This window comes from Aphidius gifuensis, linkage group LG1 (genome assembly GCF_014905175.1).
Source record: "Aphidius gifuensis isolate YNYX2018 linkage group LG1, ASM1490517v1, whole genome shotgun sequence".
Classification (NCBI taxonomy): Eukaryota; Metazoa; Arthropoda; class Insecta; order Hymenoptera; family Braconidae; genus Aphidius; species Aphidius gifuensis.
In genome coordinates this window covers 26036950-26105928 of record NC_057788.1, presented here as the reverse complement: position 1 = coordinate 26105928, position 68979 = coordinate 26036950, and the positions used below count along the sequence as shown (strand labels likewise).

At 26.9% G+C, this 68979-nt stretch overlaps 12 protein-coding genes across 18 annotated transcripts; 7 read left to right on the top strand and 5 right to left on the bottom strand.

The window, feature by feature from the left end:
• The first annotated feature begins 15322 nt into the window (after window positions 1-15322).
• Window positions 15323-31605, top strand: LOC122857982. Of its 4 annotated transcripts, XR_006374273.1 has the most exons (13): window positions 15323-15550; window positions 16253-16551; window positions 17287-17419; window positions 17494-17559; window positions 18183-18805; window positions 18906-19147; window positions 20135-20286; window positions 20377-20570; window positions 24216-24654; window positions 24818-24966; window positions 27109-27269; window positions 29736-29820; window positions 29891-29915. XR_006374273.1 is itself a non-coding variant. In XM_044160576.1 (8 exons), exons 1-8 carry the CDS (start codon window positions 29564-29566, stop codon window positions 31084-31086), a joined length of 819 nt encoding a protein of 272 aa, XP_044016511.1. In that variant the 5' UTR covers window positions 29539-29563; the 3' UTR covers window positions 31087-31332. The 4 variants fall into 4 exon arrangements, 1 of the variants encoding a protein (XP_044016511.1); XR_006374271.1 differs by lacking the exons at window positions 29736-29820; window positions 29891-29915 and adding an exon at window positions 28972-29151; XR_006374270.1 differs by lacking the exons at window positions 15323-15550; window positions 16253-16551; window positions 17287-17419; ... (6 more) ...; window positions 24818-24966; window positions 27109-27269 and adding exons at window positions 29539-29653; window positions 30096-30242; window positions 30333-30464; ... (2 more) ...; window positions 31033-31250; window positions 31520-31605 and having other exon boundaries at window positions 29891-30003.
• On the bottom strand, window positions 31482-33230 carry LOC122857976 (protein PFC0760c-like). The gene is made up of 4 exons (XM_044160559.1): window positions 33025-33230; window positions 32629-32894; window positions 32416-32543; window positions 31482-32326 (listed from the first exon to the last, which is right to left on the bottom strand). The coding sequence occupies exons 1-4, from the start codon at window positions 33148-33150 to the stop codon at window positions 31527-31529; spliced, it is 1320 nt and encodes a 439-aa protein (XP_044016494.1). The 5' UTR covers window positions 33151-33230; the 3' UTR covers window positions 31482-31526.
• Window positions 33231-33321: 91 nt separating this feature from the next.
• LOC122857931 (neprilysin-2-like) lies at window positions 33322-36817 on the top strand. 2 transcript variants are annotated; one of them, XM_044160500.1, is made up of 13 exons: window positions 33322-33544; window positions 33775-33811; window positions 33883-34140; window positions 34252-34472; window positions 34668-34808; window positions 34869-35071; window positions 35136-35267; window positions 35333-35473; window positions 35573-35657; window positions 35749-35941; window positions 36017-36252; window positions 36394-36502; window positions 36569-36817. In XM_044160500.1, exons 3-13 carry the CDS (start codon window positions 34005-34007, stop codon window positions 36748-36750), a joined length of 1779 nt encoding a protein of 592 aa, XP_044016435.1. In that variant the 5' UTR covers window positions 33322-33544; window positions 33775-33811; window positions 33883-34004; the 3' UTR covers window positions 36751-36817. The 2 variants fall into 2 exon arrangements, with proteins under 2 accessions (XP_044016435.1, XP_044016426.1); XM_044160491.1 differs by having other exon boundaries at window positions 33322-33811.
• Window positions 36277-43265, bottom strand: LOC122857921 (bromodomain-containing protein 4-like). Of its 2 annotated transcripts, XM_044160468.1 has the most exons (12): window positions 43158-43265; window positions 42819-43024; window positions 42441-42555; window positions 42213-42345; window positions 41096-42100; window positions 40295-40971; window positions 39991-40212; window positions 39867-39919; window positions 38499-38596; window positions 37652-37696; window positions 37450-37584; window positions 36277-37277 (listed from the first exon to the last, which is right to left on the bottom strand). In XM_044160468.1, exons 3-12 carry the CDS (start codon window positions 42510-42512, stop codon window positions 36949-36951), a joined length of 2769 nt encoding a protein of 922 aa, XP_044016403.1. In that variant the 5' UTR covers window positions 42513-42555; window positions 42819-43024; window positions 43158-43265; the 3' UTR covers window positions 36277-36948. The 2 variants fall into 2 exon arrangements, with proteins under 2 accessions (XP_044016403.1, XP_044016411.1); XM_044160476.1 differs by having other exon boundaries at window positions 38499-38593; window positions 42819-43250.
• A 203-nt stretch (window positions 43266-43468) lies between these two features.
• Window positions 43469-45478, top strand: LOC122857957 (histone acetyltransferase type B catalytic subunit). Its single transcript, XM_044160536.1, has 4 exons — window positions 43469-43601; window positions 43819-43974; window positions 44064-44326; window positions 44410-45478. The coding sequence occupies exons 2-4, from the start codon at window positions 43826-43828 to the stop codon at window positions 45201-45203; spliced, it is 1206 nt and encodes a 401-aa protein (XP_044016471.1). The 5' UTR covers window positions 43469-43601; window positions 43819-43825; the 3' UTR covers window positions 45204-45478.
• Window positions 45479-45511: 33 nt separating this feature from the next.
• On the top strand, window positions 45512-46483 carry LOC122857966 (uroporphyrinogen-III synthase-like). The gene is made up of 2 exons (XM_044160548.1): window positions 45512-45781; window positions 45856-46483. The coding sequence occupies exons 1-2, from the start codon at window positions 45601-45603 to the stop codon at window positions 46431-46433; spliced, it is 759 nt and encodes a 252-aa protein (XP_044016483.1). The 5' UTR covers window positions 45512-45600; the 3' UTR covers window positions 46434-46483.
• Window positions 46484-46576: 93 nt separating this feature from the next.
• Window positions 46577-47956, top strand: LOC122857950 (all trans-polyprenyl-diphosphate synthase PDSS1-like). The gene has a single exon (XM_044160523.1). It carries the CDS (start codon window positions 46706-46708, stop codon window positions 47921-47923), a length of 1218 nt encoding a protein of 405 aa, XP_044016458.1. The 5' UTR covers window positions 46577-46705; the 3' UTR covers window positions 47924-47956.
• A 171-nt stretch (window positions 47957-48127) lies between these two features.
• LOC122857942 (tyrosine-protein phosphatase non-receptor type 14-like) lies at window positions 48128-49987 on the bottom strand. The gene is made up of 4 exons (XM_044160512.1): window positions 49342-49987; window positions 49104-49272; window positions 48573-49022; window positions 48128-48490 (listed from the first exon to the last, which is right to left on the bottom strand). The coding sequence occupies exons 1-4, from the start codon at window positions 49689-49691 to the stop codon at window positions 48167-48169; spliced, it is 1293 nt and encodes a 430-aa protein (XP_044016447.1). The 5' UTR covers window positions 49692-49987; the 3' UTR covers window positions 48128-48166.
• Window positions 49988-50099: 112 nt separating this feature from the next.
• Window positions 50100-51176, top strand: LOC122857916 (28S ribosomal protein S15, mitochondrial). The gene is made up of 3 exons (XM_044160453.1): window positions 50100-50420; window positions 50492-50625; window positions 50692-51176. The coding sequence occupies exons 1-3, from the start codon at window positions 50191-50193 to the stop codon at window positions 51132-51134; spliced, it is 807 nt and encodes a 268-aa protein (XP_044016388.1). The 5' UTR covers window positions 50100-50190; the 3' UTR covers window positions 51135-51176.
• LOC122857911 (protein AATF-like) lies at window positions 51165-53014 on the bottom strand. Its single transcript, XM_044160440.1, has 2 exons — window positions 52722-53014; window positions 51165-52643 (listed from the first exon to the last, which is right to left on the bottom strand). The coding sequence occupies exons 1-2, from the start codon at window positions 52928-52930 to the stop codon at window positions 51221-51223; spliced, it is 1632 nt and encodes a 543-aa protein (XP_044016375.1). The 5' UTR covers window positions 52931-53014; the 3' UTR covers window positions 51165-51220.
• Window positions 53015-53396: 382 nt separating this feature from the next.
• Window positions 53397-57579, top strand: LOC122857910 (phosphoglucomutase-2). 2 transcript variants are annotated; one of them, XM_044160413.1, is made up of 8 exons: window positions 53397-53553; window positions 53864-53976; window positions 54047-54766; window positions 54834-55021; window positions 55111-55288; window positions 55369-55698; window positions 56777-57003; window positions 57205-57579. In XM_044160413.1, the coding sequence occupies exons 2-8, from the start codon at window positions 53899-53901 to the stop codon at window positions 57305-57307; spliced, it is 1824 nt and encodes a 607-aa protein (XP_044016348.1). In that variant the 5' UTR covers window positions 53397-53553; window positions 53864-53898; the 3' UTR covers window positions 57308-57579. The 2 variants fall into 2 exon arrangements, with proteins under 2 accessions (XP_044016348.1, XP_044016359.1); XM_044160424.1 differs by lacking the exon at window positions 53397-53553 and adding an exon at window positions 53581-53658.
• A 4054-nt stretch (window positions 57580-61633) lies between these two features.
• Window positions 61634-67074, bottom strand: LOC122857909. The gene is made up of 3 exons (XM_044160397.1): window positions 66783-67074; window positions 66407-66688; window positions 61634-66250 (listed from the first exon to the last, which is right to left on the bottom strand). Exons 2-3 carry the CDS (start codon window positions 66466-66468, stop codon window positions 61936-61938), a joined length of 4377 nt encoding a protein of 1458 aa, XP_044016332.1. The 5' UTR covers window positions 66469-66688; window positions 66783-67074; the 3' UTR covers window positions 61634-61935.
• Window positions 67075-68979: the final 1905 nt, after the last annotated feature.

Genomic DNA, 68979 nt, shown 5'->3' with positions numbered 1-68979 from the left:
AAAGATATTGTACGCTCGTCTGGTTTTATAAAAGTATCGGTTAGATGAGAGAGGGTGAAATGCATTGTTGAAATATATGAGATAAAAATGAAAAAAATTGAAAAGATAAAAATAAAGATGGGCAGACACGTTGGCCCTGACAACATGAACAACATCAAAAGGTTTTAACGTGCGTGTTGTTCTCTTTTATATGACCATCTAAATTGACGCATCATCTTTCTCGTTGGTACTCGACATAAGCTTTAGTTTGGGTGATCATAATTAATTCGGTGATTATTTGACAAGTTTTTTCTATATACTTTACTGATGCATTCAAGAAATATCGATTATTAAATTATTTTATACAAAGCGATTAATTGTATTGTTTAAAATTAATTTTAAAAAAATGAATTTTGAAAAATGATCACGGAGAAGTACGGAGAGATTTACGGGTTTTACACACAATGCAATGAGACCTCCACACAATTTTGGCTATGTTTACCGTAAGTTGCCTAGTCCCCGTCAATTCCCCCGTATACGGTGCCAATAGCGTTACCGTCAAAAAAATAGTAATAGATATACATCTATATATATTTAGGCATAATATATAATTAAGTGTATATAAAACCAAAAGATAATTTTAATTAAAATGAATAATGAAGTAAAGCTGATCTTAAGGGGATTACATAAACGATACAGCCAACATTAATGCTTAATCCTCAACTATATCGTTTTAGAAATTTTAATATTTCTCATATGTTCTTTTTCAAATCTAGTTATCCAACTGGAAAAACGTATACGTACGCTCAGGTACACTTTCAAACTAATCTTCTTGTGGTTGCTTATATACGAAACCTTAATTAAACAAACTCAAGTGTATATATATATGTATCTATGTGATAATATTCTCCTTCGGTTATTCGAACAACTTATGATTCAACTGGAGCGTACGTTACTCTGATTAATTTTAAAAAAAAGTAAAATCACAAATCGACCATTCGTCATACCGTTCACATCATCATTCACACATTTTTTACTGAATACTTAAATCATTAAGCATAATAAAATATCATTGCACTCGTTCGTTAGCAAATCAATCAACGTGTATAATTATACCAAATTATTTTCTGCCAAAGACCAAAAAAAAAAAAAAAAACATAACTCAATTTCATATAATATTTTTTAAAAACCGTTTTATCAATTGCAAAAGTCATACAAGTAAAAAAAAATTAATTTACTCCCTCAAAGGGGAAAAAAAGTTTTCTAGTTTTTATAAATTTTTTTTTTTTAACTAACCATCGGGAAAGGTTGTTGGCATATATATATAACCGTGTTTTGTAGAGCACACCAAAAGAAAAAAAAATGTAACGAAAAATAAAAAAATAATAAAAGATGAGTTCACCAAACGAACGTGTGCAGTGGAACCACTTGATGAAGGTGTGAATAAGTGCGTCTCAAGTGTCTCAAGTGGCTACGATATTCGTCTACGGCTTGATACACCTCTGTGCGCTACATGAAAATTAATATACCACTAATGTATATGTGTGTAAATATACCGAGAACAAGTATGCCCACTACTCATGCATTTCAACCCCATTTTTTTTTTTTTTTTTTCACTGATATTCGCATCAAATAAAAAACAATAATAATAAAAATATAAAGTTTTAACAAATTTGAAAATATTAAACATTATATAATTGAAAAAAAAAAAAAAATTAATTCCTCGAAAAGTAATATATAAAAGGCTTTATTAAAAAAAAAAAAAAAAAAAAGTGATAATTAAAGTTCATAGAGAAAATATAAATATTTGAAAAATAAAAACGTTTAATAAAAAAAAGTTAATTAAAAACAGAAAAATGGCAACATGTTTAATCTTTATTTATTTATATTTTTTTTTTTATCAAAGTTTGATGAATTGAGTAGTTGTGAAATATCTGCAGTGATTGCAACTCAAAGAGACGGGGTGTGAAGCTCACGCACGTTAGTCAAACACTACTTAAAAAAGAAAAAAAAAAAAAGGTGTAAACACGAAAGGCAAAAACAAGGCGTCCATGTACCAGTTTGTTTATTTAGGACGGCAACAAACTACTCAAAATCTAGGTTAGATGAACGTGTTGCAAGATCAATATTTTTTGTAAAGTGCAAAATTTTTTTACAACGTTTCGTAATTTTTCTACTACCAATACTATTTTAAAAAAATAAATAAATAAAGAAAATTACAAATTGAAATATCAATAAATTCAAATTTAAAAATAAAAAAAATATATATATATTGTATAATAAAATTGAAAAGATAAAAGTAAATTTAATATAAAGATTTTCAATTTGGATTTGGCAGTTACATTTTACTATCTTGATGTAAAGACAAATTGGCAGAAATGTTTATTGTTTATTTATTTTTTTTTTTTTTGTTTTCTTTACTTTTTACCCTACAAAACCATTTCATACACATAAACCTACGATATATTAGGTCTTTTCTTTTTACGTTTTTATAGCTCTACGATTGACGTGAAACATCTGCACGTTTTGAGAAAAAACAAAAGTACTCTCTTGAAGACATAAAACCAGAGAAAAGAATAAACAGCTAAATATTCAAGATTGCTTTGTGCAAAACAAAACAGTCTCATTAAATTTGATTGGTAAAAGTAATGCCAAACATTTAGTTGATATATATTTTAAATCTTTAAATTCACGAAAAAAAAAAAATGAATAAAAACCAAAAATCACATACTAAATCGACAACAAGAGCTTGAAAAATTTCTTCAAGTAGAATATAAAAAAAATCTTGAAAAATTCTACAATTTGTATATTATAGTTGTATTGTAGAATATTGTTGATGTAGAATATATAATATAATATAACACGAAAGGAGTTGGTGAAGCAAATAAATTGATGTGGTACATAATGCATGGTTGAAGATTTTCGAGTGAGACGTCAAAAGTGGCCAACTCATGTACACGGACCGCACATATATTGACTTTAACTACTTTTATATATGTATTTCAACATGTATACACTTATTTTATATATATAAATAAATAAATAATACAACTATAAATACTTTATACATTATATAGCAACATGAAAAACCTAAAAATAAAACGAACACAATTTGCCAAAAAAGTTACATACAGTTAGTTCAATTTGTGGTGCAATACTGAGTATAAAAAGCAACTTCGAAAAAATATATATACGAGCCGTGAAACGGAATAGGGTCTCTCAGTTAGAAAATCGGAAATATAAAAAGAGAAAATAAAATAAATATAACTGGAAAATCGACATGAGGCAAGCAAACAAATAAAAAAAAAAAAAAAAAAAAATTGTAGACGGTGAAAGATCTGTACAAGACACATACGGTAAATTCCCACACAAATTACTAGTAGTATTACCCGCAAGTGAGTTTATATGTATATATAAAAGGCTAGAAAAAAATAAAATAAAAAAAGAAGAAATGTTTTAGTAAAGTATATCACTTATGGTTTTTCTCAATCTAACGACACAACTTGGCTCTTTTCAAATTATACACCTAAAGATAAATTTCGTAAGCATTGAACTTAATTTATCTCGTTTGTATTTTAACCATCCCATTGACCATTTTGTCTACCACCTGTGAAACATTTATCTGATTGCCACAAGTCCCACAAATTTTTTACAATAGTTATATATACATTTTATAAGTTCTAGACTTACATGGTCCATTGATTCACAACTTGAGCACCGATTTGTCAATCGTAACAATTATTTTGACCTTCGATTTCAAAAAATACTTGACCCTCGTCAATGATCTTTTTTATTTTATTGTTTTTTCTTTTATCTACTTTTGTTAGAATGATTATATTTTTTCTATTCTCAGCGGCTTTTTTTTTTCTTTTTTTTTACGTATTTTATTTTTATTAATGAAAAAGTTACTTGGATAAGTGAATCGCATGGGAGGATTTAAGCTTTTTTTTTATTTTCTTGTGTGTATATACGGTAGTGAATAAAGAGGGGGCGCAACTGATCAATTCATTTGGGGGCACACGCGGAAACTCAACGGGGTGGACGTTTGGAAAGATTGCTCGTAACCTCGTTATTCGTAACAGGGATCAAAACTATTGGTAAAGTGACTTAGAAGTCGACCAGTTTGTCCCTTTTTTCATCATCCCTCAATTTATTTTTCTATTTTTTTTTTTTTTCTCTTTACTTTTTCACTTGCAAGCCGAGCACAAGCTAGCTGGACTTGATTACATTAGACGAAACTTTTTTACGACGATGGGATACGACAAGGAAACGTAAAAATAAAATCAAGGAGAATCAGACTTTTCCCGTTCTCTTCTGTTCTTATACTTATATATATTTCGTTATCCTTTATTTTCTTCGAGAATCTTCACACCACAAAAAAACGTGGTGCAGATATTTTATTTTGTTTTCATGATTTTTTTAAAACGTAAAAAAAAATTTAAATAAATAAGAAACAAAAAAAAAAAAGATGAACAAACGTTCAACAAGACTTGAATCGATTCAATCATTATATAATTCAATTGAAAATCAGGGAAGAAAACTGTCAATAAAAATATCGAAAATATTTCAAATAAATTTTTACGTTTACTCTGTGTTTCTCGCAAATTTTACCTTGGACATGCTATTTTTTTATTCCATCACCGATATGTAATATACAAAGAAAAAAACGAGATAAACGGTGAAATTTTATAAAAACCATTCAACCATGTAAAACATCGTACAAGTGAGTAAAAGTATTTTTTAAAAAAAAATTGATAAATAAAATGAAATAAAATCAAAGGAAAAATTTTGTAAAAAATCTGTAAAGCAAAAAAGTTTTACTCGGTGCAATCGAAAAATTTGTACTCTGTTTGTTCGTTCAACTGCAGCTATAGCCTTCGGGCTGTGTGAAAAAGCAAAAAATAAAATAAAATAAAATAATAAAAATACTTATTAGAAAAAATAGTGAAAAATGAGAAGACCGAGATAAATAGAAAATAATTAACGGCAAAACGCTTCAGGAAATTTTATAAAATACGAATGAAAATCTTTGAATATATTTATTGAGAATGATGATAAAAGAAAAATGGAAGATAAAAATAAAAATCATAGCTAAAAAAAGGTAAAAAAAAAATAAATAAAATTATAAAATTTTATACAGTTGAATATAATTGTGAATACAGTACTCGGTGAATGCACCATGTCGATTGACACATGCAACCTTTTCAAATAATTTTCTCTCATTCCAATTATTCCATGTATTTTTTTATACATTTAATGTGCAAATGAACGACCACGTTTATAATTGAATTGAGAAATTTAAATATCAAGCAATTTATTCTTTAATATTAACGTGTACTTGAACATTTTAATGTCAGTTGATTTTTCTTTTCCTGAGAGTTTTTTATTTTTTCATTTTTCAATTTCAAGTGTATATACAGAGTTTTACCTGGTTAAAGTGAGCAACTCAAGAGTGACGAGTAATTTGGGCCAAGATAAAAAAATACAAAAAAAAAAATTAAAACTTGAAAGTTTAAAAAAGTGGTTAGGTAATCGCTGCAGGACAAAAGAATAGAGAATATTTGAAAGAAAAAAAAAAATGCAATACTTTGTGAAAAATAAAAAACTCTGATATATTTAAGAAAGTAGCGTGTAATTTTAAGTAATATTAAGTATAGATATGCAAAACTATAGTTACGACTCTCTTTCATTTGCATATTTAATTGTGTAGGTTTTATCCTGACCCCGTTGATCCTACAAAAAGTTTTTTTATTTTTGTTTCTTTCTCGAGTCTTACTAATGATTCTTCATTATATACACAGAAAAGAACAAAATTTTCAAACAAAAAAATATATATTTTCAGTTAACCAAAACTCTTGAGAATTTTTTCTGTAAATTTATGGCTTACTAACTTACTCAGTTTTATTATTGTTCTCTTGTTTTTTCTTTTTTAAATATTTTATTTAATTTTTTTGAGATTGCAGTGAAACCAATGAAAATGAGTCAAGGTATAAGAGAGTATTAAAAAAGTTTATAATATCCAAGAGTAACACGGAAAGAGAAGCAGCAAGAAAATATATATATATTTTTTTTTATTCAAATTTAAATTTAAAAAAAATAAATAAATAAATTCAGCAAAAAAGAAATACTATCATACATAAAAGTGGAAAGAAGAAACGAGTTGAGAAAATTGTAAAAAGTATAAACGAAGTCATGAAAAAAATTAGTGTATAACTCGACGAAAATTTATACGATACTCCACTCGACAAGCATTGTTCTGTTGCCTCTATACATATATATGTATATACGTAAATACGATTTTCTTTCTTTGTACCTTCTTTATTATTTTTCATTTTGTTTTTCGCTTCATTCGCGCTTCGGTCTTATCATATTACCACTTCCACGCGAAAACTTCGGTTTTTCCCCTTTTTTTTTATTTTATTTTATTTTTTTTCACAAATGCACCAATACACCTACACACTGCTTATCTAATTCCCATCGCAACGCTGCCAGCCAACAAAAAAACAAAAAACTTGAAAGTGGAGAAAATAATAATAAAAAAATAAAAATAAAAATCAACAACTCCCCATAGATTAGCTATATATAAAACTAGCACAAGCTGAGTGGCACCAAACTCATCTAAAATTATGTGCAAATTATGCTCAACTTTTTTTGCGCTGCACGCCATTTTTGTGCATTCACATATTTTCTTTTAATTTTCTATGCACAAAGTGCTGAACCATTTGAATAAATCATTGAAAATTATATTTGATTAACGAAATAAAAATTTTAATTTAAAACAAATTTTAATTAAAAAAAAAAAAATATACTAGAGTTTAAAAATTACACCTCAATAATATCATGTTTCGATTTTTTTTAAATAGAAAAAAAAAACTATGTAAAATCAAGAAAGTATATTAAAATTTTTTTATGATTTTAATAATGTTAAATTTATTTCATTTTTTATATAAAAAATTGTCGTTAATTAAAGCGATGATTATAATTTAATATTTAAATTTTGTTAAGAAAGTTTATTTGACGTTATATCCACGTAATAAATTTGAATGGCATGCATTTTGAATTTCTGTGGTCAAAAATTCAAATAACAGTGTGAGATATCTTTTCTGAGTTGAGACAAGCTATTGATGGTGCCCAGGAAAGGGTCACCCAAATAGTTAACTTTTACAAAACGGAAATTCGAGATCTCAGTAGTGTGGTTCGTGAATCGACATATAAATTTAACTTTGCTACCAACGTTGGGCGCGATGACCCTATTTTCCCCATAATCCCTTGTTGTATAATCCGAGCAATAGCTTTTCCTCAACTATTCTGACCTCTCATCCCATTTTACCCCTATCTGTAATATGTACTTTCATGGATACTATAGGTATTTACTGCAGGAGCCCTAACAAAATACAAAGTTTACCTCTTCTTTTACCTCCACAGTCTAAAAGCCATCTCTTACCCACATTTGCCAATTTTCTTCCTTTCTCTTACACAAGAGATTTTACACAAAAAAAAAAAAAACTACGGTTATGCACGACCCACCGACGCGACCAACGTAAAGTAATACGTTGTCCGGTCAACCATTATATTTTCCTCGAATTTTATTTATTATTTGCTGAGCTTGGAACAGGTGAAATATATGTATATAGAAAGAAAATAAAAAAAGCCCCAAAGTATACGTAAATAATACTAAAAAATAAAACTCTTTTTTAAATTGTTACATATTAACATATAAAAACAATTTTTGAAAATTTCAGACAGTTAAAAAACAATAAAATAAAAAATATATATAAATTGTGAGAACAACGCCTTTGGCAATGCAATTTCAAAACTAGAAAAAAAAATATATAAGTCATTTTTTTGCTCATGTCATCACCACAAATTATTATTTAAAAAATTTTAAGTTATTTCAAATATAGCTGAATCATTTTCATTTATTTTTTTTCTTTTTTGTATTTAATCTCGTGCGTTGCAACGTTGTAGGTCTCTTTTGAATGACATAGGTGAAATTTTTCTTTTATTTATTTATTTTTTTTTTTTTGTTATTTTGTTCAATAATATATTATTATATTTTTTTTTTCTAGTTTATGCATTGATCACGTGCAATTTTAATAGCAGCACGTGTTGGTGATTACGCTCGAGGGACCACAGTCAGATCGGGTCTAGGTAATTGCTCAAGCATCCCCCATCAGTTGTCCAACCGAAGCAAGGATCCCGTACTCCCTGATATGACCCAACTACCCGTCTACATTCCACATATAGGCATGTAGACAAACGTCGTTTACAGTAAATTGCAACCAACTCTATGCCACTTTCTTCCCCACATCAACCCCCTTAACTAGGTTCCCCCATATACATATATACACATGAATACTGAACAGAGTATATATATATATACTCTCTTCATCTGCCTATATACACATACCAAGTCTACATCCGATTGATTGGCTAACATGCCAGGCTGGACTATGCCATAGTCTTGATTATCTATCTATCTATCAACTCTGTCTACAGCTCAAACCTTGGCTAAAATTGTACGATTTGCCTACCATTTATTGACCCCTTTAACTCATCTCTCCTAGATCTTCATCAGCACAATTGAATCACATTGAATATATCAATTAATTAGTCAGTGAATTTACAGTCTGAATATATCACATTTAAAAGGATAATTAATATTATTTTACATGAATATTAATTATGATAAAAATATGATAAAAAAGTGAAATAAAATTTTTTTAAAAATATTCAAACATTGAAACAACGTCAAGGTTTAATTTCTTGAAATATTTTTGAATTGACTTTTTATACTTTGAATAGTAAAATGGCTCAAGGTTATTTCCCATGAGATGTCCAAACCACTTTTCCCTTCTGGACCCGTTAAAGGCATTTCCACAAACCGAAAATTTTTGGCTACATATAGCTTTAAGGTAAATTGTATATACATGTGTACAACACACATACTATAATGTATGAAGTATATATATATACTCGACAGGTCTCGAAATATATATACGCGTGCCCCCAAGCGTAAAGTTTGATGGGATTTTCACCGCAGAGCTAGAGCACTATATTAAATCCTACCCAAGGTACTTCTGGACTATTATAAACTTTATATATATACACATAGATTCATCTGTCTAGTCTAGCATTCATATGAGACACGTTCAAATATTCAACGTCATGAAAAATCGCTTATGTCACAGTTGGCAAAAAAAATATATATCTATTACAATTCACATACGTAATATATATTTGAAAAACAAGATTATTATTTTTTTTTTTTCATAAATAAATTTGTGCAATTTTTTCAACATGAAAAAACAATTTAATAAAAAATAAATTTATTGTTATTTATTTATTCAAAAATATTCAAGCTATTTATTTTATTTTTTTTAAATTAAATAGCTAGAAAATTTGTTTTTTTTTTTTAAGTCATCTTATTACTAAGGCTGAGATAGAGTTATTTTTTTTTTATTTTTTTATTTTCTTGGATATAAAAATTATTATATTCAGGGTATAAAAAAAATTAAGGGGTTCAAGTTTTTTAGTGTTTTTCAAAAATATATTATATTAATTTAATAAGCAATTTTTGGTAATGAGCGTTCATCAGATGAGGGTAATGCAATGTATACATGTATATTGTGTAAGTTAAGACTTGATGATTGGAAGCAAAGCACTAACTCCTTCTTGGCTAATTCCTATCCCAACATTGTGTATCGCATATTTCACAACATACCCTCACCCAACCCTCTCAGTATAAACACAAGGACTTTAAAATTCTTACTCGATAATTTAAGGCATATATTATATATCAATTATTAACAAACACCAAACTACTACTAACTTTCTTAATTCCCTAGACTATAAACAATTTCAGAAAAATTTTAAATCTTTCTTCACTTAATTAATTTTATAAAAATAATTTTTCATACGAAGAATTAAATAAATTAAATAAAGAATATACTTTTCTAGTTTTTATACGTGTTCATTCAAATAATAATCATTCTCAACTATTTTCATCAAATAACGAAAAAGATAAAACGAAGAATAAGGTTTTAAAAAAAAAAAAAAAAAAAAAACAGTAAAGCTGATTGTATTTTTTCCTGTTCGAGGTCAGTATTAAATTCTAAAAAAATCAAGAAAAAATAAAATAGAAAAAAAGATATTGGCCACAAATTTTCAGTGAAAAAATAAGAGTCCACATTAATCGATATCCAATACCCCCATCGACATCTCGAAAATCGAAATGCCGAGTAAAGCAGAATTTACTGTAAAGTGTACCCAACACTCGTTGCCTTGAACATGTATAACATATATTTTAACCATTGAAAAATACACTTGTTACAAGTACACGAGTATGTATATTTACACACACAAATTTTCAAAACCTCGTGTATATACAGTAAAAAGTTATTAAGCAAACACAACCGAAATAAAATTGTTTATTTTTTCTCAATGTTTTGTCATCAAATAAATAATAATAATAATAATAAATATCAAAAACTTGTATTTATTTTTATGATGATGTTTAAAAACAAATACAAAGAAAATGATGTTTATTCAAGAAAAAAAATGGTTTTTTAATAAATAAATAATCTAAAAAAAAAATTTAGAATAAAAAAAAATAAAATTAAAAACTCAAAAGATGGTACTTTTGATAAAACAAAAATCAAAATCAAGTTTTTATCTATTTTTTAAGTTTTGATAAATTGAAATAATATATTTTTACTGTTGCTATTTATCTAATTTATTAATAATAAAGTTTTTTTTAATTTTAACTGGTGCAGTAAAATTTTAAAAATATGTTAAAACAACAAAAAAAAATAAGTTGAGACTTGAGGTTGTATTATTACATTCCACGAGTAATAATAAATGTGCCAAAAACTAAACAAAAGTTTTTCTATTTCTTTTTATGTCTATGTCTATACATAGCTACACATCTTTTCTCTCTTGAAAAACTTTGGTATCGCATTATGTATTAAATTTTACTTTATGTAACATGAAGGCATTAAATAAAACAAAAGTCAAACAAAACTTTATAATATTCATGTTTACATGACTTTTTTTTGCTGCATTTAATTTTAGCGCGTTTACTTTTATGGCAATTTATATACGGAATTATATACTCAAAGTGAAAAGAAAAATACTTGTAATTATTTTGATATTATCGTGTTATTTTATATATATTTTTTTTTTTTGAGTCTTATTTGGTTTCTTTGTTAATCGGCATCGTGTCGACACACGCAGACTTTTTTTTTTTAACATGTTATAGAATACAGGTGTCTATGACACGACGCAAAGTGCTTTGGCAAAGTGAGATAACTTGCAACACAGTCGCAGAGAACAAGGAAAAAATAAAAAATAAATAAAAAAGGGGGAAAAAACAAGAAGGGTTGTGTTTCATATATGACTAGAATTTCATATATGAAGGGGTCTGGTGTCTGAAGAGCCACCACTCTTGGACGACGTCTTTTATTTTTTTTTTTTATATATAACATTTTGAAAAAAAGTTTTTGTATCATTTTATATGTACAAAAAAAATTTTTTTGTACATATTCTCAAGAAAAATATTTTCCATTTTGTTAAATATAAAAACCGAGTATCTTTGACATTTGTTAAATCAACGTAAATCGATAATTCCAACCAACACGCAAATTTCATCACAAATCAATCGATGTTGCATATCCAATTTTATGAATATTCAATTGTCAACCAGCACGCGATAAAAATGTTGAACAAAAAAAAATTCAATAGATATGTATATTTGTATGAAAAAAATTTTTTTTTTGTTTGTTGTTACACTCAATTTTGGTGCCGAACAACAATCACCGACAAAACATCGTTAAATTCAATTCACCATTTTATGGTGCATGAAATGCAATTTTAAAAATATTTTGCATTTCCATTTGTATACGTATTTTTTTGAAAATAAAAATTAAAAGTCTTGTCTCCATTTCGCACGTCAACATATATTATATTAATTGTATTTGTTTGTTAGTATTTTTATATGCTGATGATGATGATACCTCTCAACACGTGTATAATGAAGTTTGAAAAATCAAACGAAACCGTTCATTGTTTTTAACAAACAAAAATAATACATAAAAAAAAAAAAAAACTCATAGTAAAGCTTGTATGGGTTGTATGAGCTTATACACGCACACATACAAGAACGCCAATCACACCGACACGAAAACTTGATTTATTTTTCAATCAAATAATTGATTAAAAAATTATTCACGATCCATAATAACCGATATAGATGAAATTAGAATTAGAATTAGAATGAGTATAAAGAAGAGAAAATACATACATCAGGAGAAAAGATAGTCAAACAGGATCAAGTAGACAAAGCAGCATCAGCTCATTATTTTTTTGGTTTTGGTTTTCGAAAATCAGCAGCAACAACTATAAAAAAAAAACAAAGAAACAATAATTAATTATTAAATTTTGTCATGTTAAAATCAACACATAAAAATAATAAAATAAAACACACAAACGATGAAGTTGAGAAGATGTATGCATGTGTGAGGGACGCCAACTCCGAAATATACGCACACACACATACATACGAGAGCTCAACATCATTAAAATAAAATAAAAAAAAAAAATATTTATCACTCCGAAAATTACGATAATTAATTGTTTATAAATTTAAGATTAAAATAATAATAGAAATTCATAATAAACAATAATACATACGTGATGTAAATATGAAGCAGAAGCCGCCAAGGTTAACAGCCCAAGCCATGACGTCGTTTTCTTTGTAGTAGAAATTAATCGAGTAATCCATCAAATTAATATATATTTATGCTCCAACAGGTCCTTTATATATCAAAATATCAGATTATTATAATTTTATAATTGATAATTAATTATAAATTATATATAAAATACGATGAAAATATGAAGACGGCGGAGCGTCCTTTCCCCAAGCTAGCCGAGCTGTAATAGTGGAGCTAGAGGGGGCAATCCAGGGGAGGTATTGCAAATGGCGGAATCCCTAGAACACCCTAGAATCTTAATTTTTTTTTTTATTTGACCAGCCTAGGGGAAAGCGCGCGAAAAAGTAACCAACCATAAGAAGCAAACATTCAAAATTAATTATGGCGCATAAAACAAAAAAAAAAAAAAAACTCATACTAAAATTTGTATGTGTGTGTATCACCTTATACACGCACACATACGAAAACACCGACACAAAAACTCACTTTTTTTTTTTTTAATTAATAAATTAATTGAAAGGTTATTCAAGATCCATAATATTCGATATAGATAAAATAGAATAAGAATAAATATAAAAATGAGAAAAATACATACATTAGGTCAAAAGATAGTCAGACAGGATTCAAAAGACGAAGCAGGATCGGCTCATTTTTTTTTTGGGTTTTGGCGTTCGAAAAACAGCAACAATCTATTAAAAAAAAAACAATAAAACAAAAATTAGTTAACTAATAGTATTATTAAATGTTAATGTGAAATAATTAGAATAAACATAAAAATAATAATTTAAAACACACAGATATCTGTCGACGATGATGGGAAGATGTATGAATGTGTGAGGGACGCCAACTCACACACACACACATATGCATAGAAAAGCTCAACACCATTAAAATAAAATAAAAAATAATTATTTATCACTCCGAACATTACTATAATTAATTGTTTATAAATTTAGATTAAAATAATAAAAAAAAATTTATAATAATTTATGACACATACTCGACGTGAATATAAAACAAGAGCGACCAAAATCAACAGCCCAAGCCATGACGTCATTTTTTTTTTTTTTTTTTTTTTTGGAGTAAAAATTTATCAAGTAATTACCTGGATTAATAAATATTTGTGCTTCAACAGGTTTTTTGGATAACAAGCTTTAAGATAATTATATATTTTTAATTGATTATTAATTATGAATTGTATATAAATACGACGAAAGTTTATATCCCGCAGAGCGTCCTTTCCCCAAGCTCGCTGAGCTGTAATGGCGCGCCAGAGGGGGTAATTCAGGGGAAGTATTGCAAATGGCGGAATTCGCAAAATTTAATTATTATTATTATTATTAATATGTTACCGACCGAGGAGAAGAGCGCGAAAAATTAACCAACCATACGACGCCAATATTCAAAATTAATTTGGCATCATAACCTCATACTGTATGAGAGAGAAAAAAAATTGCCATTGTATCTATGCCTGTGTGATTCAGATCGAGCAATTTAATTATCTATTTTATTATATTTAATTATCACGTAAGTAATTAAAAAAAGCTAACTTTGTTTATGATTTAATTTTAATATTTTGTTTTTTTTTTTAAATAAAGTGGATATATCAGCAACTGGGTGATGAGCATTAAAGATTGGACAAAAATGATTGACCTTGATCTTTTTTTGGTGAGTAAATTTATTTTATCAGTATTGTTTTGTTTTGTCAAGTATTGTCATAATAACAATTGAAATATTTTAATTATCAATTAAGTTGAAAATATATACAAAACAAAACAGTTTTTTTAGTATCAAGCCTAGCATAAAACTCGTTTATTTCATCTTTTTTTTTTTTTTTTTGTTTTCAACATTATTATATTTTCAAAAAAAACATTGACACATATCCAACAACTGAATATACAATTTTATATGAAAGAATAAACGTATTATATGTTATATGTAAAAATAAAAATGTTTAGCAACATTGTACAGTTAAAATAAAATTTAACGATAACTGTTTTGAGTGACAAAAATAACTGACAAAAAAAAATAGAATTACCATGGCATTGTGACCAAGGATATGTGTATTTTTTTCTCAGTTGTCTCTGGGGCAACGTTGAAACCTGCTTCTTATGTTTCACTGACTTTCTAACAAACCAACCTGGGTGTCAGAATATGTACCTAAGTGTCAAAAGTACCCCAAGGGAATACAGCCTTACAAATGCATGACCCTTACGTTTCCTGAAATTCACATTCAAGTGATTAAAATTCCACTGGATTTTAATTGTTATTATTATATTTTTTTTTTTACCTCATTTTCTTTTGTTATCATATTCACTTTGTGATAGTAACTCATATATTATTATTATCATTTGCTTTTACATTCAGAAAAAAAAAATTTGCATTATTATTTTATGTAAAATTTTGACTGCTCAATTTAATAATTAATTGACAATCTTATTGGTATCATTAAATACATTTTATTATTATTTTTTTAAATACCACAAAAATGTTGGTACTTTTTTCTTTTTAATTTTTAATCCGTTTGTTTTAATTTTAATGTCATTAATGTCATCTGGAAAGAATGTCAACATGGTACGTGTTCGTGGTCTCGAAAATTTTTATTTTATTATTTCTGTTTACAGGTATCACGTTGTCCAGAGGGAAAAGAAACAGCTATGGTCACCACTATATTGCCCAGGCATGTAGCTGTAGTACGAGTAGATGAAAAAAAATTACGTGGAGAATAACGTAAAATTGTTAGTATGTGTACATAAACGTTGTTGGATGACATGCTGGCTACCACTAACAAAAAATATATAAAAAAAACTCATAAAAAATTACATGTACACATGGACACATGAAATATTTCATCACAGGTAAAATTTAATTATGACATTTTTTAAATTTTTGAATAAATATTTAAAAGAATACTTAAATGATTCAACTAAACTTATTTAAACTTTAATTACGACAAAAAAAAAAGAAGGAAAAAAAGTTATAATTACTGTGCGTTTAAGAATTTTTTTTGGCCCTTAATCACTTCAGTAGCAACAACGACGATTTAATCAGGTGGAAATAAGTATTCTTGGAGGAAATAAAAAAGACAAAAAATAAAATAAGAAATATACTTCATTGAATCTTATCATTCGCTACAATGATTCATTTGACTCAATCCTTTCACTGTACGAAAGCGTCTTTTATCCCTAAAAAGATCGATTCAAGACGAAGCTGACCAAAGATTTCAAGCAGAAAATTGTAATGCTCAGAACACTCTCTACAGTACTTGAAGCTCGATATAAAAAATAAAATTAAGTCAAGGGTAGTTGAGAAGAATAAAAAAAAAAAAAAGAACTTTTACTCAAACGTAATAGATTTTTTATTTTTTATTTTTTTTTTTTACATTTCATTTTATTTTTACATAAAAAAAAGGGAAAAAAAATATATATATATATATTCACTTCAAGACTCAGTTAGATAATATATGCGCATGAATAAATTTTTGTTTAATTTTTTTTTTAAATAAAAAAAAAATGGAAATTGATTTCATTTTTAATATTTATTTTTTTTCTTACTTCTAGAATTGTGATTAAAATACGAAGCACGTGTTGGAAGGCAAACTCTTCAATTGGAATCGTGAGTCACGATTGCGGAAAGGTGAAAGGAGATAAATGGGAAATATAGAAGGACGAATGAGGACTATTTGATTTACGAATGGATGAAGAGGTGTTTTACCTTTTCCAATAGACTTTTTTACATTGGAAAAACGTATACTGGCCAGTTCTTATATGATGTGTGAATAACTTGGATTGCACATTGGCTCACGTGGATCATCAATCATCAAGTTTTCGAAAAATCATACGATCTCATGTTTGACTCGGTAATGTGAAAAATCATTTTTCTTTTTTTTTTTTATCAAATAACATATTATATAAAATAATAGAAGTAAAAAATAAAATTCAACGTAATTTTAAAGATCAATATTTTAAGAATTTTTTCAGTCGTAAGTAAAAGTATTAAGTTTAAATGGTTTGAGGATGCTTTAAAATAAGCTCAAGAGAATTAAATATGGGAAATTTAAAATTCGTGAGAGTACTAGCAGATGAGACTGTGATTGAAAAAAAAATAAAAGACTTTTCGTACATTTGATAATAATGAAATTTAAACTCTAGGAAAAAAAAAAATTTTATCGATTAAAACATAAAGAAAAAATTCATTAAACTTGTAAATTAAATATTTTTTTCTTTACATTCATTAATCTTTACATTTCGGGTTTTTTAATATTTAATATTATTCACTTGTTTATTATTTTTAAAGTGTCTCGACCCAGTTAACCAATAAAAAATAATATAAATCAAAATTAAATTAAAATTTTTAGTAAAATAATAAAAAATTAAATAAACATAAATTTATAATAATTTTGGCATTGTCAACATTAAAAAAAAATAATAATAATAATATCAATATCGGGAATTTCATTTTAACTTGAATTATTTATTTGAATTTCATGAGGTAATTTCAAAGACAACAAAATAATAAGATTGATTTGTCAACCAAAGATCTTTATGTCTATCGATAAAATTTAAAATTCATTTTTAAAATTCAAACTCTGCAGGAAATAAATGCATTCACCAAAAGGTATGACTACCATCTGTAACATAAAAAAAAAATAAAACATTTATCCAAGGATTTTACATATTGCTGGAGTCAAAGAAAAAAAAAAAAAAAAAAGCTGAGCAAGCTGCTGGGTAAGTTCATCTCTCTACATAAAAAATGAGAATAATAATTATAATAATAATAATATGAGATGTTTATTTTTCAGTTTTAAGATCACATTCTTCAAGAAACCAATTCAACGGATAAAGAGAAAAAGGAAATATTCATACAAGTAAGAAAAAAATAATCAAAAATAAACAATTCTCACACTTTAACAAATAATAAAATCAATAATTTAATATTAATAAATAACAATTTTGAAAGAAAAAAAATTCTGTTGACAGTATAAAGTATTGACAGTATAAAGTTTTTTGAAAATAAGAAAAAAAAATAAGTCAAATATCTGATAATAATATTCAATATTGTAAAATGTCAATCTGTTTTCTCGGTGGGATAAATTCATCTCAAAAATAAATTGAGGTTTTATTTCTCTTAGTATTTATAAATCTATTGAAAAAGTAGGTAGTATGTTTTTCTCGAGACAAAGTAACATGAAAATACATCAAAACGAGCCAACAATGAATCACAGATGCACAAATTACTGTGGTAAACTTTGCAAAAAATAAAACAACTCGCTTTCTGGCAAAATTGACACATTAAAAAATGAACAAGGTTTAGGTGATCAATGTCTTTAGAACAGTTGCGATAATTTATATAAAAATTTTTCTCCATCCAACTTTAATAATATGTTCTAGTCTCTTTTTATTTTTTTATATTTTTTTGTTTTTCTCTATTCAAACATAAAATACGATATTAATCATTTTATTTTTTTGTTTAAATTGTTGGTTAAAAAAGTTTCAAACCACTAATGGAGCAAAGCTGCATAGTAGTGGTAATGAATCTCTTCTAGAGATTTGTAAAATTTCCAACACACAAACTTCATTCTTGGAAGAAATGTCAAGAACAAGTTTCACCGAGGTTTATTCAAGAAAGCCAACAGAATGTCGTAGTTACTGTCGTGAAAGTGACTCAAAGGGAAGCCAAAATGCCTGTAGCAATTTTATTGAAAATAGAAAACCAACAAGTAGTTCAAGTGAACAACATACTTTTAAAAAATTTATTGAAAATGATAAAAATAATAAATATTGTCGTCTTGCTGGTGGTGGAAATACTCGTGGTGGTGGTGGTGGTAGTTGCTGTTGTTCATCAAAAAAATCAAGTAACTTATCACCTTGTGCATTGAGATCAACAAAAACTTCAGCAGCAGCAGCATCAACACCACCATCACCATCACCATATTGTCGCTCTTATAAACATCAACAAACTATATCCCAGAGGCAAACACAACCCCAGAGACAGGAAAGGAATAAAGGTGCAAAGGGCAATTGTCCTTGTAGTAGTGTATCTAACGGTCAAGCTTCCAGTCATAATCCACAAGAACTACAAGGTGGATATTGTAGCTCTCAAAGAACCAACAAGTTAGTTTTGTGTTTACTTTGTGTTAAATTATAAAAATATTTTTTTACATTTTACATAAAATTCATAGTATTTAAATTTTTCTTTGTCTGGATATATTAGTCGGTCTAGCAATGTCCAAGGTGGATGTGGTGGTCATTCTTGTGGTAAAATATACAGCTGTGCTGGTTCATCTGGTGGAAAATCTTGCTTCCCAAGAAATCACCAAAAGAGAAATGGTGAATGTTGCGGTGGAACAAATAAAAATTCAATGAATCATGGTGGCTGCTGCTAATGAATTTAAAAAATTGAATAATAAATTTAATTCATAAAATTCATTTTCATCAATACATCAACTTGGCTTGGTATGTACGCAAGCTATACTTATTATTATTTCAACTTTGATTAATAAAAATGGTAATCAGTTAAAGTTGATTAGAATTAAATTAATACTTTAGCTTGTTTTTGACAAGTACTATTGTATTTCAAATAGTTGTTTAAATAATACAGAGTTGGTAGTTGATCAAAATTCTGTCCTTTCTGAGAACTGTATCAAAGTTTACGTATATTTTGTAGAAAAGCCCCTCGACAAACTGGTCAGTTCATTTGGTGATGTTCGTCTTAACTCACCAACATATAACGTACCTCTGAGTTCTCTTTACTTCTCTTTACTTCTCTTGAGGTTCCATTAACTCTCACCCTCCAGTAATTTTGGTGTCGGCACAACCGCAGACCTTCACTTGCAACTTGCTCTGCTTCCATGCAACCAACAAACCCATCGTCAAACGCCTACCTTGTCTGACCCCAACTTTCTCACTGTATATATAAAGCTCGTTCTTGATATACACACACTGTACTCCAACAATTATCAAGCAAAAAGTTGTACAGTATATACATATATTTATTATATATGCTCTAAAATAAAATATATTTAAATTACTTTGCATTAAATTTAAAAAATACTTAATATATATAAGTGAGTTGAAAAATAAAAAAAAATTAAAACGAAAAGCGATTACAAAAGAAAGTTCAAGTACCATTATAAAATTTAACGTCTTTTTCTGCCTCGTCAACTGGCAAATATAGTCAAAAGATTTTCACTTTTTATAGTCATTTTTTAAAACGGATATATGTGTATGTATTGTATTTTTTATTTTTTTTTTAAACTATTTGAATAATAAGAAAAAAGCATTTCAAATTTACAATGAAATTAGAATTGTTCATAACATTTAAAGTAAAAGTTATGTGAGTGTTTCCATTAGTATTTAAAAAATATGTAGTTTTATACTACAGCGAAAAAATAAAAATTAACATGTTTTATAAATTTTAAAACATATACTTTTGTATTACAGATTTACTAACGACTGAATCACGTTGACTTAATTTTACAAATTTGCCAACATGAAAAATTTGTTTGATTATGCATGCGATATAGCTTCTTACCTTATGGAACATGGTAGTATGAGCAACATTAGATGACCATTAAACACCACTCTTCAACATGGTAAGAAAAACAAAATAGAAAAATTAAAAATTAAAAAGTTAGAATCCATAAAAAACTTGTTGAATTAACTCTTGAAAATTTTCTTCACAGTTCATTTCATAGAAAACTTTTTTTTCTTCATCATCTTGATCACCGGATACTTGATAAAAAAAAAAAAATTCAATGACTTTCTTTGGAAAAAAAAAAAAAAACTTCATCTGAAAAACCCAATCTATTAAGACAAAGCTGATCTCTTGTGCCCGCGACATTTCTTCTCGTTTTGTGAGGACAAACGAGTGACTATCGTGAGTACAAAAAATAAAAAAATAAAAAATAGAAAAGTCTTTTGAATGTAGTCGGCTGTGCCTTTGTATTCTTGTAATTGGAATCTGGTACGCCACTACTGCATTACGAAAACTTTTTTGTCGCGTGAAGTCGTCCGATTTATACCTATCTCTTTATTTATTCCCCTTTATATTTCATTGTTCTCATCTTTCGTTTCTCTGTTTTCATTTCGTCTACTTTTCCCAGTCTTTTTTGAACCCAGGCTTTTCACAGTCCACGTAATAATCTTTTTTGTTCTACACATTTATATATCTGTCTCTATATATTTTTTTTCTTGTCTTTCATCATTTTTTTTTTTTTTCATTTACTTTCAGTCTAGCTACTGTCTGACTTTTTTTAAAAATATTTATTTAATTTGTTTTTTTTTTTTTTTTTGCGTTTTTCTATGGCTTGCCGGTTTCTAATAAAAGGTCAGTTTGTAAAACTAAAAAATGATACAAACGTGATTTACTCGTTTGATAAAAAAACTTTTTTTTTTTCTTTTATTGTTTTTATATTTATATTCGTATTTGAATGAGTAATAATTGGCTTTTCAACGTGAAGGGCAAATATGAGTGGAAACAATTGGCTCGTTAAAAAATTTTATATACGGAATATCGAAGGGAAAAATACACAAATCAAAAGTCGTCGATGTGCCAGTTAGTCGGTTACGCCGCAGGACAAGCCTGTGTGATTTTAAAATAAATAAAAAATAGTAAATGAACAAAAGAGAAAGAGTTTACAAAAAAAAAAAAAACCTGACGATCCATTTACTCTTTTTTTCGAGCTATATATATTATTATTTTTTTTTTTTTTCATTTTGTGACAGTGGTCTACCTCCAACAGTTCAAAGAGACGCGTTAAAACAAAATTAAAAAAAATAAAAAAAAAAGAGAACATTAACAGAGTTGAAATTCAATAAAGTGCAGCTACGACATAATTGCAACCTTTTGCATAGAGATAGAGCCATCTTTAGTTATATATATATTTCATTTTACCTCATCAAAATACCTCATATTTGTTTTTTATGTACATCACATAGCTCGTTTCATTAATGCTCCATTTTGTCATTGCTGAAACCTTCAACAGGCCAAAAAACTTTTGCAATTTTTTTATTTTCATTCAATGTAAATATGCATAGCTTTTTTTTTTTTTTTAATATTTTATATACGCGTTGAAAATATCAAAATGAAAAATTCCCATGAGTATAATCTCTTTGATGCTCTGAAAATACAATTTAATATGATAAAAAAAAAATAATCCAAGTGCTGATTAATTTAATATTCTCAAACACAGTTTATTTGATATTTTATTTTTAAATGAAACTTTTTCAATTAATTGCATCGGTAATTTTAGAGCATTTCTTTTTATATATATAAACATTTTTTTTCCTCAGGAAAATTAGTTTTTTGTATTCAAAATTAAAAGTAAATTGAGTCAACTAACAAAGCAAAATAACTAAGTTTTGAAATTCATCATGGAACAATGCATATGTATACATGTTGTTTTTATTTGTTTTGCTGTTGCTATTATTTTTTTTTCAATTTCTATTCAATTGTTTTTATTTCTGTTATCGTGGTTTTATTGCAGACAAATTTTTTGAATGCTTCGTCGTGTTTAAAAGTATAGTAACACTTGTAAGGGTAAAAATAAATTTTATTTAAAAAAAAAATAAACAAAAGATATAAAATAGTAATAAAATTTCGAGTATTTTAGCTTTATAATTTTAATTGTTTTTTATTTTCACATTATTTCGTATTATCTATCTAGAAGTAATTAAATTATTTTATGTTGCAATTAAAGGAAAATGAAAATAATTACTTTGTCGTAAAACATCAAAAACTATTGAATAATAATGTTGTATGTATAAGCAACAAGAATTTATAACAGTCAACATTGCAAATATGCTTTGTATATAACGATGTGCTAAACAAGTATATGCATAACCCAGTTTTTTGTTAGTTAAAACAGCTCGATATGACAATTTATTCGATGTGCAAGTTTGTTAGTGAAATAAAAGCACCATTCAACATTCACTTTACCTTAAATAAACAATTTAGTTAATTCAAATGTACAATTATAATTTATAACATGTACAAATGATGGTAATATAAAATTTTTAAAAAAATATCTATACATGTGATAATTGATAAGTCAACTTTATCGTTAAAAATAAAATAAACCGAAAAGAAATTATTATTCCATGACAATTCAGTAGAAATGACACGAAAAAGATATTCTATGAATATAAAAATCGCGTATTCATTGGGTGTTATTATGAATCGACATATTTATACGCAGTCACGTTTCTACAGTAGAAAATCAGTCTGTCCAACGAAGAAGAAGAAGGGAACTTTGTTCGCTGATAATAAAAAAAAATAAAATAAAACAAAATTATTTAAAAAATAAAATAAAAATGAAGCGGATAAGGAAAGCGAAGGAGCTCATTTCCCGTTCGTATTCGTGAAATGAATTTCGAAATCTTCGAGAAATAAAAGACGCGGGAAAAGCCAAGTGAATCGCGCACATAAAAAAAATGTATAAAAAAAATTTTCCTCATCTTTTCAATTTTTTTTTTTGTTCTATCTAGTGTTACTTCTTAGTACAATCTTTACCTGCACTTTTCATTGGAACATCTGATTTCAATGTCTATGTATATACTAAAAAACCGCTCATACGGAAGAACCGGAGATTGTCAGGAAAATAAATTTGAATAGAACTCTTTCCAACTCTATATATATTTTCACTATTACAAATTTATTTTCACTTTAAATTTTACTATGCTTAAGTGGCAAATAACTGTCCTTCAATTATTGAAAGAGCAAAAATAAAAAAATGTATTTTTATCTGCTTGAATGAATCAAATCATCAATTTATATATATTTTTTATTTTATTTTCCTGTATATAATGTTTTATAAACATTGACATTTTTTTCATTTTATTATTATTGTTATTAATTTTTGAAATTCCTATGGTCGTTGTCTTTGGCACCCTATTTCTAGTGGCATTTTGACACCCCATTCTCTCTTGGTTTAAAAGCGTGGTTTTCCCCATTCGTATATTGTACACTAAAAAGCCGTAAATCGAGTCCCAAAATGAACGACGATATAGCACCTACACCCTAAAAACCTTTATATATTTTTTTATTTTATTTTTCATTTCTTTTTCTTTCTCTCTGAACCTCATACCTTTCAAAAAAAAAAAAAGCTCCCCGTGGTGAAATAAATTGGCGCTCGCGTGTTTACACGCCAGCAAAATTAAAATTCCTCAAGTGTAGCAAAAGCAGTCGACATCAACGAGCCGAGTCGGCCCGAAGGAGTGGGCCGTGTTTAATTAATGACTGGGACTAATTAAAAAGCCCAAAGAAAAATATACTAGCTGACTACAACTGTCGACCTTTTTGAGGCCAACTCTCTTTTTCTCTCTCACTCACTGTCTTTATTTACTTTTTCTTTTTTCTATAATAGTCTCAGAATAACGTTGGCACAGTTTCCGGCTGATGAGTACTTGTTTTAAATTTAATTCATCAAAATAATAATACATAACAGTATACACTTTTAAAAAGTATAAATATAAATACTTATAATGATAAAAATTGAACAATTATATACTAAATTTTTTATAGAGTGACGAGATGACATGGGACATTAGGGGTATTTACCAGATTTAGTTGAAAATATGAAAAAAAAAAAAAAGGAGCCGAGTACCAAAGGGCAAAAGTTGAAGCGTTGAGCTTTTACGAAAATTGCAAGAGGGTGACCACTGTATGTGTAGTACGTGCCTTTGGAAATTTGTTGAAACGTTCATCAAGGACCTTCAACATATTCAAACACACACACACAAAAAGGAATATACTCATTTGCAGCATTGAGCTTGTTGGTTGGATATACATAAAATGGTGTACATCGAGGTATACCTACCAGGTGACTTCACTCGCATACTCCTTTGATGTCAACGGACCAAGCGTTAAATTCATTTTCAAATTGTGCATTGACATACTTTGAAAAATAAGAATCAATTAGGAAGACATCATCATTCAGCATCATTGTTATCAACTTGTATAGGTAAGCTTATTTTTATTACTATAATAATTATCATTTGTTTTTTTTTTTTTTCTTTTCATTTAAAAATAAATTATTATTTTATTTTTTTTTTTTTTTGTACCTTTAATTTAATTCTTTATTTTCTTTACTTTATTATACTTTTTTTTCTTTTTTTTATCTTCAGCTGAATTTCAAAAAGGAATTTATGGGATCCAAGATAGCAAACGTAATAATAATAATATAAAAAAAAGAGATTCAACAACCCTCTTTCCTGGGATTTATGTCTCTAAACTTTGATGAGCTTTCTCAAGACTTCATACTGCTTGACTCGAGGTAATTTTTTTTTTTTTTCATTATATTTGTTTAATTTTTAAAATTGCTCATTTTTTATATGTTTATTATCTAATTGTACGATATGTTTATTTTTTATTTAATTGTTATTTTTATTATTTTATAATTTTGACATATATTTGGAGAGTTTATTATTTTTATTTGAATTTTAAAATTTTATATACTTCATGGTAGCTAAATAAAAATTAAAATGAAAAAAAAAATATATATATATTTGACATAAACAGTGAAGGGTATGAATAGGGATATGGTTTTGACAGGAACCCGGGTTTGATGAACGATCGATGTCACGACATTAAAGCCAATTTATTATGCAATTTAGCGTGGAGACAATGTAAGCTCGTAAAACAAAGTTCCCTATAGTGTGTTTGGTGAATACGAGTACGCTCATCGATACCACACTAAAGATAATCCCGGCAACGAGTGTCATAGAAATTGCGCGTACACGTTTGTTACAATTCGATTTATATTTTTAGGATAGCAGTATAAAACAAGAGAAACAAAATAATAAAAATTTAATAAATTAAAATAAAAATATAAAAAAACAAATTAAAAAAACAAATATGTACGTGAACGAATTACGTATTTTTTGGCCATGTAAATGATATTATTTTTGTTGTAAATATTCGATTGTGTTAGTATGAAACTGCTAATTTAGATAATCCTTTTTGATAAAACAAACTCAACCATATACGCTCGGTGTTGCATTTATCATTATACTGTTATTCCATACAAATACCACAATTAAACTTTATTTTCATTATTAAACCACAAATTTTAATTCACTTTTATTACGATCATTAAAATTTTTCAATTTATCCAATATCAATTGCAATGCATATTAAATTCATAATTATTTTCACATTTTTATTGATTTAAATAATTTATTAATAATTTAATTGAATCGTTTTTTTTTTTTACATTTATTTTTCATCGATTTATATATACTTGGATATAAAAAAATAACTAGATCATCATTTCAAGAAAGCAATATGAGTTATAAAGCCAGGGAAAGAGATGTAATCCCTTATTGACACTCTCAACGTCCATTACTTTTAAAGTACAATTTTCCACCCCACTGTCATCTTTTTCCAAGTTTTTTTTTATTCGTCAGATTACATCCTAATTCAACTATCAAGTAATCCTTATTTTTTTTTTATATATACAAGTATATCAAATATTATATTTATTGCAAAAAAAAAATAAATAAATTTTATAAATGAAAAAGAAATATATACTTGTATATATGAAAAACTTCATATATATCTAGCGTAAAATTTATTTCGCGTAATATAACTTTGGACATTCACTGGTACACATCAAGTTGCACGAACGAAAGATTAACTATTTGCAGTGTGTAAATAAATCCTTCTACCAATTGAAAATGAACAAAAAAAAAATAAATAAATAAAGATTTCAAAAGTGAATCTTAAAGTATACTGGACACATGAGACTTGTAAATTTAAATTGGACTCTTGAGCTTTACCAACACAATGAAAACTAAATTTTTATATTTCAACATATGTCCTTGCTGATTTAATTTAATTTTTAATTTGAAAAATTAATTTTTATTATATAAAAACAATGTACATTTATCAATTAAAATATTAAAGATAATTATATTCATAGATGTATAAATTAAATTTATACTATCACTTTTCTTAATTCTATGAATATGCAATTTAACCAGAAACAACGAGATTGGTGTTTATCAGTGTTATAGAACATATCATAAAATTACCTTTACTTGTTCTTGTATATGCCAACGGTATCACGGTAACACCAGCATTCACTGGCTATAAACCTTGATAAAAAAAATTTTATATACATATTTTTCTTTTATGTTTTTTAAAAATGAATTTTTCTCTAATTAAAAGTACTTGTATTTTTACATTATTGATTAAAACTCTAGTATATGTATATTATTTTTATTTATTGTTTTTTTTTTCTACTCTTATCATAAGTTTTTTTATTTTTATTTTTTTCAATTGTCTCAGTCAACATTCATTAATGTGTTTTAATTATTATTTAAATTAAAAAAAAAAATACTGTTTCTTTGAGCTTCATTCATTATAAATAAATAATCTGATTTTAATTAATTTTTTTTTTTTTTTCTTTTTAAAGGTAATTACTTGGAAGACATCTAAAGAGTCGGCGATCCTAAAGGCCGTCCTTGAGGCACGTGATCTCCTTGAAAGCTAGATCATCAGTCAGTGGTATATCTTGTAGGATGGCTTACAAGCAAGTATTGCCCTTGTTCCAGGCTCAACTGACTCATCACACAGGTAATATTAACACTCGTGTTTTCAAGTGCCTGACAGGTTTCTATAACACAAAGGGATATGCTAATGGTCTCGATAGAAATATATATCTAGTACACTGTGTAGATTCTTGGAATATTTATCAAATACTCATATACATATACGAAAAGGTTTTGGTGAATATTCAAGCAAACTCATTATTGTTGATGATAAACCTTTTTTTTTTGATTCATTTATTGTTGCAACTACTAATCTTTATTTAAAAAATTAAAAATAAAAATACACGAGTTTATTTATAAAATTATTAAGCTTATTTATCAATTTTTTTTTTCTTTTTTTAATAAACTTAAAAGCTTAGCTTTTAATAGATGTTGTCCATGTCAACAATAATGATAAATAGGTCAAGCATGTTTGAAAAACTTTTTATTTTTATATACCAGTTGAACTGGTGCTTATCCTCGAAATACTTGTCGTTGATGTTGTTGTGCCCTCAGTTGCTCGTCAAGGGTTGTATACTTTACCTCTTGACTTTGAAAATTATTCTTTCCATCATTTGGATGGTTTTGCTCCATTTTTTTTTTTTTTTTTTTTTTTAATACATCATATTTATGATAATATTTCAAAGAAAAAAAAAACTAATAATAACATCAGTAGTACTTGTTTTTAATTAAATTTAAAAAACAATTTATTTTTTCATTCTTTTATATTTTAATATTTTAATTATAAATCATTGTTAAAGACTATAATTATTATCCAAGTATAATTTATCATTTAAATGATGAATATCCTCAACAAATGTTGATAAAGGTTGATATTTACATTGTCATTCAAAGTAAAAATACTTGAACTGTGCAAAGACATTTGGGGTCTTCGACCAATATCACCATTTACATTTAACTATCAACGGTTGATGATACACCCAGCTCGTTACCTTGGTAACGTCGTTACTTTGACCTGGTGGCCGTCTTCAAAGATATTACCATAGTAACCCTCTTGTCTCAACCCCAAATAAATATTTTACTCAAAAATATATTATCAAACATACGATTTAAACAAAATATAATTAAAAATTATATTTTTCAAGTATTATTAATTAACTTTTTTTACTTAATTATAATATTAATAATATATAAAACAAATTTTTAGATGACATAATTATTTCGTTATCATTTAATCGAATTTTTTCATCTCGTGATGATACTTGTTATCTGTTATAATTCATTTTTTCATTAAAATTCAACTGATGAGCACATTGCTTTGGGTATTGATATTCTGATTTTTTGATGGCAATGAATGAATAAAATTTCCCGGGAGGCCCAGTTGATGCTTGATTTTTTCATTACTACTATTGTCGTAGTATTATACGAATAAAATAAAAGAAAAAAAAAAAACTAAAACTGAAAATACATATGAAAGAATTGAATATTGAAAAAGCTTCGTTGAATCAAATTGAGAATGAGAATTGGTGCATTGTCATTTAAAGACTAGAATAAAATAAATATATATGAATTTTTATTATAAAATATATAACTACATAGTCTTATCAATGTTAAACACATTTAAAAATTTATTAAAATTAGAATAATAAATATTAAACAAGATATAAATATATAATTTATCAAGTACATAGGTAAATTTTAAATAACTAATTTAGTTACTAGTGAAATAAATTAATTCAACAAACACAAACAAATCTACAAACATAACAACAATTTTCATGTTGTAGTTAGAATTGTGTTTTCATCCAAATTTTGTATCTACTTTTGTCATCAACAACGAACGCCAGCCAATTAATAGACGACCTCGAGGGACTTGTGGATCCATACTAAAGACAAGACAACTCACAACTAATATATGGCCCAGAGCTAAAATTTACATCACATTCAACCACAGAAACTCCAAACTCTCCATCATCATCACTACTTCTATATCTGTGTGATCAAATAAATATATAATAAAAATTAAATAATATAAAAATTTTAATTTTAATCTTACTCAATTAATTATGAAAATATAACTTAAATTAATTTATTAATTTTTAATCAGCTTATATATATATTTTAAGTTATATTTTATAAGAGGATTAAAGAAATTCAATCTTGGTGGATTAGGATAAAAATAAAAAGAAGACAATGTTTAAGAAAGAAAATTATATTCAATCAATAACTTCAATATAGCTTTTTTCATAAAGATAATTAATAATATTTATTAATTATTTTATAAAAACAAATGAATACTTGGGGGAAAAAAAAATAAATAAAAAATTACATAGCCTTGGTTGTGGGGCCATTGATTGAGCCTGAAGTGACAGAATAAAAATGAGTTACATGTTTCAGGAGCATGGCGCTAAACATGTGTTCAATATCCCCGAGGGATTACGTGAATTGTGCAGTGATATTTCACGTGAAGTACACTGATTTTTTCGTTAAAAAAAAAATACATCAATTTTCCATTAATTAACTGATAAATATTTTGTTTTTTTTCCTGCAGGTTTTGCGCTCTCAACCGGATGATATTTATATTTTTATTGCTAATTATGTTGATGCACTTTTAGTCACTCGTGAAAATGCTAAAGGTTTTTTTTTTTTTTATTAATTAATTTTTATTTGTCAATTACATGTTGATAAAAATTATTTTATTTTCAGTTGCTGTGAGTGTGGTGAATGATATTACAATTGGAAGTGAATGTATTGTCAATATTCTTCAAAAATGTGGACTCAAAATGGACCTTGTTGCTGCGAGTATATCAAAGCTGCAGGTTTATATTGAATTTTTTTTTTTTTTTTTTTAGTTTGTTTTATATTCTAATATATATGATTTATTTGACATGACTTTTTAATTAATTTTTAGCAATGCTTTCGAAAATTTTTGTATGGAACAAATGGACAATCATCAACTGGAATATCTGATCGTGAAAGCCAATTATCAATTAGGAAAATTTTAGAATCTACTGGCACTTCTGTTGATACTGCGAATAAAGCTGCAATAAAAATTCAGGTATGTTTTTTTATAGAAATAGTTTTTATATTATTGCTAAAAAATAAAAAAAGAAAAATAAAAAGAATTTTTTTTATTTAAAATGACAAGTCCGTTTTTCGTGGGCACTGTGAAAGACTGAAAATCGACAAATCGAAAGATGAAATTGGAGCAACAAATACAATTGAAATTCAAGTAAAATCTACAAAAAAACAAATATTTGAGACAGCTACTTCAATTCCAGTAAATCCCAGTTTCATCTTATTCCAATTTCATTTTTTCAAATAAAGTTTTTATTTATTTTTTTTCATTAGTCAGCCTATTGCTTCTGTTACTGTGAAAAAAACGTCAAAATAAACTTACAAGAAGGTAAAAAAAAAAAAAAAATAAATCACAAAGTAAAAAAAATAAGAAAAATCAAAGATTTATTGACATAAAATTGGGGTTTTCTTTTTGATTTGCGACAATATTAAAGTCATACTTTACACTTTTATTTGATGCAGATGAAAAAGATGAAAAAAAATTGAGGGAGAATGGATTTGCAAGGGTAAAAGAAGGTATTCAAGCTGTCACTGGGTTAAATATGATTTACGATGAATATAATGTAACACTGGAACAAGCCAATCGTGCTGCTGTCATTATTCAGGTATTAAACAATCATTTACCTTTCAAATAAAAAAACAAAAAAAACTTAAATAAAAATAATAAATCAGTGTTAATGTTACTTCATTTATCAAAATTTTTATTCAATCATAATTTATTTATATTATATTTTATTATCTTGTATTAAATGTATTTTATTTTTTTAAAGAGTGCTTTTAGAAAGTATCGATCTACTCGACAGCTTGCATCAAAAATTTTTTAAAAAAGTTTCATCGAAACCCAGCAATTTCAACAGAGTTTGGCACAGGGAATCGCTAAGGCATCTAAAAAAAACTTTTTAATACTCATAAAGAACGCTTGAATGGATCAAAATTTTCTCCTAAAAAGTACTTTAAAGTATATAAAATATTAATTTTAATATTGACGGTAAATATAATATTTTATTTAAATTTTATTCAAACCAGACGGTGAATTAAGTGATTCATGATAAAAATAAAATACTTACATTTTAATCATTGATATTATTTTATTATTAAATGACAACTAAAAAAGTAAATTTAAATTAAATAAAATTTTATCTATTCAAGAAAAGAAATAAATAAATAATTCAACAAATAAAATGAAAAACAAAAAAAAAAAAAAAAAAAAGATGAATCGTTTTAGTTTTTACTAAATTGTTTTATTGACTTTTTCAGGGGTCGTTTAATCCGTTAATGGTTTTTCATTAGAACAACAAATTCCGGATGAGGTCAGGCGTGATCTGAGACACTTTTGTCTCAATTGATCGCCCAACTTGTTGGAACTTTGGTTTTTTTGAGTACAACAGGTCGTCTCACAATCCTCAAAGATTTTACATTCTTTTGTCGTTTGATCTGACATCAAATGAACAAACTTTTTTTTACATAATATGCATTCATTATTCTTTTTTAATACATTGTCATTAATTTTTTGACACTTGTATTTTTCAACTAAAATATCAACTGAATCTTTATGATTTATTATTCTTATATTATTTATAACATCATCATCATCATCATCATCATCATCATCATCATCATCATTATCATTGTCATCATCGTCGTCATTACTATCATCTTCATCTTTATTATCTTCATGATCAACTTCTTTGATTGGCAAACAATGTCGTTGGCTTTTGCAACAATTATTATCAATGAATTTAATATCATTTGAATAATTTTTTAGTTGTCTTTTTAATGGGTTCAATGATTCTTTTGACATTGTAGAACAATTAGAACGTATTTCATTCAAAAGTTGAGATTTTTGATAATCAAATTGGCAATCATTACAATGACAATAATGATGCCTAGATGATAATTTTTGATTAATGGAATTTTTTATATTTTTATTATCTCTTTGTAATTCTATGACTCGTTTTTGAAAATATTGTGTCTTCATTAAAGATTCTTGACGTGCTCTACACTCCCATTCATAAAGTTTTTTTGAAAAATCACATAATAATGGTTCATCTTCATCACTGACACCTTTAATTATTATTGATAATATTTTTTTAAAAATTCAAGTTATAACAATAATTTATTTATTGAATTTTTTTAATTATAATTTAACTTACAATTTTCTATAAATCCATCGTTGGATAATAAATTGAGTGAACTTTTATGTTTTTCATTATTTACTTTTAGTTTGTGATAACAGGAACAATTTTTATTTTTATATACTTGTAACGAGTTGTTATCAAAACTATATAAGTTGAAAAGTTCATGTGATAATAAAAATAAAAAATAAAATAAACCCTTGAGATGTTATGTAGGTATACCTATTATACCTATCTTTGGCATCTTTGAATTCTTCGTTATTTTCCAACACTTTACCATCATCAAATGTCATCTTTTTTGTTGTTGTTGTTGCTGTTGTTGTTGGAGTTGGAGTAGTCGTTGTCGTTGTCGTTGTTGTACTTGGCACAGTATCAAAACAGTCACCAGTACCATTAACTGATTTAACATCCAGTGTAGTCTCTGTGGAATTTCTACATCCAGAAGCAGTCCTTGGTCTTGTCAATTTATTTTCAGTTTTGTTGCTCGTTTGAATACTCTTCAATCAAATCAAAATAATAATTTAACATTCGTCGTTTTACCAATTACATTACCTCGAATATTTTAAATATTTTTTTTTTTCTCGTTCTCTCTCTCTCTCGTTTGCTCGCAATTTAAAAATTTTTTACCTTTAAATCTTCATGTCCCAAGTGAATAAGTTGGCAAGGATTTTGGATAAATTTTCTTCGTGCACGATGAAATGCCAACGCTGCAGCCGCAAGCTGATGCGATGAACTGGGACAGATTTGTGACATAATTTTACTATTCAATTTCAAATTTTGCTGAGGTTAAAACATTATTTTCACATTCGTTATGTTATATATATAAAAGAATAAAAGAAAAAAAAAAAAACAAAATGAAATAACTGGAAATAAAATTGTTTTGTTTTTTGTTTTTTAATAATTCTTCGTTAGTATTTTCTTTTTTGTTTTTTTTCTTATTCCAACAGAGTGGCTTTATCAGAAAAAAGCAATAAGCTAGCTGACAATATTAGCTCGTAATGAGCATAAAGTCATTGCGAATAGGCCATAAAACCAGAATTAGTTTGTACACCACGAGCGAAAAAAAAAAAAAATAAACAGATTTTACCATAATTTTTTTCTTTTTTAAGAGACTTAAGTGGTGAATTTATCGCACAGCCAGGTGTAGGTATGTACCACTGTGGTTTGAATATACACTGTTAGTTGGAATACGATCTCGTTAGCGAGCCTCTTACCAGCATTAATTAAACTTTTCCTGACACCTGACGCTATTTTAACGATATAAACTAGTTAAAATTTTCATAGCTATTATTTTATGTTGAATATTTGATGGCAATGAATGTATTTAAAAATATTATTCAAATTTTTATCATTTTGAATAATTTTCATTATTTTCAGTGCCATGAGTGCAACTTGACAGCATGTCGACTAGAAGGTTCGTCATTAAAATGATATTATTTATTTAATTGATATATATAATAATTATTTTTTCTTTTATTTTTCTAGCTAAAAGATTATCTGAATCAATTGAAACAATTATTGATCCTTGTGATGATTTTGTTAAATTCGCTTGTGGTAAACAATTTAAAAAATTCAACGAATATAATAATAAAAATCCAGCAAATACTATGAAACCAACGACATATCGTCTTCAATTATTTTACATGAGAAATATATTAAAAGAAAAATTAAATGAAGACAGTGTATATGAGGATAAACGACCAATTCAACTTGCAAAACAATTTTGGCAAAATTGCAAAATTAGTATAAATGTTTTTTTGTTTTTTGTTTTTTTTTTTTTTTTTTCATTTTTATTCATATAATTTTTTTAAGTAAAATATATTTGTTATGATATTATTTTGACATGGTCAATAGCAAGTCAAGATGAAGCAATCACAGCAACTCATTTATTATTAAAAAGACTCGGTGGATGGCCGACAATCACTGATTCTTGGAATAGCAGCCACTTCACTTGGGTAAAATTTAGTAAATGTTCACGTCGTCTTGGATTTTTGCCAAGTGTCTTTATTCATATTGGACTCAATGTCGACGAGATTCACAAACCGTGGAGTCCAAATGACACTATAAAACTTACTGTAATAAAAGTTTTCTGATCATAATATATTTTATGATTTTTTCCTTTTTATTTAATATTTTTTTTTTCTAACATTATCATTACTTTTTTTTTTTTTTAATAAATATTTTATCTGTACATATATTTCACTATACTCTACACTTGATTGAAATGATTTTGACCTACTAATTTAATGTATATTTTTTTTTATTTACAGATTGAGAGACCAATTTTTGCAAATAATTCCAAAGAACAAAAAGCATTGTATATAAAAATTGCAAAATTATTATCTCATTCAAAGTCACCAAAAATAAATGAAATAAATGATGCACTTAATTTTAGAAAAAAAATACACCAGGTATATTTATTATTTATATTGAAAATTAAAGAATTTAAAACATTTCTTTTTTTGTTACAGTTAAAATGTCTAGATGATGAAAAAATGAATGAAATTACAATTGAAGAATTACTACAATTGTATCCAAATGTCGATTGGATTGATTATCTTGAAACAATTGTTAATCATCGTCAAAGTAATTATTTATCTAGCCAATATCGTTTGCTTGTTAATACATGTTATTTAACTGCGTTGGAAAAATTAATAAAATCAACTGATAAAAGGTACAAATTATTAATACATTATTATTTAAAATAATATATATTTTATCTTTTTGTTTATTTTTAGAGTTCAAGCAAATTATGCATTTTTAGGAATAATCGATGATTTATTTCGAATAATAAGACCACAACTGGCTCTTGCATTTGCCTCAAGTACATCAGAAGTTCAAGATATTTGCTTTGATGCAACTTCAGCAATGTAAAATACATATTATGAAAAAAAAATAATAAATACATTGATTATTTATTCTCTATTTATTTTAGATTTGGATCAGCTTTGGATATGCTAACTGCTCAACTTGTTGATGAAGGTACTTTACGAATATTGAATGAATTAGAAAATAATATAATTGAAGAAACTTATGAAATGGTACATCACATACCATGGATTGATCATCAAACTCAGTGAGTTAAATAAAGTTATTTAAACATAATAATTATATAAAACAAAATTAGTTAAATTAATTATTTACTATATTTTGTTTGTTATATATAATATTCAAGAATGTATACGGATATGAATCGTAGAAAATTATCAATCGTTAATCTTTATTTAGTTGAAATATTTAATGATGACTACTTTGATAGAGTGAGTTGTTTAAAAATTGAAAAAATAAAACATTGATACATTTTTTATTGATCTGAAAATCCATGTACTAATATTAGGTATTTATTTGTAGCTTGATTTAACACAGCCAACTGCAATTCTTGTATTATTTCGGGAAGTTAATACTTTCTTGTTGGATAAGTATTATTTACAACTTGAAAATTCACGAACACGTTATACATTACAAAATGATATTGCATATTTTTCATTGCCATTTTCACCTGGTGAGATAAGTGTTAGATCAGATTTAACAACAAATAAAATTTGTACGTATGATTTTAAATGAAAAAATAATGAATAAATTATTATGCTTGATAAATTTAATTTTAAATAATTACTAGATGTACCAGCTGGATCGATTCTTACTGGTAAATTACTGATAATACCAGAGTTAGATTTTCTGAATTATGGTGTGCTTGGACTGGAGATTGCTGCTGGATTGGCTGATCACATTTATCAAAAAGGCTCATATACAAATGAAAATGGAAGTGAGATAACTGATACATCGTGGTCGAGATCAGCAGACCAACAATTTATGAAACAACAATCGTGTCATATGATCAGTAGTAATATGAAGGTAAAAATTTTAAAAATTCAATAATAAAAACTGGAGCATGTCAATTTATTGCACATTTAAAGATAAATATTATATAAAACAAAAATTAATGTTTAATTTACTTTATTACAATTCAATTATTTTCATTGATTAATTTTACAGATCAAAAAGAATTATGAACAACTATTTCGTACTCTTTGGGCAACTGAAATTTCTTACAAAGCTGCATTTGAATTTTGTGCTTCACATCTTTGTTTAACAACTCTTCCAGGTAAATATTTATATTATTCTATAATTTTTATTATTAATTAATTATTGCTTTTTTTTTCCTTTCAAGGCTTAAATTATTCAGCTCGACAATTATTTTGGCTTAATGCTGTTGCTTCTGATTGTGATGAAAATTTAAAATTACGTTATAATACAATGGTTTCACAAAATAAACATTTTTCAAAAGATTTTAATTGTCCATTAGGATCAAAAATGAATCCAACAGATAAATGTCGAATTTTTTATAAATAAAAACAACAACTTTATTATTTACTGTACATCGTTATAATAATAATAATAATAATCTAATAGCAATAAGTATAATGAGATTTTTAATTGCACTGAAACTATACAATTTTAATTAATTATTTAATATATTTATCTTTATATTTAATTGTTTTTTTTTTTTTTTTTATTATTTCATTTTATTGATTAGTTGTTTGTTGCAGCCTATTGATGTATTTTATTAAATGGAAAAGAATTACAAACGTTTGGTGGTTGATAGCTTTGTGAGACAGGAATTTGATAATGTTGAGGTGAAAATTGTGGTCTTTGTTGATGATTCTGATGATAATGTGAATGATGGGGATGAGAATGAGAATGATGATGGTGATGATGAGGAGGAGGCAGTGGTGGTGGAGGTGGTGGATTACATATTGACTGCATTAATGGGAGTGAATTATTATAAGGTGGGGGTTTGACGTTGTAGGGTGGCATCTGATTGTGTTCAGCATTTATATGATGCTCCAACGATCTATTTTGATCCACATCCGTTTGACCTATAATTTATTAAATTCTATTGCATAAATTAAACTCGAATATTTTTAGATATATACTCATTAAGTTTTAATTTTAAAAAAAATGAATGAATGAATGAAACCGGAAATTTTATATTTTTTAATTAATTTTTTCTTTCTTTCTTTTTTAGATTGAGGAAAAAAAAATCATTACCTCGAGTAGGTCGAATTTGTGGTGGTGGCATGTTTGTTGGAGGTGGAGGTGGTGGAAGTGGCCTCATCCAGGGTCCTTGCCATGGTGCTGGAGACGGTACTTGTCCTGGAGGCATCATTGGCCCAAAATCTTCATCTTTGATTATAAAATTTTGTAAGTACTTTTTTGTTCAATTGTTTATTTCTTTTTTATTACTACCAACCTGGTGATAGACGTGGTTGCTTTGACTCCATGTTATGTTTCTCACCTGCAGAATACACATCGAGATTAAAAAAAAAAAAAAAATTAAACAAATAATAGTACTGATAGCGTGGATCGTATGCAAAGCAAAACTACATAATTTTTTGTTTAATTAATTTTTTTTTTTATATCAATTTCGTTAAAATCTAAGTAATGCAAATAGATGATTGTTCATATTTATTTATCCTGAAAACAAGTAAGTAAATATCGTGTAAATAAAATATCCCAAAAATCTGGACAGCAGTGTTTATTTTTTTAGATGTTTTTTTTAAAAACTGCAGTCAAATCTGAAATTCAGCAATAAAAATTCTTTTCTTTTTTACATCAACAAGCATGTACAAAAGTGTAGTAGAGATCGGACGTCTTTCCACCATTCAGTTTCCATCTAATATAAAACATTCACAAGCCATAACATAAAAAATTTACAATTTCGAATAAAAATCCTTGTCAGCAATCAGTCTACAATATTATCTAACTATTGAATTGTGATAATTCAGCGTGATCAATTTCTTTTTTTTTTATTTATTCTTTTCAATTTATTCAAAAAAAAATATTTATATTTTATTTATCATTACAGTCTAAGAGTATCATTAACGCACATTTGGAAATACTGACAAATATTCTAGCATTATATTTAAATAATTATTTTGTAACAGCATTTTTAATTGATAGATAAAAAAAAATCTAAAAATACTGTTAGATATTTTGACATGTACGAATTCAATATGGATTTTTTATTTATTTTTTTAAATTAAAATAGAGAGAATATTAGTCAATATTTTCCAAATGAAATACTCTTAGCTACAGACCTGGGTGTGGAAGTGGCATTAGCGGCTTGTTTCGTTCACCATGAGCTTGACCTGGTGGAGGACCATGCCCTCGCAGTTGTTGTCTCTCTTCCTCACTGCTTAAACAATCAAATTGATTATTTAAAAGAAAAAAAAAAAAAATAGAAAAAAAATTCATCTTTAATAGAAAATTCAAATAGGCGTTGAATCAATGATCCCTGGAACTTTTTCTCTCTTTGCCCTTTTGTTTTATTTTCTTTTTTGTTTATTTTTATTATTAATTTTTTTTCTCTTTTAATAAAAAACAAACTAATTTTTTAATTGATTAATATTATACAATTATTCAATAATTTTATAAGTCCAATTTTGTTAATTATTTAAACGACGCCTACACCTAAAACTATTCAAGAGTTACTTATTTTAATTGCTAAAACAAATTATGCTTTCAATTTAATTTGGGTGTGATACATATTTTTTTTTTTTATGATGAATCACCCATTTCATCAAAGTCAATAACAAACAATTTCATTTTAGACATTTTTTTTTTGTTTTGTTCTTTTTTTTTCATTATATTTTACAAGCACTAACATAATATAAAGCCCAGATATATTTTAAAATTTTTATAATAAATTAATAACAGAATCAATCAAATGTTTAATTAAGAAAAATAAAAAAATAAAATATATCTGAGTTTTATTGAAAATTATATTAGCTAGAAACTCTCGGTTATTATTTTTCAAATTTATTTATAATTATTTTGGTAAATAAGTTCTTATAAATTATTACATTATTAATTAATGTTTTTTTTTTTTTTAATTATTATTTTCATTTTGTTTTTTTTTGTTTTCGTTAATAAAATAAATAAATAAACAAACACAGTCCAGATATAGATCTATAATTAAATAATAAAAACAATATTTTTTTAAATTAATAATTTATCGCCAACTGTTCCAATGAAAAATATTCAAATATCATTTATCTGTAAAAATAAAAAATATGCATTTTAAAATGCACTTAAACTCAAAAACTTTTAAATCCAAATATTTATAAATGAAAAAAGATATATATATATATATTTATTTATTTATTAGATATATTTATATATTAAAAAATAATAAAATAACAACTTAAAAAAAAAAAAAAATTCATTTGACACTGGTATAATCCTGCACTACTTCCATTTACTTGTGGCTCGTTGTCTATATTCACTATGGATTAAAAAATAATTTTTATTTGCTTTTACAATAAAATTATGCTTTTTAATTATTTTCCGCAACAGCAATCATCATTTTTTTATAATTAAATATATATTTATCATTAACTAATATATTAAGTTGTCTTATTTTCATAATTATTATAAAAATAATATTATTATTTTTTATAACTCACCCATTTCCATGTCGGTGTATTGGAGGTGGGCCACAATAAAACGCTGGACCTTCCTGTAATTGCAACAATAATATTTTATTCATTTTTAATATATTAAATTATATAATTTTTATTATTAAATTACCTGAGGTCCTTCAGGATCATTAAATCTTCGTTTTACACCATGTCCTGTTTGTTGTTCTTGTGAATCATCTGGTTTATGCAATTCAAATGAATGATGAGGTGGTTGAACAGCATAATGAACTTGATGTTCATTTTGATATTGTAATTGCTGTGTATAATGTATCTGTGTTTGTACTTGTGAATGAGGTATATTGTGCATTCCTTGTGATGGTGGCATTTGAACCTATTGAATTATCAAATTAAAATTTTAATAATAAAATTCAACTATTGAGCCATGTTTCTTTTAATATAAAAGAATTATTTACTTGTATTTGTCCTTGAGGTGGTGGTTGATGAGCTTGAAATAACCATGGTGCATTTTGTGGTGGCTGTTGTTGATGTTGTTGCTGTTGATTTGGTGGTGGTACACTTGTCAATAAATTCATTTGATTTGGCGGTGGTACCATTTGTGGCGGTGGTGGTACTGGTTGTGGTGGTTGTCCTTGTTCAATTCCTCCATCAGGTCCAACTGATGCTTGTTGAGAATGATGAACTGGTGATTGTGATGTTGGTACAAGAAATGTTTGTGTTGTAGGTGGTGGTATTTGATGTTGAAATTGTGGTGGTTGAACATCAAATTGTGATTGTATAATATGTTGTTCAGTATTATGTGATACAATATGTTCACCTGATTGTAATACAAATTGTTGTGTTTGAGGTGATTCTGTTTGTACTTGTTGATATTGAATTTGATAAGTTTGTGGTATTGGTGGTGGTGGTTGATTTGGTGGAAAATTTGGTGGTGGAAAATGAAGATGAAGAAGAGATGGTGGAGGTGGTTGATGAGTTATATTTAATGGTGCTGATGGTGGTGGTTGTTGTAAATTAACGTTGACTGTTTCAATTCCAGTTTGAGGTGTAGGAGGTCGTTGCATATTTGGTTGTGTATATACATATGATACAGTACCATTAACTGGCGCTGCACTGCTAAATCCAGGTTGACCTGAATAGAGAATTAAATATAATATAAATAATTAGAATCTTCATGTTTATTGATTATTGATTATGTTTTTTTTTTTTATCTTTTTTCAATTATAATTTATTTATAGATGGAAAATTGTTTTAACCTGGACTTTGTGGTGGAGGTTGACTCATGACATACATTTGAGTAACTGGCTGTTGAGATGAATGACTTGAAGCTGGTACTTGTATATGTAATGGTTGACCCGAATGAATTTGATATTGCACTTGACCAGTTGGTGGTGGACCAATTAATTGTACTTGTCCAACTTGATGTTGTGGTGAAATTAAATTTTGAATATCTTGATTTTGTCCTTGTGGTCCAATTGAACCTGAATGTGATGGTATATGAACACCAGGTGGTGGTACACCTGTTCCAGGACCACCTGCCATTGTTGCAGTTAAAATAGTTGCTGGTAATGTTACAACACTACTTTGAGGATGTTGAATAATATCTTGATGTTGTATTGTAACGACATTTGATTGTCCCAATGCTCCAATATTCATTGTTTGAAAATGAGCTTGTTGTATTTGTTGTAATTGTGATGTTTCAAGGACTTGTTGTGATTGTACTGGTGGTGGTTGTTGTTGAATATAAGATTGTAATTCTGATTGCATTGTTTGTATTAAATTAATAGCAAGTTGTTTTGCTGTTTGTAATAGCTCAGTTTTTGGATGTTGTATATATAAATGAAGTGGTTCTGGTGATTCTGTGCCTAAAATTGGATCAGTAAATTGTGAGCCTCGACCTCGTAATGTTACTGTTGCTCCAGTTTCACCTCTTATATATAATAAATTTGCTCCACCAGCACCAATAATACGTCCACGTAAATCAAATCCTGGTGGTGCATTTTCTATACCAACACATATTTTTTCAACAGATGAAACACCTGAATGAAGACTCATCAATGGTGGAGGTGCATTTGTAAATCTACTAGGTCGTTGTAAAACATTTTGATGCTCTGATTTTATAATCTCATTGATTTTTTGTATTGCAAGATCAACATTTATTTTTTCATGGCCTTGTATATAAAGATAAAGTGAACGTTCATTTGGACAACGTGATTTTTCTTGTTCTGTCATAAATCTACCGCGTGTTGATACAGTTGCTCCTAAAAATATATATTAAATTGATTATCAACTTGCTACATATACAAACTTATTGATCAAACTAAAATTACATGCTATTGTTATTATCATTATATTTTGTTTTATTATTTATACCTGAGAAATTATTAATTTCATCTTGAATGTAGCCTTTTGTGAGCAGGGTTCTTGCACTCGGTGGTGTTTCATTGATATCATATTCCGTTGAAAAAAATTCTGAACTCTTGTACGATCCATTTATTAGCAGAGACTAATAAACCAAAAAATTAAAAATATTAATATAAAATTTCAATTATAAATTGTATGTATAGTCTAAACAAAAAATTATTAATATTTTTGACTCACTTTGTTGGCCCCATTGGCACCACGATATTTACCACGAGCCATGAGCATTGACGTATTCTTTTTCAACAACATTCGTCAATGTTTTCATTCCTATGTTGTCATTCTAAAATTTTTTCTAAATTTACAGAAACAAAAAATAAATAATGTAATATAGGTTTAACAAATTGAACATCAGTAACTATCAATTCATATTAATCAAAAGCTGAGTTTTTTTTTCATTCAATATCATCAAGTTGACCTTTTATCTTAATCAGTTTTAGGATTACATAAATGATGTTAATTTACATCTCATCAATGTATTAATAAAAATTCTTGTTACAATCAATTTGATGATATTTTTATTAAATAAATAATTTAATTTTTTAATAATATACATACCAGATGATTTTTGACTTGTGATAACTCTTGTCAATGATAAAAATTCCGGTCCAGAGCAAAACAAAGCAACAAAGAACAAATATTTCTCTGAATTCATTATTCACAACATATATTTTTTTTTTTTTTTTGAATTTACTCCACTATTGTTTTCAATCAAGTCACACAAAATTACTCAATTTTCTCTATGTACTAAGTAGTTATTTACTCTATGAAATAAATAAAATATTAAAAATAAAAAATAAATAAAAAAATTAATCGATTAGATACTTTAGCAATGGCTGACGTTTTATTTTTTTTTTTAAATTAAAAAAAAAACAAAAATAAAAAAAATATGCTTACACACACAGAAGAGAGATAGAGAACATCTTCTATCCATGAAAAGCGTGATTTTTGACAGATAAGTAATCTGATACGCTGATACGAGTCATGACGTAATTCGCGCCCCCCTCCTCCCCTGGGTGTAATTCGCAAAAAAAAAAAAATTATTATCAAAATTATAGTGTCATAACGGTAGATGACAGTGCAGCAAATTTCTATATTATCAAAAAGATAAACAGATGGCTGTATGAGCTTTTTTTTTTTTAAATTTGTTTTATCATCAATACAATAACAACAACAATTGTATATAATAACAATAAACAAACTTTACCCCCCTCAATTCTCAAAACGTTGAAATTGACAATACAGAATTATTTATTTTGGCGCCAACATATCAGAATAATTTTTGTGTGTTTATATCTATTTTCTAAAACAAATTTATCTTGTCATCAAAAGAAATAATAGGTAAGTCATAAATTATAATTCATAATTAATAATTTAAATAATTTTAAACAAAATAATATTTACTTAATTTGTTTAATTATAATTATTTATTTATTTATTTGAGGTTACGCAGCTTGCTTGTTAGTATATTGTTAATATTGTTGTTACAAAAAGCCAACAATAAAATTGTGTTGTCGGTTTTATAAATTAATTTTATTGTCATTAATTATTATGTTAGAAAAATCATGGATGATCCAATGGAAACTCGTTTGAAGCCATATGTCATTGACAGCAATGAAGCTTTGGATATAAAATTAATTCGTAAGGAGGATGATCTTGAGGATGATGATACTTCATTTAGCCCTGAAATGTCTCATCAAGTATTTGGAGACAGGTATAAATATTTATTTATTATTTTAATAATATATCTATTAATAATTATTATTAACAATAATTAATTGTTTGTTTTTTTTTTCTTGACAGTGAAACAATTTTTGGATATAAAGATCTACAAGTTCAGTTGTATTATTCAGCAGGTTCACTTGAAACGTATCTTGGTATGAAGTACACTGAAAAATTACAAAAAGGTGAAATTGATGATGTTGAACCAGATGATGTATTTCCAAAATTAATGGCTAAATTGACACCACCTGTTTATGATAATTTGGATGCATTTGTCAAGGCATTATCAAAAGATGAAAAATTTAAACCTTGTGGTGAACTATTGCATTCATTCACAGTAAATGGTAAATAAATAATAAAAGCAATTATATAATTTATAAGTAATAAAAAATTTGAATAACAATTATATTATTTAATAATTATTTAGATAATGGAAACAATCGTCAGTTTGAAGTTTATAAAGCTGATATGACATGTCAAGGATTCAAGGAATATCATGATCGTTTACAAATGTTTATTTTATGGTACATTGATGCAGCAAGTTTCATTGATGTTGATGATGATCAATGGCATTATTTTAATATGTATGAAAAATTTACAACATCTGGTCAACAACGTTATGCTACTATTGGTTTTGCAACAGTTTATCAATACTATGCATATCCAAATCATACAAGACCACGTATTGCACAAGTATTAATATTACCACCATTTCAAAAACTTGGTCTTTGTGCAAATCTTTTAAGAGCAATTTATCGTCAATATATAGGATCAAATGAAGTTAAAGATATAACTGTTGAAGATCCAGCAATTGAATTTCAAAGAGTTAGAGATTATGTTGATGCTATTAATTGTATGAAGCTACCAAGTTTTTCAAGACAATTACTTGTTCAAGGATTTAATAAAGATATGATCAATGAAGCAAGAGATAAATTTAAAATAAATAAGAGACAATCAAGACGTATTTATGAAATTTTAAGATTACAAATGACTGATTTGTCAAATGAACAAGAATACAGAGATTACAGATTGGATGTTAAAAAACGTTTAAATAGTCCATACAAACGTGGTCTTCAAGATATGAAGAAATTGGAATCACTTGGTAATGTTGCAATTCCACCACCAGAACAACGTATTCAATCACTTGAAAAAGAATATCGTTCACTAGAGGAAGACTATAAAAAAGTCATTAGACGTCTTGAAGAAGTATCTGAACAATGAAAAAAAAAAATAAATCAATAATCAATTTAATTAAATTACCAACTCTCAATAATTGACAGCAAGTTAAAAATATTATTCATCAAATGAAGATCACTTTTTATTGCATAATTTGCTGGAAAAATTTTTGCATTATGCTTTTTTTTTTTTTTCATTTTCTCATTATCATTTAGTAATTTAATAATCCTATTTTTTTATAATTCTCATGGAAATAAAATAATTTGAAGTTTACAATAAATAATCATTGTTACTTGTGTACAGCTTTGAAAATAAATTATCTCATTTTACCAATAAATAATAAATGTGTAAAGAAAAAAAAAATGATTATGATGATCAGCTGTTATTTTAAAGGTTTCAGGTTACGTTTTAGTTGTTTATTTGAGTTGTCAAAACAATAACAATGTGTTGTAAAGACGTTGTATTTTGTAAAGGTTTAAGTGGTAAAACCATTAGCCTTGAAAAATATACACAAATATTTACAGCTGCTGGATTTAATTGTAAAATATTATCTTCATTATCATTTTTATTTGTAAATACTGATAAACTTAATAATTGTTTACAAAAGACTGATGCATATTCTGGTACTTGTTAGCTTTTTCAATCAATAATCATATCATTTTTTTTTGACATTTATATTTATTTTTTTTTTTCCTAGGTTTTGTATTTACTAGTCCAAGAGCTGTTGAAGCAGTTCATCGAGCAATTAAAGAAAATGATAGTATACATAATTTTTGGAAACAACATCCAGCATATTGTGTTGGACCATCAACTGAAACAACAGCTAAAAATTTACTTAAATTAGAAAATTGTGTTGGTTCTCATTGTGGTAATGCTCATGATTTAGCTAAATTAATAACTCAAATTCATAAAAATAATAATAAACCAATTTTATATCCGTGTAGTGCAATTGCACGTGATACAATACAATTAGTTTTTGAAAATGAAGGTATTGCATTTGATAAAATTATATCATACAATACACTTCCATCAGAAACATTAGAAAATGATTTGTTAAATATTGTCAATGATACAGAACAAATATTTATATTTTTTAGTCCATCAATTGTTAAATTTATTATGAACATTGCTGAAAAACATAATTTAATTAAAAATATGAAATTTGTTGCAATTGGTGAAGTTACTGGTGAGACATTAAAACAATATGGAGTTGAAATTCATGCAATTGCTGAAAAACCAGAGCCTGAATCTCTATTACAGTCGATTCAAAATTAATAAAAAATAATTTAAAACATTTATTTTCATTAGTTTTTTTATCTTTTAACTATTATATTATTATTATAATAGTAGTAGTAGCAGTAGTAGTAGTAGTAGGTTCTTTAAATAGAGTTAAAAAAAAAAAAAAAATGGTGGGGACTTTGGGGGGAGGTTTATGTGTACAATTAGTGTGTCATGTCGGTGGTGAGTGAGGGTTAGATCTAACTAAAAACAAAAAAAAAACATAAAAAACATTTTAAAAAATTAATAGTTAAAATTGTTTTGGTGCTATGGCGTGTATAAGAAGATCAAGTAGATTATGTGCTCAAATTGAAAAATTATGTCAACATTCTGATCATGTTGTTGAACTTCAACGAAGAGGTTTTTATCAAAAGTGTTGTCATCATCAGATGACTAGTCTTTTACATAATTATAAAAAAAATATAATAACACAAGTTGATAATAAAAATATAAATCTAAAAACAAGATCAATGCAAATACAACAACCTGGATCACAACAAGAGACACATGTAGACTTGAATAATCTTTTGAGTGATGATTTAAAAGGTTTTTATGATGATATTAAAAAAGAATTAATAAATAATACAAATGTTGAAGAGCTAAAACAAATATCAACATATTATTTTGATGGTCATGGAAAAGCATTTCGTCCAATGATAACTATATTAATGTCACGTGCTATTAATTGTCATCATAATAATAGAGATGAATTATTATCATCACAACGACAAGTTGCAATGATTGTTGAAATGATACATTGTGCATCATTAATTCATGATGATGTTATTGATCAATCAGATACACGTCGTGGTAAAGCATCAGCAAATATTGTATGGAGTCAAAAAAAAGTAACAATGGCTGGTAATTTTATTTTAGCAATTGCATCAATAATGAAAGCACGTTTAAAAAATGATGATGTAACACTTACACTTAGTAAGGTTATCACAGATTTAGTACAAGGTGAATTAATGCAACTTGGATCAAAAGAAAATGAAACTGAAAGATTTAAACATTATCTTAGTAAAACATATAGAAAAACAGCAAGTCTCATAGCAAATGGTGCTAAATCAGTTGCAATGCTTGGTGGTGCTGATGAAAAATTAGCTGATATTGCATATAATTATGGAAGAAATATTGGTTTAGCATTTCAATTGATTGATGATCATCTTGATTTTGTTTCGTCATCTGATAAAATGGGTAAACCAACAGCTGCTGATTTAAAACTTGGTTTAGCAACAGCTCCAGTACTTTTTGCATGTGAACAATATCCAGAATTAGATCCAATGATTATGCGTCGTTTTCAAGAACCTGGTGATGTTGAACGTGCATTTGAACTTGTTAATAAATCACAAGGACTTGAACAAACAAAATATCTTGCACAAAAACATTGTGATGAAGCAATTAAACTTGCACGTAGTCTTGTTGATAGTCCATATCAAAAAGGACTCATTGACATAAGTGAACTTGTTGTTAATCGTGAAAAATAGATAAATTAATTTTTGTATAGTTAAATTAATCAAAAAAAAAAAAAAATATTGTTATTGCAATTAGCAAATAAAATAGGAAAAAAAAAATAATAAATTTGTTTTTTATTACATAAATGTATTTATGTTTAAATAAAATATATTTGTTTATTCAATTAATTAATTAATTAAAAATATAGGTGTATAGATTGATTTTAAATTATCTCAATTTATAAAATATTTTTTTTTTTTTGTTTAATATTTATTTTAATATCTATTTTGATTGGTGGCATTACCAAGAAGGCCATTTAATTCAGCATCTTCAATTGTTGATTGATTTGCATAATAAGGCTGCGGTTCTTCATTAATACATTCATTGTATTTCATTTGTACAGCTGTTTCGTAATCTGGTGCTGGTCTATATGATGGAAGTAGTGCTCGTAAATTTTCCATTTCAGCTGCTGATAGTGTGGTTGCTGGTGGATATGGTGATGATGATAAATCATTGCAACTTGTCCAATTGCAATCTTGATTTCTATTTTCAAGATTAACTGATGTTGTTGGTTCACTCGAGTCATTTGTATCACTGTCCTAAAAATATTAATAAGAAAAATTTAATTAATGAAGAAACTGTTGTTTAATTGTTTAACTATCAACTTCAATTTAAACTTACAAAATAAGTTGTTAGTCTTTCACAAAGACTTGTATCTTGAAATTGCATGTAAAATGTATGCTGAGCAATACAAAGCCTCCACATGTACGTGGCATTTTTTGATTCATCAAAAATAAATCGTTTAGTTTCATCATTAACTGACGAACACTTTATTTTAAATTTTTTTTTATCATGAGTAACATTACGAATGTCTGTCCATGTATAAAATTGTGTTGGTTGTTCAGTTGATGATACAACCATAATACCATTTATTGAAATACCAAGTACAACTTCATTACCACTATAGTCTTTAGCATTAAATGTCTCGTAACCATATCCCTCAAGTTGCATACCAACAGTAATGTAAAGTTCCTCAGCAGCAGTTTGTGTAACACCTTGTAAAGTTCTATACTGATATATTGCTGAATGAAGAAGATTACTTTTTGATCCAGGCTCAATTTCAATGACATCCTAGATGTTAATAAAATTATATTATAAATGCTTTTATTTTATATATTTTATTTAGATTATTATTATTTTTGTTTTGTTTACTTTTGGAAATAAGATGTATTGTTGTAGAGTCTCTAGTGTATGTTTAACAGGATCAAAATTACCAAATTCAGCTTGCATTGAATATGCTGCTAAACGAGCTGCTTGTCTATCATTGCATTGTGTTTTACCTTCAAGTACATCACTCTTCAATTGTAAATAATAATGATACCTAGAAGAAAAAAAAATTGAGTAATTAATATTATTATAATTAAATGCAAATTCAAATGAATATCATTACCTTGTCATTTCTTCATGAATAAGTTGAACATCAGTGATGTAAAACATGACTCTTAAATAAAGATGAAAACTTTTAGCTTCTTTTTCCAATTGACGTTTTAATGGTTTTTCAAAATCAACCCAACGAACAATATTTTCACCATGTCGACAAACATATTGAAGACCAAAAAATTCTGGTTGATCAAGACCAAGTCTTTGTATCACACTGTCCAAACATTCTTTACCCAGACTTTCAACACTCAATGTACACTCAATTGATGTTTGATCCAATAGTTCAACACAAATAACATACTGATTTTTTGATACAACATTGTACTGACGACTCTTCTTCAAGTGAAATTTGAAAGGCATCTTTTTATATTTTATTTATAGTTATTATTAATATGATGATTATATTGGAGTAAAAATATAAATCAACCTATCTTCATTGTCAAAAATAGATTAAATTTTTGATTATTAAATTACTTAATATTTTTTTCTTTGTAATATTTATTTAATACATTAATAAATGTTTGTTATTTTAAACTTTGTATGAAATTTAACACGTAAACTGTTTGTTTTTCTCTACAAGCTTTTTGACATTCGTGAAGGAATGTTTCTCTTTTTTTGCTCTTGATGATGATTTTAACTGAGGCAGGGGGAAAGGGAATGAAATTATTGTTCAACTGTCTGCCATCAGAGGTCATATCAGAACCAGGAGAGAAAGAGAGAGTAGAAAAGAAAGAGAGAGACATAAATTAATAAAAAAAAAAATATAACCTTCATAACAACAGTGCATAAACTTTTTTTTTGTATGTAGTGTATTTATTATTATATGTAAACAATTGTTAATAATAATTATTAAACAATCATGAACGCTCTCTTGGGAAATTTTACACGATTGTCAATTGTTGTAAATAACTTGGCAAAAAATAATGGCTGTATAACAAGAGGTTTTAAATCAGATTTAAAGATAAAATGGATAAAACCAGCTAAAATTCCATGTACTGATCCATCAAAAAGTGGTGATGGTGGATTAGAACGTGTAGAAAATGAATCTGTTCTTGCAGCTAATTTTGCTGAATCTCAAGAATTAAAAGAGTAAGAAAAAACATAAATAAACAATAAATAAATTCAATCAATAAACAAATATCTCAATTAATTTTTTTTAGTGCACCAGAAATTGTTAAAAAGCTATTCTCTTTGGAATTTATGCCAATCAAAGAAACTACAATACTAAATAGAGAAAAAACAAGAAGCCTCGTCAAGAGATATGAAAACGATAATGTATCAATGGAAGCTAAAAGTAAATAAATAATAATACAATGATTTTAATTATAAATTGATAATAATTTTATGTTTAAAATTTCAGTTGCTATTATGACAAGTGAAATATTGTATCTTCAAAAATATCTGGAAAAACATCCAAGAAATAAAGTAACATTTGTTTTTTTAAAAGAATTAATTGATAAAAGAAAAAAATTCTTATCGAAATTAAGAAAATGGGATTACCGAAGATTTGAATGGTTATTGGAAAGATTAAATTTAACTTACAAGCCAAATCAAGTTGAGTACTATCGTGTAACTAGAAAAGATTCAATGAGAAAATTAACACGTAAACATTGTGATAAATTAAGAGAAGATAAAATAAATGCATACAAAGCTGAATTAGCTGAACAAAAAAAGATATTTTCAAAGACAAAAGTTGAACGTCTTGAATTTATCAGAGCTGAAGAGCTTGCATGTGGTGTTGAGCCAACTGTAAGTGAAGAAGAAATTCAAGAAGCTAAAAAAATAGCTGCACAATATCAATAAATTTGTTAAAATAATAATAAAGTAAAATAATTTTTTGTTCCACATCAAGTTTTATTTATATTTACAAATGTTTTTTTTTTTTATATTTAAATATTTTCAACATCTGGTTCATTTTTTTTTTGATTTCTTTGAACAACTTTAATTTTTCCAAATAATGAATTATAAAGTTCTGTTTTAGCTACATCAGACCATGTATCATCAAGTGCATTTGGTGCCATAAAATTAACTAATTTTGTATGAACATTGTATCTAACTCTACGTCCTTTTGTTGCACGTGTATCAATTTTTCTTTTCATTTTAGTTCTCATATTTTGTAGTTGAACCCATTGTTTTCCCAATTGTATTGGATCTGTGATATCAGCTGATTTATGCTCAATTAATTCTCTCAATAATTGATGATAAAAATCATCATCATCATATATTTCTGTGTCGTATTCTTGAATTCTTCTTCCATCATCATCATCAACTTGATCTTTTTTTCCAATAATACTGTACTCTGATCTTTTTAATTGTGTTCTTGATATTAATTTTTGTTTATTACTTAATAAAAATTCAATTTGTTTAACAACAGCTTGACTTGTACCTTTGCTAGCATTACCAGCTGCAACACGAGTTTTGTCATTCCATTTTTGAATAACTGAATTTCTATATGGTGTATAAACTGCGTGTCTTTTTTCAAGAATTTTTTCAAATTCATCCAATGTTTTACGTTTTTTATTTGCTGGTTCTTTTGTATCAGCATCATCATTGTCGTCATCATTATCAGATTTATCTTTATCATCATGTTCCATTTCTTCATCAGTATCAGATGGAATTTCTTCGTCCATTGAATCATCTTCATTTGTTTTTGATTTATCATTATTTTGTTTATTAGATAATAAATTTTTAGTTTCTGGATTATTTTTCCATAATTTTTCTTGCAATTCTAAAAGACCCTCTAAAGCATTGGATAATTTTTTTTTTGTATCTTTTGCAGCTTCAATAAATTGTTTATCTGTTTGATATTCTTTAAAGACATCATATTGTGGCATTTTGTTGCTTGTTGAAAGACATTTTTGAAGTTTTATTCTCATTTCCAATAAATTTTCCCATGCTTTAAGTTGATTTCTGACACAATTACCTTTTTCAATTTCTTGATTTATATTTATTGGTGTCATACTGGGAAAATTATTTTCACCATCACGATTTCTACCAAGAGGATTGTCCTCATCAAAGTCTGATTCTTCATCATCACTTATTTCAGATTCATTATCGTTGTCATTGTCATTATCTTCTTCATTATCATTATCATCTTCTTCTTCATCATTATCATCATCATCATCATCATCTACTTCAGCATCACTGTTATCATCAGCCTCTTGTTGACTATCACTATTACCATCATCAGAATCAGTGTCACACAAATCATCCATAGCATCACCTGAATCTTTATCACTTTCTAAATCACCATCAGAATCATAAGACTCATTTTCATAAATGTCTTTTCTCGACACTTTTTTACCTTGGTATCTGTGACAAAAATATTTACAATATAATTATATAGCAACATATTTATAATAATAGATAAAAATAAATTAACCAATTTACCTGGCATCAACTTCATCGAGAAGATGAACATTCTGTTTTCTGAACGATGTACCAGTTGGGACATCATCAGAATCTGATTCTGAATGTTGATCAACAACTTTAGCTTTTGTTACTTCATCCTCGTCATCAGAATCAAATGTTTTTGCTCCATCTGTTATTACATCATTGATACATTCAGCTAAACTCTGTTTTTTTTTAAACTTTAACATTTTTTTATTTGTTTATAAAATTGTTTGAAATTTAAGACATCAATCAACAACAATGCACGTGTATCAAGATCATACACGAACCATAACCAATACTTTTAAGTTTTTTTTTTTTTTTTTATCTTAGGCGGTGTTGACATCTCTTGAGAATTTGAGAAACTACTCTCTTATTTTTCCTTTCAAGTATATTGTGGTGCTGACATCTCTTGACAACTTGAAAAACTATTCTATTATTATTATTTTTATTTTTTTTTCAAAGATTATTCTCTCTCTCTCTCCTCTCTGTACATTATCTACATTTGTTTATTATTCAAACTAAAATTTTAATTTTAGATTTTCAAATTTACTTATCTTAGTATTTCTAATACATTTTAACATAATGATGAGATAGAAATTATTTAAAAAATATTAATGTAATGATAGTGTTAATTTAATTATATACGCATGCGCATAATTATTATTGTTTGTTTATTGTAAAAAAAAAAGAAAAAAATCAAAACATAATACAAAAAAATATAACAATAACAAATTTTGTCATCAACGTGTGATACTAGTGGAGCAATCATTAAAAACATCATTCGTATTTCCAGAATTTTATTGGTCGAATAAAGATAATAAACAATCAGGTGAGCATTTGTATTTATCATTATTTTATTATGACGTGACAGTGAGTTAAAGTGTGTAACACGAAGCCGACTTGAAATTTGATATATCATCTGACGATCCCCCAGGTTCGTTCTCAGGGTCAAAAAAGTCATTTAAGATTAGAAATCATTTTTTTTTATTTTAAACTCATCATTGATGCTCCAAGATTTTATTACTTAATATCTCGGTTTATTTTTATTTTTTGTCAAAAATCATTGGTCACAATTCAAAGGTCATAATAATTTTGATAACTTGGTTTATTTAACAAAGTTTTATTCGTAATTATTTCAGTACAAATTACAACATTCCCATCAAGACATTTGATAATGACACCAGCAAGTCAAATTGGTACAGGAGATTGTCTTCTAGATTCTAAAATAAAAGAATATTTACACTGGAATAAAGTAAGTTTAATATTTTTCATTCAACAATTAATTTACATAATTTACATTATTTTGGTGATTTTAATTAAAGGATAATGAAGCTGAAAGAGAAATTATCGCGCTTACAGAAGCAAATGATATCAAGACCCTGTCAAATTTGTTCTTGAAAAGACTAGAATTTGGTACTGCTGGATTGAGAGGACGAATGGGACCAGGATACAGTCAAATGAATGACTTGGTAATTATTCAAACAGGTCAAGGTCTACTTAAGTATCTTCTTGAAACTGTAATTGATTTACAAGATACTGGAATTGTCATTGGATATGATGGAAGATATCACAGTAAAAGATTTGCTGAATTAACAGCAGCAATATTTATAAATGAAGGTGTCAAAGTTTTTATGTATTCACAAGTATGTCCAACTCCATTTGTACCATATGGAATATTAAAATACAATTGTTCAGCTGGTGTTATGGTAACAGCATCACATAATCCAAAAGAAGATAATGGCTATAAAGTTTATGGAAAAAATGGTGCACAAATAATTCCACCACATGATAAATTAATTCAAAAATCAATTTTAAATAATTTAGAACCATGGGTAACATCTTGGGATACATCAAAAATTTATAGTAGTACATTATTTAAAGATCCACTTGATGAAGTTATGATATCTTATTATAATATCATTAAAAATAATACAATTTATCCAGAAGTTAATAAAAATACAATTATTAAATTTACCTACACTGCAATGCATGGTGTTGGATATTTATACATGGTTGAATCATTAAATGCAGCAAGTTTTAAGGTAAATTTTATATATTTTATTTAAAAAAAAAAAAAACAATATTATATAATTAATAATTTCATTTCAGTCATTTATTGCTGTTGAAGAACAAAAAAATCCAGATCCTGATTTTCCAACAGTTAAATTTCCAAATCCTGAAGAGGGTAAAAGTGCTTTAGATTTGAGTTTTAAAACAGCTGATAAAAATGGATCAACAATTATCTTGGCTAATGATCCTGATGCTGATCGTTTAGCTTGTGCTGTTAAAAAACGAACGTATGATTATTTTATATAATTTTTATTTTTAATATTTTTAATGACCTAAATTTTTTTATTTTATCAATTTGATTATTATCATTAAACAGAGGTGATTGGCATGTTTTAACTGGTAATGAACTTGGAGCATTACTTGGCTGGTGGATGATACATGCTTATCAAGTAAGAAATCCAGATGAAGATTTATCAAATGTCGTTATGCTTGCATCAACTGTATCAAGTAAAATTTTATCTACAATGGCAAAAAAAGAAGGTTTTCAATTTGAGGTAATATGATTTATTTAAAATAAAATAAAATAAATTGATATTATCATTATTTTACTAATTAATATATGATTTTAATGAAGGAAACATTGACTGGATTCAAATGGATTGGAAATAGATGTGAAGAATTAACAAAAAAAGGAAAAATTCCACTTTTCGCATATGAAGAAGCTATTGGATTTATGTGTGGCTCAACTGTTCCTGATAAAGATGGCATAAGTGCTGGTGCATGTGTTGCTGAAATGGCAGCTTATCTTGAAACAATGGGCTTGACATTAATTGATAAATTAGAAGAAATTTATAAAACTTATGGACGTCATATAACTGATAATTCATACTGGATTTGTCATGATCAAGAAACAATTAAAAATATATTTGAAAAATTAAGAAATTATGATGGAAAACCACAGACAGTAAGTTGATTTTATGACAATATTATTATTATTTTTCCTTAAAAACATAACAATTGTTAGTTATTATAATAATATAAATAGATAGTACGTGTTATCAAGTATAAATTGTTATAATGATAGTATTAAAGAGAGGATGCATGTGTCATGAGTGAGAGTGTTTGTTTGTGTTTTATCGTACTGAGGCTTGAAGGCCAACTGGTATACTGGTATATTGGTAGAAAGAGCTAGCACAAATAAGGAAAAAAAAAATATACAATAATTTATAAACGTAATAAGGTGATGCGTTTTTTATTTTATATCGACTCAGTGATATAGTAAACACGATAGGACTGTCAGTATTTTTTATTTTTTATTTTCTTTACCAAACAAGTATTGTCGCTGATAAGAATAATGATTATTTGTCGTTGAATATCAAAAGGATTACAATTATCCGAGTCGTACAATTAAAAAATGTCATTATTTTTATTTTTTTCATATCATTGTTTTTCTGTTTAAAGTGTTTTATTAATACGTGAATGACTTGACTTAATAATTTAAAACAAAAAAAACTGTTATTGCTGTTTTTTATTTTAAAAATATAATATACATATATATTTTTTAATTCAATTATTAGTTACTTATGGTGTTTATAAGATTTAGAAACAGTAAATTATTAATAATAACAGCAGGAATATAAAAATATATATTTAATAATTTTTATTATTCAAAAAAATAGTAGTGATAATGAAAAAAAATATGTCCATTTCATTTAACAATCTAACGGATATGTTTTTGACCTCATTGACACTGTTGCCACAAATATTATTCATTATTTTAGCAATTCCTGTTATAAAATCATTATATTTTTTATCACCATTTTTCGAAGAGACATCCGATTTAACGTAAGTCTCAATGCATATGTTGATTTTATCTGTTCTATATTATTATTAATTTTATTTATTTAATGATAATGAGTGAATAGGTATTAGATAATTAATTGTTATTATTATAAATATTATTTATTCAATGACAAATAATAATTATTATTATGTCATGTAAATGCTGTTTTTTAATCCTTCAATTTATTTTTTTGTTACAGTATCCATCAAGTATTGCAGGAGGAAAATATGCAATAACTAGTGTACGTGATTTAACAACTGGTTACGATAGTACTAAGATTGATAATAAAGCTGTATTACCAGTATCAAAGAGTAGTCAAATGATAACATTTACATTCGACAATGGCTTGGTTACAACATTAAGAACAAGTGGTACAGAACCAAAAATTAAATATTACAACGAATTGTGTGCTTCACCCGAACTTCAGTGAGTATTATTTTGATTTATAATTATTAAAAGTTTTAAATTATCATTCGACAATCTCATCTGGTATAATCTAATCATTTTAAATAAACAAATTTATTTTTTTCAATATCATTGATGTGCTGCATTTCATTGACAAACCTGATAAAAATCATATTAATGTTTATCGTTGTTATTAATTTTTAAATTATTTTTTTCTTTCAGGGACGTTGATGCTCTACGTAAAATGCTTGGAGAAATGGTACTGGCAATTGTGGAAGAGTTTTTACAACCAAAAAAGAATGGACTTATTCCACGCTCAACTTAATTAATTCACAAATTAAACATTACATTTTGTTCTTAATTTTTGTTCTTATTTTTATCTTTATTTGTTCAACTAATTATTAATTAGGGAGTAAAATAAAATATTAAATAATGAAGTTTATAAATTTGAATTAAAAATTTATGCATGGTGTTTAACACGCTTTTGTTATTTGTATGGTAAACTTATTTTAATGTTGAATTAGTTTTCGAAAAATTAAATAATACCTTCTTTAGCATTCTATATTCCTGATCAATAATAAGTAAAATCTTTGAAAATTACTTCTTCAATTTTGTTTCTTCCTCGATTTTTTTGTTTGCCTAATTTTTTTCAGAATTTTTTTGATTTGTATTTTTAAAAGTATCGAATACCTCTTTGCTCATTCTATGTTCTTGATACTCGAAAAGATTTTTTTCTATCAAAATTCAGAAATGGCGCTGAAATTGGCGTCTAAGCTAGCGTCTCGAATCTCCTGATCCAGGGATGATTCGGGTTCCAAGGCCTCAACTTAAATAAATAATTAAAAATGATATAAAATTTAATAAAATTAATTAGAAATTATTAATTAAGTATAAAAATACCCCAAAGTCTAAATATAAAAACAACTCTCTGAATAAGTTACATCGTATTTAAAGGAACAAATTCAGGGGTTTTAGCTAATAATTTTTAACTATGATAGAGTTGGGCTTGGGTCGTAATTTTTTTTTTAATTCAATTTTCTAGGATCTAAGCTAGTTTAGGAAAAAAAATGGGAATTTTTAAATGGTCAAAAAGGGTAGGGGGTGGATTTTATTTGTTTTTATTTTTTTTAACTATCATAAAGTTGAGCTTGGGTCATAATTTTTTTTTTATTAAATTTTCTAGGATCTAAGCTAGTTTAGGAAAAAAAATAAGAATTTTTGAGATGGTCAAAAGTATGGATTCTAATTATTTTTATTTTTTTAACTATGATAGATTGAGGTTGGGTCGTAATTTTTTTTTATTAATTGTCTGGATCTAAGCTAGTTTAGAAAATGGAAATTTTTAAATGGTCAAAAGGTAGGTGAATTTTAATTGTTTTAATTTTTTTAATATAGAGTTGAGGTTTCGTTATTTTTTTAATTAAATTTATAGAATCTAAGCTAGTATAGGAAAAAAAATGGAAATTTTGAAATGGTCAATAGAGTGGATTTTAATTGTTTTAATTGCGATAATTACGAATTTGAATTTCTTTTGTCTCTGTCTTTTTGCTTGAGGGCGTCAGTTTCTGATATTAAAAATAGAAACAATTAAAATCCACTACCCATTAAATTCCATTTCTAAACTAATCTAATTTAATAAAAAAATTACGAACTCAACCATGTAAATAAATCACCTTACTGACCATTTCAAAAATTCCCATTTTTAAACTTATCTAGACAATAAAATTACGACAACCTCAATATCATAGTTAAAAATAAAAAATAATTAGAATCACCTACCTTTTTGACCATTTCAAAAATTCCCATTTTTTCTAAACTGGCTTAGATCTAGACAATTTAAAAAAATAATATTAACTCATCATGAACAAAAAATAAAAATAGTTTAAATCCACCCCCTACCCCCTTTTGACCATTTCAAAAATTCCCATTTTTTTCCCAAACTACCTTAGATCCTAGAAAAATGATTTAAAAAAAAATGACGAGGATAGCTCTATTTTTATTAATAATTTATTATAAAAGTTAAGGGCTGGGCCCAAGAAAACCCCTATGTTCCCTGTACTTTTAATTTCTGGACGCTAGCTTAGACGCCAATTTCAGCGCCATAATTCAGAAAATATGTTGAAAAAAAAAAATTTCGAGTATCAGGAACCTAGAATAAGCGAAGAGGTGTTTTCGAAAATATCAAATACCTCTTTGCTCATTCTATGTTCCTGATACTCGAAAATATTTTTTCTATCAAAATTCAAAAAATTTGTTGAAAAAAAAAATTTCGAGTATCAGGAACATAGAATGAGTGAAGAAGTATTTTCAAAAATATCAAATACCTCTTTGCTCATTCTATGTTCCTGATACTCGAAAATTTTTTTTTCCACAAATTTTTTGAAATTCGATAGAAAAAAAAATTTTTGAGTATCAGGATCATAGAATAAGCGAAGAGGTATTCGATATTTTTGAAAATACCTCCTTGCTTATTCTATGTTCCTGATACTCGAAAATTTTTTTTTTCCACAATTTATTTGAAATTTGATAGAAAAAAAATTTTTCGAGTATCAGGAACATAGAATGAGAAAAGAGGTATTTGGTATTTTTAAAAATTTCTTTGTACAAGTGGCGCCATCTATTGATTTTTTTGGAAACTATAGGGTAAACACGTTTAAATATCATAGATAGACGAGGGCTGTTTTATCAGGGTTATAGAACAGGAAAAGAGGTATTTATTGAGTTATCTAGTCTAGCGCCATCTATTGTTTTTTTTAAGAACTATAGGGTAAACACATCGAAATATCATAGATAGAAGAAGGCTATTTTATCAGGGTTGTAGAACAGGAAAAGAGGTATTTTTTGAGTTATCTAGTCCAGCGCCATCTATTGTTTTTTTTAAGAACTATAGGGTAAACACATCGAAATATCATAGATAGAAGAAGGCTGTTTTATCAGGGTTGTAGAACAGGAAAAGAGGTATTTTTTGGGTCAACAAGTTAAGCGCCATCTATTGTTTTTTTAAGAACTATAGGGTAAACACATTGAAATATCATAGATAGAAGAGGGCTGTTTTATCAGGGTTGTAGAACAGGAAAAGAGGTATTTTTTGAGTTATCTAGTCCAGCGCCATCTATTGTTTTTTTTAAGAACTATAGGGTAAACACATCGAAATATCATAGATAGAAGAAGACTGTTTAATCAGGGTTGTAGAACAGGAAAAGAGGTATTTTTTGGCTCAACAATTTAAGCGCCATCTATTGTTTTTTTAAGAACTATAGGGTAAACACATTGAAATATCATAGATAAAAGAGGGCTGTTTTATCAGGGTTGTAGAACAGGAAAAGAGGTATTTTTCAAGTCAACAAGTTCAGCGCCATCTATTATTTTTTTTAGAAACTATAGGGTAAACACATTTAAATATCATTGATAGACGAGGGCTGTTTTATCAGGGTTATAGAACAGGAAAAAAGGTATTTTTTGAGTCAACAAGTTTAGCGCCATCTATTGTTTTTTTTAGCAACTATAGAGTAAACACATTTAATTATCATAGATAGACGAGGGCTGTTTTATCAGGGTTATAGAACAGGAAAAGAGGTATTTTTCGAGTCAGCCAGTTCAGCGCCATCTATTGATTTTTTTGGTAATTATAGAGTAAACACACTTAAATATCATAGATAGACGAGGGCTGTTTTATCAGAGTTATAGAACAGGAAAGGAGGTATTTTTTGAGTCAACAAGTTTAGCGCCATCTATTATTTTTTTTAGAAACTATAGGGTAAACACATTTAAATATCATAGATAGACGAGGGCTGTTTCATCAGGGTTATAGAACAGGAAAAGAGGTATTTTTCGAGTCAACCAGTTCAGCGCTATCCATTGTTTTTTTTAGGAACTATAGGGTAAACACATTTAAATATTATAGATAGAAGAGGGCTGTTTTATCAGGGTTATAGAACAGGCAAAGAGGTATTTTTTAAGTTAACAAGTTTAGCGTCATCTATTATTCTATGTTCGTCATTTTATGTTCCTGTTACAAATCTATGATTTTTCTACAAATTTTTCAAAATAATTGAGAAAAAAATTTTTCGAGTATCAGGAACATAGAATGAGCTAAGAGGTATTTCATATTTTTGAAAACACCTCCTTGCTCATTCTATGTTCCTAATACAAATCTAAGATTTTTCCATAAATTTTTTGAAATTTGATAGAAAAAAAATTTTTCGAGTATCAGGAACATAGAATGAGCAAAGAGGTATTTCATATTTTTGAAAACACCTCCTTGCTCATTCTATGTTCCTTATACAAATCTAAGATTTTTCCATAATTTTTTTGAAATTCGATAGAAAAAAAATTTTTCGAGTATCAGGAACATAGAATGAGCAAAGAGGTATTTGATATTTTTGAAATTTTTTTTTCAAAATATTTCGGAAATTAGTGGAAAAAAAAAATTTTCGAGTATCAGGAACATAGAACGAGCAAAGAGGTATTCGATATTTTTGAAAATACTTCCTTGCTCATTATATGTTCCTGATACTCGAAATTTTTTTTCTTCTTCAAGTTTTGAATATTTTCGAGCATCAGGAATATAGAATGGGCAAAGAGGTATTTAATTTTTTTCTGAAATAGTATTGACAAAAATAAAGTGTTGTAGAAGAAGCAAAGTCAAGTGTTCTTTTTATAATAGGAGACTCATTTTATCAATTTGAATTTATTTACATAATAATAATTAACTACAAAAGTTTTTAAATGGTACTAAACTGATGAGTATAAAAAATACTATTTTATTATTATTCAATAACTAAATTTTTAAATTATTCAAATATAAAACACAAAATTGAAATCTTTTTTGCAAAAATAAAAAAAGAAGATACTTTTTTTTAATTATCAACTTCTAATTATAAACAAAACATTATTATAAATCTTTTTAGCAAAAAATTGCTTTTGTTTTTTGCTTTAATGTTCTTAACATAATCACATACATTTTTTTTTTTTCGTCGTTTTTTTTTTATCATTTCTTTTAGCTTCTTTAACTTGAAATGTAATTGATTCACTGTCAAGAAAATCTATAAAATCATTAAGCTTTCCATTAAATCCTTCGGCTTTAAGTTTTCTGTATAAATCTTCCAATGGAACAGGAGTATACATAAGTATGTCACGTTTAACATCTTTATTTTTGTTAATATATTTAACAAATAATTCTTTAATCGGAAGAGTACCTTGACTGATGGTAGAAGGTCCACCATCATCTTCATCCAGGTCCATTTCTTCAGGTACAATTGATGAACTTGAAGATGAACTTTCTTGTGAAAGATCATCATTATCATCAGGACAATTAATTTCATTTTGTACACACTGTTTTTTTCTTGGTGGCTCATCATCATTATAATTATCTGTTGATGTATCAGGTATATCATCATCAGACACAAATGGATGAAGTTGATCATAAATATTTGTCAACAATTTTATTGCTTTCGGTCGTTTCTGTTTTTTTAAACCATATTTATGAAGTTCACGATAAATCTCTGGTGATGTCATATTAGCATAATCAAGAGGAGGTGTTATGACCTCTGTTAATCTTGATAAATTATTATTTTTTAAAACACTTGACTCTCTTTTTTTATGCAACAATTTTTTTGTAAAATTGCCATCAGATTTTGATTTAACAGCTAGTAATCTTGAGCTTGTATTTGTTACAATTGGTGAAGCAAGACTCGAATGACATCTCGTTGATGATGCAATTGGAATTTCATCGTCTGAATTATCACTAAGAGTATGTGAAATACATGACGTATGTTTTTTTATAACTCTTGATGATCTAAATGTTATATTTTTACTTGTACTTGGTATCAATTTTGTTGTACTTTCATCAGTTTGATTTTTAGAATTTGAAAAAATTGGACTATCCAATAAATTACTAATTTCAAATCCTCCCTCAGGATTTCCTGATTTACTAAAATTATTTTCTTTATTTGCTTCAGGAAGATCTTTCAATATTTCATCAAAACGATCAAGATCATCGAGATTTGATGTTTCTGATGATGATGACAATGTTATTGGACTCTGTGATAATCCATGTGCATTTAAATTAGTATCTGTATTAGTTTTTTGTGATAAATCTTTAAATACATCTGCAACTTCTTGACTTAAACTTAATTTTTGTGTAAAACAATAATTAGGCTCAGTATCACTATCATTATTTAATTTTAAAGTATCATGACTTGAGTTTGAATCTGAATTTTGTTGTGTTAAAATATTTCTATCTGGACTATTTTTAAAATTTGATTGGGTCAGTGGTAAAGCATCACTCCAACTGTCAAATACAACGTCATTAATTGTATGCATATCTGTCAATGACTCACTGGTTTTTGACGGTTCTTGAAAACTTTGAAATGATTTATTATCTGGAGAATATACTTTATCAACTTCCATACCTGGATGATCATTTGGAATATCAGAATGATGTTGTATATCTTGAGATTTTTCAGGTTCAGAATCTGATAGCTCAGTCAAATTTATTGTAGTCTCTGGTATACCACTTTTATTAAAAGTATTATTTCTACTTTTTTTCAAACTGTTGGATTCACTTGGTGGAGTCGTCATCTCGGCAGTATTTTCCAAGAATTTTATTGCATCATTACGATAATTAGTAATACTATTTGATAATGTTTTTTTTTGATATTTTGTATACATTGATTCTTCAAGATTATCCTCATCCTCATCATCATCACAATTTGATTCAACTTCAGTTGACAATTCACCAATGTCAATATTATTTTCATTTGATGCTTGGACTTTTTCTAAACGTTCACCAGCATCAGCAAGAAGCTTATCCTCAATCATACTGATAGCAGATTTTTTTATTTTTTTGGTGAATGATTTATCAGCGTTTAGAGTATCATCATCATCATATGATTTTTTTCCAACAAGAAGAAATGATTCATCTTCATTTTTTTTAACTTTAAATGGATTTTTATGTGGTGGTTTTAATGGTCTCACAGGTGTGTCACCATCAGTATCAGTATCATTAATATCCCTTGCAGTTATTCGTTTAATTTTTTCAATATAAAGAGTCATATCACTCTTAGATTTTGTTGGATAAACCTCTGATAATTTTCTACGACATGTAAATGATTTTGATTGTAATGGAGTTTCAAGAATTTCATGAGTACTTGATTCATCTGGTATAACATTTTGAGTTTCATCAATAAGTTTAGGTGTTGTTATTTCATTAATTATAGTTGATGATTCATCAAATTTTTTTGTAGATTCTTGATGAATAACTGATGATGTAGCATCACTTTCGTAAACCACAGAGTCTTCAAATAAATCTGGTGAACAAGTCAATTGTTTTTTATCCAAATCTAATCGACTTAGAGGTGTTTTATATTGTACATCTTGATTTTGTTCCAGCTCAAAATCATCTGTCCAAACAATATCATCAATAATTTGATATTCATCCTTAGCAATTTTATCTTTGGTATCAACATCAGCTGATTCATCAGAATTATTATTTATTTTTATTTCAGCTTTATCAGATATCTTATTTATAGTTTTATTTTTTTTATCATCTTGTTTTAATTTACCATGATATTTACAACTAGATTTTTCTTTTTTTATTATATATTCAAATAATTTTTTAACACTGTATTTATGTGCTAATAATTTTAGTTGATCAATTGAATTATTTTCATTGGAAATACAACACTTAATAATTCTTCCACAGTATAAATATTCTAAAAAATATGTTGCTGCTGTTATGTCAATTGTTGGCCATTTAATAATTTTTTTCCAATGATCATATGGCTTGTTAAAGTCAACAATGTCATTTAATATATTACAACAACGTGCCAAAAATACAAGTGAATGAGCTGGAATATATTTATCATGTTTTAAAAGTATTTTAATATCAGATCCATATGTACTGCCAACCATTTTGTACCAATCATATGCAACAACAACTGATGATTCTTTGTCTGATTGATTATTCATAAAATTATTTTTTAAACTATCAGACTCACCATCATTCTCATCATCAGCATCGCCATCATCATTATAATCTTTTTTTTCTTTATCACTTTTTATTTGATCATTATTTTCATTTTCTTTTTGTGACGTTAATTTATTTTCAGTTGAACTATTTTCTTCAATATTAGATAAATTACTTTGGCTATTGTCTTTTACTTTGGTGGTTTTTATTTCTTGATGATGACTATCTTCAGCTTCAGTTGCTTCATCAATATCCATTCTATTATCATCAAAATTATCTATTGCCACGTTTGTATTATTTTCTTCATAATTTATATCTGTTATTTCTTGCTCTTTAGACTCAAGCGGTTGAATATACTCAGCAAGTTCATTTACATAATACTCAGAATTTTTTAACAACTCCTTGGAATAATTCCAAAGTTTTTGATCTGATTTGTGATATTTTTTTAACAATTTACTGTTAATTTTAATTTTTTTATGCACTGTTGGTTGATGATTTGATTCTACATACCTTGCTTGTGTTGATTGTTCAACTCCAACAATAATTTCAGCAATTTTTTCAGTTAATAATGCTTCTCTTGTTTCTTGAGTTCTTGTTTCAAGTATAGTTGGACCAAAATTTTTTCTTCTTTTAATTTTATCTTGTGGTAATTCAGCTTGTGGTTTATTTGTTTTAAATCCAAATGATTGCAGTGTACTTCGTCTTAGTGAACTACTCATTTCAATAAATTTATCATCAGGCTCAGCAACCATTGCAACTGCATTGTCTAGTTCTTCAATTTGTTCCATTTCTTGTAGTGATATTGATAATGCCTTGGCTAACTGAATATCAGGATCACCTTCAGGCATGAAATTTTTAATATTTGGTTTCTTTTTTTTAACAGTACGAACTGGTCCAGCTGGTAAACCTATGTGAAGTCTTTCAGCTGCTTGACGTTCTTGTAATTCAGTTGCAGCAAGTAACTTACGTGTTGATACCTTATTTTTAACAGCACAAGTTTTAGCATGTGATGATAGAGTTTCAGCATCATTAAACGTCTTAAAACAAAGTGGACAAACAAATTGATTTTGTTGCTTAAAAAATTGTGATTCAATTGATGGTTGACTTGTGCTTTCTTTAGGTGCTGTTGTTGTTGTTTTCTTCTTACTACGAGGTCCAGGCTTTTTTTTAACGTTTATTATTTTAGGAGGTACTTTTAATATTATATTTGGTGATTTAAAATCTGCAAGACTGTCATCTACATCTGGTGATAGTGAACGAATTAATTTTTTATTATTTTCACTTTCCTGATTTGTTTTACTGAAAAAAAATAAATAAAGCAATAAATAAATAAAAGGATGGTAAAGGTTTCGTAAGATTAATTATTTTTTTTTCAAATAAATTATCAAGATTAATTTTTCTAAATGAATATTTTAATTTTATTTACAAGTTAAGGAAGATACATTGATTAACTACCTTGATTGTGGTTTTGAATTTAATATCTCACTATTCTCGTTTGTCTCTGTTGTTTTTGACATTTTAAAATGATTTATTATAACTAAATGAATAAATAATATTTGTTGCTTTTAAACTTGATTAACACGTGGCTCAATTTCACCAGCTTTTTTCTTTTCTAATGCTATTGCAATTGAAGCCATGAATTGTTCTTGCATGATAATTTTCTTTTCAATTTCTTCAGGTGTTTTTGTAAATATTCTCGTAAATTTTGTCTTGACTGAATTTGATAAATCTGAATACCTGTAATTAATATTAACTAATTAATTATCAACTCAAACAACTATTGTACATGTAATTATATGAGCTCTGTTTGATTTTGTTGCTTAATACGTACATGAAAAGTTCACCAAGTGTAACAAAAGCAAGAAGTCCACCTCCAATAAGTAATGTACCAACACGATTGGCAGGTGTACCTCTTAATTGTCGAGGTTTTCGTTTTGATACATTGGTTGGGTCTTTTTGTATCGATTCATGCAACATTCCACTTGTAATATTTAAACAGTTAATCACAGTAAATATATTGATTGACAAATTTAAATTAAATTATTTAATAACAAACAAAATACAGAATGGTTCAAAAGGTTATGTAGCAAACGATAATGTATATGTCTGAATTTGTCTCTCTCTTTTTTTTTTCTATTTCTCTCACTTCTGTCTGTTTCTGTCAAGAAGTATATAGAGGTCTCTCTCGATCATCTTGGAAAAGTTACTAGCACTAAAACGGGACTACTTTTTTTCTAAATTAACATCCGCTTATGTTTTGAATTCAAAACAAATATATACAACGACAAATATATACGATGTATGTATCTGATAGGATAATAGTAAAATAATTTTTTTTTAATATTAAAAACATAAAATTTTGTAATTTTAAATATGAAATATATAAACAAATTTTGTTGCAAATATATATACAGATCTATACTGAGCAAGCATACAGTAGATAGTATGTATCTGATCATTGAGCAATATTTTTAAAATTAATTTTTATCCGTGATATTAAAATTATATTCGTTAAAATTTGATAGATTTTAAATAATATTTTTAATAATTCTCGTATAAAATTAAAATAAGAAAAACATTAAATAAATTGTCAAGATAGATAATTTTTCACACTTGGAAACATATTTACATGTGTTTAAAATAATTAAATGCATTTTTTTACACTTGGACATTGTGCATATGGACGGCATGCTGCAGCATGCTGAGTTGACAAATGTTGCTTACTGATAAGGGATGACTCATAGACAGAGCTAGTCATAGATAGAAGCGGCTACTAGGCCTATGTAGACGATGTAGACAAATTTAGTTAGTCTTTGGCTGCAGCGGAGTCAGCAGCAATTTTTCGGGCTTGAAAATAATTTTAAAAGTTCGGTTAGAAGTCATTGAAATAGTTGCACGTGTATTAGAAAAAAAGAGTTTATAAGGGTTGGATTTTTGTAAATGATTTTTTCAATAGAGTAAAATAGTTTTAAAAATTTTAACCTAAGTATTTAAAATAACTGCACGTGCAGCCTCGTTGTCGGTTTCAAAAACAAAAAAAAATTGCAAGTGCAAATTTTATTTCAATATAAATATTAAATTTTAATCAAATGACATGACTTTCCAGTAGTAATACTTTGTTACAACTTGCTTCATAAATTTGGGAAAATAACGGGTTGATACAATAATTTAAAAATAAAATCATTTCATAATATAAATATACAATATACATTTAAATTCTTTTTCTCGAGTAATTAGCTGAATAAATTTATTTTAATATTATGGTAGTGCATTACATTCTTTAATATAAATTATCCTTTGACTTAAATTATTTGGTGTTGGTTTGGGGGTTGCACAAGGCAAAGACAAAGTATAGTTTTTAGTTTTATAAAATCATTCAGAATCGTGTACGTGAGGATCATGGGATGCTAGGATACGGTTAGAAGTCTTTGAAGTAGTTGCACGTGCATTAGAAAAGAAAAATTAAAAGTGTTAGATTTTTGTAAATGATTTTTTCAATAGAGTGAAATAGTTTTAAAAGTTTTAACCTAATAGTATTTAAAATTAATGCACGTGCAGCCTCGTGGTTTTCGGTTTCAGAAAAAAAAAATTGCAAGTGTTTAGTCAATTAACGAAATTTCTCGATTGTTGGATAAAAAAAAATTGTACGGGTAAAATAATTTGTGTAGATTAACTCGTTGTTTTTTAATTGTAAAAAAAAAAGTGCAAGTTGAAGGTAAATGCAAATATTCTTTTACTATTATCGTGGAAAACCAATAATTATTATTAAAATATTGCTAATTTTTTTTTACATTTAAATTTTAAAATAATATATTTTTTTTCTGTCGTGATTTTTACAATTAATTTTTTTTAGCATATTTTAAAGTTTTACATAATTATAATTTATCATTTAAAATTTTTCCAAGCATATGTTTCTTTCATTTCTACGCTAAGCTGTCCGGCACGTGTTTTACACACGTTTCTCGCAGTTAACCGGTGACTCATCAGCAGATAGTAGAGTCATAGAAAATCGATTCGATTAATTTTTT

Bases quoted from the DNA above. Each gene is read 5' to 3' on its own strand.
- LOC122857982 (XM_044160576.1), top strand. From the start codon at position 29,564: ATGAGTTACATGTTTCAGGAGCATGGCGCTAAACATGTGTTCAATATC. The intron at 30,243-30,332 runs GTATGTTTTTTT...TAAAATGACAAG, and splicing joins AAGCTGCAATAAAAATTCAG to TCCGTTTTTCGTGGGCACTG. The intron at 30,591-30,724 runs GTAAAAAAAAAA...TATTTGATGCAG, and splicing joins CAAAATAAACTTACAAGAAG to ATGAAAAAGATGAAAAAAAA.
- LOC122857976 (XM_044160559.1), bottom strand. From the start codon at position 33,150: ATGTCACAAATCTGTCCCAGTTCATCGCATCAGCTTGCGGCTGCAGCG. The intron at 32,895-33,024 runs GTAAAAAATTTT...ATTTGATTGAAG, and splicing joins TGGGACATGAAGATTTAAAG to AGTATTCAAACGAGCAACAA. The intron at 32,544-32,628 runs GTATAATAGGTA...CAACTTATATAG, and splicing joins TTCAAAGATGCCAAAGATAG to TTTTGATAACAACTCGTTAC.
- LOC122857931 (XM_044160491.1), top strand. From the start codon at position 33,706: ATGGCAATGAATGTATTTAAAAATATTATTCAAATTTTTATCATTTTG. The intron at 35,658-35,748 runs GTGAGTTGTTTA...ATTTATTTGTAG, and splicing joins ATGATGACTACTTTGATAGA to CTTGATTTAACACAGCCAAC. The intron at 35,942-36,016 runs GTACGTATGATT...AATAATTACTAG, and splicing joins TTTAACAACAAATAAAATTT to ATGTACCAGCTGGATCGATT.
- LOC122857921 (XM_044160468.1), bottom strand. From the start codon at position 42,512: ATGTTGTTGAAAAAGAATACGTCAATGCTCATGGCTCGTGGTAAATAT. The intron at 38,597-39,866 runs GTGAGTTATAAA...TGATTGTTTAAG, and splicing joins ATACACCGACATGGAAATGG to CAGTGAGGAAGAGAGACAAC. The intron at 37,278-37,449 runs GTAATGATTTTT...AATAAATTATAG, and splicing joins ACAAATTCGACCTACTCGAG to GTCAAACGGATGTGGATCAA.
- LOC122857957 (XM_044160536.1), top strand. From the start codon at position 43,826: ATGGATGATCCAATGGAAACTCGTTTGAAGCCATATGTCATTGACAGC. The intron at 43,975-44,063 runs GTATAAATATTT...TTTTCTTGACAG, and splicing joins CATCAAGTATTTGGAGACAG to TGAAACAATTTTTGGATATA. The intron at 44,327-44,409 runs GTAAATAAATAA...ATAATTATTTAG, and splicing joins GCATTCATTCACAGTAAATG to ATAATGGAAACAATCGTCAG.
- LOC122857966 (XM_044160548.1), top strand. From the start codon at position 45,601: ATGTGTTGTAAAGACGTTGTATTTTGTAAAGGTTTAAGTGGTAAAACC. The intron at 45,782-45,855 runs GTACTTGTTAGC...TTTTTTTCCTAG, and splicing joins AAAGACTGATGCATATTCTG to GTTTTGTATTTACTAGTCCA.
- LOC122857950 (XM_044160523.1), top strand. From the start codon at position 46,706: ATGGCGTGTATAAGAAGATCAAGTAGATTATGTGCTCAAATTGAAAAA.
- LOC122857942 (XM_044160512.1), bottom strand. From the start codon at position 49,691: ATGCCTTTCAAATTTCACTTGAAGAAGAGTCGTCAGTACAATGTTGTA. The intron at 49,273-49,341 runs GTAATGATATTC...TTTTTCTTCTAG, and splicing joins ATTCATGAAGAAATGACAAG to GTATCATTATTATTTACAAT. The intron at 49,023-49,103 runs GTAAACAAAACA...ATTAACATCTAG, and splicing joins AATACATCTTATTTCCAAAA to GATGTCATTGAAATTGAGCC.
- LOC122857916 (XM_044160453.1), top strand. From the start codon at position 50,191: ATGAACGCTCTCTTGGGAAATTTTACACGATTGTCAATTGTTGTAAAT. The intron at 50,421-50,491 runs GTAAGAAAAAAC...AATTTTTTTTAG, and splicing joins GAATCTCAAGAATTAAAAGA to TGCACCAGAAATTGTTAAAA. The intron at 50,626-50,691 runs GTAAATAAATAA...TTAAAATTTCAG, and splicing joins TGTATCAATGGAAGCTAAAA to TTGCTATTATGACAAGTGAA.
- LOC122857911 (XM_044160440.1), bottom strand. From the start codon at position 52,930: ATGTTAAAGTTTAAAAAAAAACAGAGTTTAGCTGAATGTATCAATGAT. The intron at 52,644-52,721 runs GTAAATTGGTTA...TTTTTGTCACAG, and splicing joins CTCGATGAAGTTGATGCCAG to ATACCAAGGTAAAAAAGTGT.
- LOC122857910 (XM_044160413.1), top strand. From the start codon at position 53,899: ATGACACCAGCAAGTCAAATTGGTACAGGAGATTGTCTTCTAGATTCT. The intron at 55,022-55,110 runs GTATGATTATTT...ATCATTAAACAG, and splicing joins TGTGCTGTTAAAAAACGAAC to AGGTGATTGGCATGTTTTAA. The intron at 55,289-55,368 runs GTAATATGATTT...ATTTTAATGAAG, and splicing joins AAGAAGGTTTTCAATTTGAG to GAAACATTGACTGGATTCAA.
- LOC122857909 (XM_044160397.1), bottom strand. From the start codon at position 66,468: ATGTCAAAAACAACAGAGACAAACGAGAATAGTGAGATATTAAATTCA. The intron at 66,251-66,406 runs GTAGTTAATCAA...ATTTTTTTTCAG, and splicing joins AATTCAAAACCACAATCAAG to TAAAACAAATCAGGAAAGTG.